The 72,089-nt window shown below is 40.3% G+C and overlaps 1 protein-coding gene across 3 annotated transcripts; it reads left to right on the plus strand.

Annotated features, from left to right (window-relative positions):
• The first annotated feature begins 1,044 nt into the window (after nt 1-1,044).
• ZNF527 (zinc finger protein 527) lies at nt 1,045-36,728 on the plus strand. Of its 3 annotated transcripts, XM_037013819.2 has the most exons (6): nt 1,045-1,227; nt 3,965-4,039; nt 7,558-7,674; nt 8,273-8,368; nt 32,578-32,632; nt 34,545-36,728. In XM_037013819.2, exons 2-6 carry the CDS (start codon nt 4,007-4,009, stop codon nt 36,170-36,172), a joined length of 1,929 nt encoding a protein of 642 aa, XP_036869714.2. In that variant the 5' UTR covers nt 1,045-1,227; nt 3,965-4,006; the 3' UTR covers nt 36,173-36,728. The 3 variants fall into 3 exon arrangements, with proteins under 3 accessions (XP_036869714.2, XP_036869715.2, XP_073082350.1); XM_037013820.2 differs by lacking the exon at nt 32,578-32,632 and having other exon boundaries at nt 1,046-1,227; nt 7,558-7,684; XM_073226249.1 differs by lacking the exons at nt 1,045-1,227; nt 32,578-32,632 and having other exon boundaries at nt 3,962-4,039.
• The last annotated feature ends 35,361 nt before the right edge of the window (nt 36,729-72,089 follow it).

Below are 72,089 nucleotides of genomic sequence, written 5' to 3' on the forward strand. Positions count from 1 at the left end.
ATTTTGGGACCACTTAGCAGGTGTACATCCCCTAGCCCTTTGTCTCTTACCTGCCTATAAAACCCCTAGACAACGCACCACCCCAGGACTCTCTTGTCCCCTCCTGGCCTGAGCCAGGAGCTCTGCCCTTTCGCTTTCTCTCTAAATAAAAGCCTCTGCCTTGCTCTCCTACCTTGAGTGTTTGCGTAGTTCATTCTTCGACTCCGCGAACAAGAACCCCAGCATCATTATCACACTATATTTTAGAAAGGTTCCTTCTATAAATTTAGGGCTGAGTTACCGAACACAAACTTGAGGGCAAACATGTATGCCTCACCTTAACTATTGGAGCTATTGCCTAAATTCCCACGGTCATAGCACACATTGTGTTCGAATACAGAGTAGTGGTCAACAACCCTTTTATTTTACAGGGTATCAGTGGGCGATTACCCTTCCGAGTCCGGCATCACATTACGTGCAAAATGAGGAAAACACTGACTCCGCTCACGGCCGGCGCTGAGGTAGATCTGGAGACAGTCACACACAGAGATTCTTCTACAAACTCAACTCTAAAGGCAAACCCAGAAAGAACGCTTCACCGCCGGTCACAGGTGAGCTCCTGCGACCTCTGGGATGAGAACACCGTTACAGAAACGGTCGCCCAAAGTCAGCCACAGTCCCTCTCACCTTCACAATCACTCTCACCTTCTCGGCATGACGGACCCATAGTCTGTCCCACAACGACCCACCATCACAGGACGTGATTTAAAATACAAAAGCTCACCGCACTGACAGAACCCGTCGCCCCACAAGTGTGCAGCGACACTCACATACCCAGCGCCACAGCTGAGCACTCAGGCACAGTCGCAGACGCCAGCAGCTTCACCGTTTCCTCACACACTGCCGCCCAAGGTCACTTGAGTGCCCGGGATCGCCCAAGGTGGCCCCCAACGCTGGCCCCCTCAGCCTGCAGCGCAGTGCGGAGCAGAGGCGGGCCTGGGGGCCCTCTGGGAAATGTAGTTCGGCCAGAAGGCAGCGGCGCAAAGCCTTCTGGGGCTGGTGGTTCGGGGGTCGGATGGAAAAGCTGAGTGGCCCGTGCAGGGCGCCACAGCTGGATGTTCCCGCCGCGAAGCTCGGGGTCCCGCGCGCCTCTGTCCCCGCCCCGCTTCGCTCCGCAGGGCATTCTGGGAGGCGCTTTCGCGAGCCTCGGGCCGCCGGGCGTGTTTCCAGAGCCCGCGGCGCGGGGAGGTGAGCTGGGCCTGGCTGCGCGCAGGAGCCGGGGGTCGGGGCCGGCCTCGGGGCCGACCGGCGGGGACGGGGATGGGGACCAGGCGGGCCCCGCTTGGGGATACTGGGTGTCACCATGTATAACTATGCGAGAGGCTGCGGGTGTGACAGGATGTGATCCGTGTGTCACCGTGTGTGTGATTAGGCGCGACTGTGTCTGATATGAAGCTGAGTGTGTGTGTTTGTGTGTAAATGCCTCTGCAGCTGTGTGTTATTGTGTATGGGTTTGTGGGGACGCTGCGGGTGTGACCTGTGTGTGTCTGTATGAATGCGTGTGTGACTTAGGTTGGCCGCTTGTCTCTGGGTGTGACTGTTTGAATGTGCATGACTGCAGGTGTGATAGTATGCCCATGACCATCTACCTTTGCAGGTATAATTTTGTGTGAGTGATTGTGACGGGATATGTGGCCCTCTGTGCCATGTCTCTGTGTGAGAGTGTGTATGACTGTCGGACTAACTGTATGTCGTCATCTTTTTGTGTTAATGCAGCTGGTTATGTGTGTGACCTGTGTGATAGTTCAACCATGTGTATGTGTGTGATTGGGTGAGAATTGGTATGTGTATGTGAGACCAAAGGCTTGTTTGTGTGGGACCTAATTGTGATTGTGGGCACAGCAAGATTAAAATTACTTGCCCAAGTTCACAAGCGACAGAACTGGGACTTGAACCAGGGCAGTTTGGCTCCAGAGTCCTTGCTTTCAATTACTAAACTCTTGATCTTCCCACATGGTAAAAGTGAAAAATGGGGGCTCTGGGTCCTGAGAGTGTTACAGAGTCTTGGCCTGGTTCCTCTAGGACCTTGGAGAAGGTCCTCTTTGGGACATGGGAACTCTAATCTGGGTCTTTTCCTTGAATCCCCTTGTGAGTCAGGACCCCACCTAAGGACATTGTATTGAGACCATACTTAAATTGGCTGTCTGGGGGAGGAAAGGCCAACCTGTCAACAACCAGTCACGGAGTTTGAGATTTTAGCTTTGTCCTTGTCAAAACTATTCCGTGTTTGGTGCTGAGAAAGGTTGACCGATGGGTCTTATCTGAGGTACCAAGTGAGCTAAATTTTTGGTTCTCACTTTCTCAGTTAATGAAGATGTTTTATTTCATTTCCAAATGTGTGTGTACAATCTAAGCAGGAACAAGGGTGGCACTTAATGCCAGGAGTTGGTTAATGCAGGACAGAAAGGTTCCAAGAGATGTATTAACTTGTCCAAGTTGCCTTGGCCTGCTGGGGGGGACATGTAGCCACTGAGTGAAGGAGGGGAGAGTCAGTGATTGTCTGGGGGCAATATAAAATCTAAGTCTTTAATATCACCTCCTTTTAGAGACAGATGGCTCATCTCAAACTAGGGAAATATTACCCAAGGGATAGAAAGCTATTTGTAAACAGAAACTTAAAAGACAGCTTTTATGCAGATGCTACTGAGGGCTCCCAGGTACAGAGAAGACTTCACTGATTCTCCTGTTAGATTGCAAAAGTTTTTATGGACAATTTCAAGCTGCATTATACTAAGGAAATAACTTTCTTAGAGACTGAGTTGGCTGGTGAAGACTAGCCAGAAATTAGGGGGTCATGTATCCTAAATTCTAGGTCAAACACAACTATGCTCATTTTCAGAATGAAGAGCTATTGGCTCTGAGAGGACAAAAAACATATTGCAAGCTGTATAGCTTGTTACTGATTTGTCATTGAAATTCGGCAGTGTTTGCCTCAAGCTTCATTTCTGAGTAATAAACATAACATCTACCATCTCTGAAAATGGTCCTCTAAGAAATATATGGCATTGGTTTCTCAGGTTATGTTCAGTATTTTGCATCCAGGCATTGTAGTATCTTGAATGAAGATCAGTTTTTGAACCATACTGCAGTCTGACTCATGACTTTTTGTTGTTTAAGCATGCTGAACTCGATTTTCACTTGTCAGTAAAAAGGTGGGAATTAAATAAGATAATGACATATACAACATTTAATATAAAAACATTGATATTACAGGAGACACAGTAAGATTCATTTATTCATTTAACCAACATTTTTTTGAGCACTTAACAATGGTTCTGGCATTATTCTAACACGAGTGATACACCAGTGTACCAAACAAATCCTAGCTCTGTTAGTTTTTATACTATTGTTAGAGAAAGACAGAATACAAGGGAAAAAAAAGTAACTTTCTAATGGTGTTAAATGCTAAGAAGAAAAAGAAATCAGAATAAGGAAAAAGTATGAAAGGAAGATTCTCTTTAGATAAAATTTTCAGGAAAGTCCTTTTAATGTAGTGACTACTGAGCACAGATAGAAGTGAGAAGAGGGAGTGGGCCATACCCAGGCAGAAGGAAAAGCAAAAAGGTACAGCCATGTGTACAGTGTCTGAGGGACTGTGAGGAAACCTGTGTGCCGGGGCGGGGAGAGCAAGGGGGAGGAAGGTAGAAAATTAGGTTTAAGGGGAAGCCAGAGACCAGATCATAAACCACCTTGTTGGCCGTAGGATGGGCTTTACATTTTGTTGAGTTCAGGGTAAGTGTCCTTAGTATCATCAGAACTACAGAGGTTAGGTTCATCTTTGGCCTTTTTTCTCAGATCCTGGAAGAGGGGGGGCAGATCCATGCAAGGAGGCCCTGGGGACCGTCAAGGGGCCTATCTTTGTAAGTCTCAGTTAGCAACATAGGACTGGTCTGCCATTTTTTCGTCCTTAACTCTCCCTTCTCAGGACTTTGTTCTCCGAAAGAGAGAATTGAAGAAGAAAAGAGGGATGGCTGTAGGACCTTGTAAAGCCATGTCCCAGGTAAGTTGATGTTTTCCCTTTGTTTCCAGAAATTCCACCTCATCTTTCAGGACTTTCAGACCTCAGAGAGAGTCACAAATAGCCCGTGAGCATTCTCTCTACTTTTCCTCCACCACTATTTGTTCATATGATCCTTTTATAAAACATTTAGTATCTGTTTTCTTCAGTGTTTTTGCTCAAATGTGTGATGGAACAGAATTACCCTCTTTAGATGGGTCATGATGTGTTGTGGTGGAGATGAGTAAACTTGAAATAAAGGATGGAGTGTGATTATCAAGTGCCCTATTAAACTGAGAGGTCGAGCATGGTCTCTCTGAGGAAATGACATTTAAGCAAAGAAAACCCTCAGTGAAAGTAGAGAGTAAGTTTTGTGGAGATCTGGAGAAGAGCTTTAAAAGTAGAAGGAATAGCAAGTATGAAGTCGCTATGGTGGACGCATGTTTGTATTCCAGCAGAAGCGGTGAGTCAGCAAACTCAGAGGAAAATGAGCACTGGAGGTCAGGAGAGTAGTTGGGCAAATAATTATACAGGCCTTTGAAAGTCATGACCAGAACTTTGAGTTTTGTTTTAAGGGTAAAGGAGAGCCATTGGCATATTTGTTATTTGACTTGATTTATGTTTTAAAGAAAAAATAGAAAGGAAGCAGGAAGGCCAGTCAGGAGACTGCTGCAGTAAATCCAGGTGGAAGTTGGCAGCCCTCAGGGCTGTGGTGGTGGCACTGCGGCTTGCGAGATTCTGGATGTATGTTGGAGATAGAAAATCTGGAGTTTGATTAGGGATTGGCTGTGGAGTATGTGAGGAAGAAAGAAGTCAAGAATGGCTACAAAGGTTTTTCACCTGGGCAGCTGTATAAATGGCCATGCTGTTTACTGAGGTAGAAAGACAGGGTGGGATGAGAGGGGAATAAAAAATGAGTCTTAGCTATATTAACTTTGACAGACCTGTTGTATATCCAGGTGGGATATTGATTATGTATCAGGAGTCAGGACTGGAGATGTGAGTTCGAGAGTTATTAGTGTACCGAAAGCCACGGGACAGGATGAGATTATCTGCAGGTAGGGTTGTGGAAAATGTGGATAGGAAAGAGGTCCTGGGACTGGGTTTAGGGCTTCCGGCATGTGGAGGCTGACAGGAAGAAGAGGAGCCAGCAAAAGAGACTGAGAAGGACTGATGTAGGAGGAAAACCCCAAATGTGTGGGTCCTGAAAGTCAAGCGTTAGAGGGTGTTTCACACAGGGGATGATCAACTGAATTAAATTCTCCTGAGAGAGCTTGAGGATGCTGAAGACTGAGAACTGACCGTGGGGTTTGGTAACTTGGAAGCTACTGATATTCTTGAAGACAGCTACTTCCTGCAGTGGTTGGGATGAATACATCGTTGCAGTGGGTTCAAGAGAGACTAGAAGGTGAAAAAGGTGAGAATAGAAATGACTCTAGACTTGTGCTGTCCAGTAATGTCCCCAGTAGCCTCATACAGCTACTCCGAGTTGAGATGTGCTCTAAGTATAAAATAAATGCCAGCTTTTGAAGATTTAGTACAAAAAAATAATGTAAAGCATCTCAATAATTTCTGTATTGATTACTTGTTAAAATAAATTTTTGGATTTATTGGGTTACATAAAATATATTATTAAATTAACTTTACTTATTTCTATTTACTTTTTTAATGTGGCTACCAAGAAGTTTTAAATTGCATATGTGCATTACATTGTATTTCTGTTGGACATCACAGATCTAAACAACTCTTTGGAAGAGTTTTGTTACTAAGGAGTAGAGAAATTGACAATTGCTTGAGTGAGATCATGGAAGGGAATTTGTCTGTTTGTAAGATGGAAGATATTGCATCAGTTAGTATACTAATAGGAATAATCCTGGAAAGTGGGAAAATACTGGTAGTACAAGGGAGAGATCTGATACCTCCTTGATAGTTACAAGGGAGAGAGGTGACAGTGTCCTGGTGTGGATAAATAGAAGATTGGTCTTAAAATAGGAGCCTAGAGTTTTATCCATAGCAACAGAGGGAGGACAGAATATATGAGTGTAAGTACAGATGGTGGGCAAGAGGGTGAGGAAGTTCAAAGGGGGACAGGGGAGGAGTTGATGGTAGTTTGAGAAACAGAAGATATGAAATAGTCATGGCGGAGTGGGAGAGTGAATTTACTGGGGAAGTGTAGTAGAGTTGCCCAGCAGTGCTTTTGTGGAATCTCTGGTCACGTCTGAGAAGTACACAGGTCGACATAACTGTCAATGGGGGTTCTGGCAAGAAACTCAAAATGGGACTATTTACAAGTTATGGTCAGAATATAGAACTACAAAGGATAGTGCTAACACCCTGGGACTCTTAACAGCAAAGCAACCTGAGTAACTTTAGCCTTGAAACCAGAGACAGAGAGATCTGAGTGGAGAGGGCCCCTGACAGGCCTTGTGATCTTTGATTGAAGGATGGAGACCACACAGGGTGGTGCTGCAAGGAGGGAGCCAGGGAATAAATACGGTGCCTTGCTCATCTTCCTCCCATCTCTTGCAGGTGGCTGAACCCATCTTAAAATGGGGTGAGCATGGGAGTCTATTAATGCAGTCATTACAGATAAGTCTCCCAGGACACAGAGAAGCATAGGGGCTATACAGAAATTATACAGCACTATTTAGTGCATGATTTTTCTTCCCTAACCACATTCATCCATGTAAATAACCATATTTGATATTTCATTATTTTTGATGAAAAATGAGACTGCACTCTGCAAGATGGAACTCTTGTCTTGTGAAACATTGCATATTCTTCCTTCATACAGATATATTACAGGAAACTTTACCATTTATTCACTGAGTGGCAAATATTTACTGAGCGTTTACAATGCAGCAGGTTTTTTGATTGACACTGGATATACATGAGCTTATAAGGCAGATATCCTTCCCCTCATACAACTTATACAAGTTCAGTGGTATAGCCTAAACTCTTATTTTTAGACATGTTAAGTTTTTTTCCAGTTTTCTTATATGACATTCCAATGAAAATTCTATCTAAATCTCTTCATATATATTTCATTTATTTCTTCAGGATACATTCCTGGAAGTTTCTTCTTATATAGAGTCTAAATTTCAGGCCATATCCTTTTGTTAAAACCTAATTCATGGTTTTCCTTCACTATTCTGACCCATCTGATATCCCGGTTTTAGGAATATAAAGGAGTTATTCCTGTAAGAATTTCTTTATACTTGGTTGTTTGTAACATAAATTTAACATTTGCTCATATACTTTCATGTTATAAACTCATGTTTCATGCTATAAGCTAATTTGTTTCCTGTGTCTATGTCTTTTCCCTTTCACAAAAATATGAAATTTTCAAGGGGTCTGTTTTAATATTTCTCTTTTTCTCAAAATATTTGACAAACCTGGGCACATACTTACTTATTATTTCCCTTGGACCACTTAGAGCTTTGAACTCTGGCAGAATTAATCTATTCTGCTAGGACCATAAGAGAGTACCTGGCAAACAAGAATTTTATTTTTCATTTCAGAGTTTGGTGACCTTCAGGGATGTGGCTCTAGATTTTTCCCAACAGGAGTGGGAATGGCTGGACTCATCTCAGAAAGATTTATACAGAGAAGTCATGTTGGAAAACTACAGGAACTTGGTATGGCTTGGTAAGGATGTCTCTCCCCATAATTCAAAATCTTCCCTCTGGGCGTTTTTTTCTTCCTCCATTGGGAATATCTGGGGTCTGAAGTACTTAGCTGAATTTCTACTTCCTGTTCCCAGGAAATGATTGTAAGTAGTTTCACAGAGTTAGAAAGGAGTGGTTCCCTTTGCTATATATGTATATATATATAAACTGCAGTTTATGGGGTCCTATGCTGGACCTACAGAATCAGAAACTCTGCGAATAGGCCCAGGAGCCTGGGTTTTAATGAGCCCTTCAGATGATTCTGATGCCCATTAAAGTTTGAGAATCACTGGTTTCTGATTAAATAGGTCTGGGTTGGGGCCTGAGAATTTGCATTTATATTAAGTTCATAGGTGATGGTGCTTCGGCTCTAGCACTTTGAGAACCTCTGCTGTGGAAGAAACTTCACAGTCCTCATCCTCCCTACAAACATTATTCCATTCTCTGGCCCTTCCTCTAATGTCCTTTCTTGCTTAATCTGAGTCTTGAAACAGCTATATAGCAAGTTGATTTGTCTGTCTTTCTGTCTGTCTCTCTCTTGTTCTCATTTTTCTTCTCCTATAAATAGGACTCTCCATTTCTAAGCCCAACATTATCTCCTTATTGGAGCAAGGGAAGGAACCTTGGATGGTGGAGAGAGAGATGTCAGATGATCAGTATGCAGGTGAGTGACGGGGAGCTGGGCCGGGAGGGCTTTTGGAAGGTGCTGGCCCAAGTGGTCATGAGAAGGCTGCCCTGCACTTGAGGAGGCTGCTCCAGGCTTCAGGAAGGGTTTCCCCCTATTTCTATCAAATTATACTCTCTGATACCTCTACCTGTATCCTGAATCTGTCCTTCCCAGCCTTTTTTCCCCCTTTATGTTCAGAATTGTATACATTTCTAAGTTTCTTATTACAGATTTTATTTTTACCTAAATTATGCATACACATTGTTTAGAGCCAGGTAGTTTTACAGGGCTTATTCCCTTTAAAAAGGCAGTCTCTTTCCCTGCTTCCCAGTTTCCCTCTCCCTAGAGGGATCCATTTTCTTAACTTTTGCAGCTTTTTTTGTTGTTTCCTTCATTTCCCTAACAAATACGTGTATGTTTCTATTTCTTCATTGTTTTTCCAGGTTTAGGTTTTTCAGTCCTCATCCAATATCTTCTCACTAAGAAATAAGAATTTAGCACTTTCTTATCTTGAATCCAATACATGTGTGTGCACAAACACACATTTCCCATCCCTTTCATCTCACCAATATCATAATTTTGATTGAGTCACTGTTCAGGATTTCCATTATTATAGCTATTAGGTACTAGTCATAGCCATGCTGTGCATATACCAAGCTTACTTTTTTCTGTGTAAGTTAAATTTTTCCTGAAGTTAATAATTATCTGGAAGGTTTTTGTCTGTTTGTTTACATATATATATTTTTCTTTATATACAAATTTCTAAATTCCCAACCCTCCATCAATTGTGTAAATCTCTTAAGACTCTCAGACACATTAAATAAGCTATTGATTATATCTTCTTGGATAAATCCAGAGTCTTCAGATACGCTTCACTTTGGACAAATGGCTTATTACATCTGCTTGTACTCAGTTGGATTTATCTGATGTTTTCTCATGATTAGATTAAGATAATGCATTTTTCAACAAGAGTGTCATAGAAATAATGTTGTGTTCCTTTCAGCACATCATACCAAAGGATTCATACAATTGATGTGTCTTATTATCAGTGATCACTTGGTGAAGGTGGTGTGTCTGCCTGATCTCTCCATTGTAAAGTTACTGTTTTTCCATTTGTAGTTAATAAATATCTTGGAGAAGATACTTTGAGACATGCCATTTCTTTTGAAACTCTTGCCGACTAATTTTGCCATCCATTGGCCCATTACATCTTGTCTGCAACAATTATTATTTGGTGTTAACCTACTCTTGATTTTACCATTTCCCTTTTATTTTTATATATATTAATCAGGATTGTTCTGTAGCCAAAGAACTGTTCCTTCTCTCCCATTTATTTATATATTCAATTATTTGTTTATGTTTATGGAATCATGAACTTTTTAATTCTATCTATAAGATAAATAAGAGAAACACATTTCCTAACTAGGTTACATTAGTTGTATATGGTTCTTTTTTTAGTCTTATTCAGTCAAAATACTGTTTTCCAGTTACTTAGGTTTAGTTCTTTTATGTTCATTTGTTAGTGTTAGTATTGTATTTTGGGGTCCTACCACATCCTAGTTTGTTTTAATTGTTTTTTTTTTGATATCTGAAACATTACTATGCTTCTAAGAATGAGCTCTACACAAATGTCTGTCCTCAGAAAAGTGTTGCTCCCTCCTCATTGCTACTGTCCTGTTTCTGTTTCCTACTTCTTATCCCTTTATTATCAACCCCTTGTAGATTATCAGTCTCTTTATTTTCACATATGTCCTCTTTACGCACATACTAGCAGGTATTTCTGTAGCTTCTTGTGTCTGCTGGCATGCTGCATGAAGAGTTGCATATCATAGGTACTCCTTGCACTTTGCTTTCTTCACTTAATTGTACATATAGGCGGTTGCTCCATATGAGTTCTTGGAGATCTTCCTTATTTTTCTAATAGTGGCAAAATGCCCCACTATGTAGACGTGATTCATTCAAATACTCTCTAATGTGTGGAGCTGAGGATGTTTGAAACATTTTACAATTACAAACAGTGCTGCAACAAGTAGCTTTGTACGTAAGTATTTTTGTATTGCTAAGGCTGTATTTACAGAGTAGATTTCTTGATGGGGGAATTGCTGAATAAGTGCATATGTAGTTTTGTTAGGATATGCCAAATTCCCACCCCAAAAAAGTATACTGTCTGCTGTTTATGCTGCTATAACAAATTACCACAAACTTAGTGGCTTACAACACAGATTCATTACCTTATAGCACTAGAGGTCAGAAGCTGAAAATGGGTCTCACTGTGCTAAAATCAAGATGTCAGCAGCCTGCCTCCTTCCAATGGCCCTAAGGTAGAATCTGTTGCTTGCCTTTTTACATATTTTTAGGGCCTTTACCCATTCTTCTATTTTCAACTTTTAAAAATCACTTTGTTTTATTTATTTACTAAGTCACTTTGTTTCAAATGTGGGGTTATATGTAGTACAGAGTTGAGTTTTGCTTTGTGAACCAATCTGAGTATCATTCCAACTTAATAGGTGAAAATCCAATTGCTCTTTTCGATAATGTTTAGGCTTAATTTTATATTGTTTTATGTTATGTTTTCTGATTTTTACAGTTCTTAAAAAAGACTTTCTCATCTACATTTGCCCTCTTACAGCACTAAATTATGTTTTCTACCTTTATCTTGCATCTACCTACCACTTGAGCATTTTGTTTGGGAGAAATGTGGGATTCACATATAAATCAAGTATAAAAATCAAATGAATAATCATATCTGACTTGATTGTTTATAGTTCATAATGTGTGATCAAAACCGAAAGTTTCTGTGATACGACTGCCCTTGCACTGTTCACCATGTAAGAACTTATTCACTATGTAAGACCTTGTTCACCATGTAAGAACTTGTTCGTTATGCTTCAGAAGATTGGAGACTGTTGAGAGTTAGGCTTGGGGTTGATTAATGATTGTGCATTGAGCCCCCTATACAGAATTTTATTGTTGTTAACAACCATTTGATCAATAAATATGAGAGATGCCCTCTCAAAAAAAAAAAAAAGACTTTCACTTATCTGCTTCCTAGACTTTTATGGGTCGTGTAATACTGTAGTTTTATAATAATTAGGAAGATACTTATTTTGTTCTAGTGTGTTTACCTTCATAGTTTTGGTGCTGCTTTTCTTTAGACAGTATTTATTCTTTCTATTACTTCATTAGTCAGCTTTAAAAGCTAGCCTTTGGTTTTTCTCCTGTTATGAATTAGTCAATATATAGGCTTATTTTACTCCCCACCTTCTCTTCCAAAATGTTGTTAATTATATGCTGTTTCCATTGTCAAGCCAATGTAAATTATATAATTTATGTGAAATATATGTAAAATCTGTAATTATATTTACATGTTTTTCTTTCACGTTTATTCCAACCTTTCATTTCATCTTTGCTCCTAGTTAAATATTTTCAGTGTTTTCTACTAGATCCTTTTGCTGAAATTTCTCTAGACATCTCTTAATTGGCTGAAGTTTGTCCTCTAGCAGTTTCTAAAAAAGATTCATGCAAACATGCCTCCCCCCAAGTTCTACCTGTACATAATTCTTCCCTTAAGTTTCTTACAGTATAGTATTGGTGCTGAATATTGTTATGAAGAAGTCTGATGTCTGATAACTTCCCTTTGTGTATAAGTAGCCTTATATTTTGTTCTGGTCTCCTAGATGGTCCTTTCTTTAATTTTAAAGTCATTTTATTAGGGCATGTTTCAGTCTTGACTGTTTTGTTTCACTTTTTCCTGGTCTGTGGGTTCTTTCAGGATAGGAAGTCTTTCAGGAAATACATTTTTTTAATTGGTAAAGTTAAAAATACAGGAAAGTATAGGGAATACCATAACAAATGCCTTACCACACAGAATTGGCCATTGTTAATAGCGTATGTTACTGTAACATGCTTTTACTTTTCTAGTAAAAGAGAGAAACTATCTTAAGTACAGGTTCTCTTTGTTCCTTTCAGGTCACACTCCCTCACTGCCTCTTGCTCTCAGGAGCAGCAACAGTCATGAATTCAGTGTTGTCCTTTCAGTTCATTTTAAAAACATTTTTTCTAAGCATTTATATATCTGTAAAAAATGTGTTTTATTTTCATAGGTAGTTTTCTTCACATTTCTGCATCTTTCTTTCATTACATGATGTTGTTTTGAGATGTATCCTTGTTAAATCTATACAAAGTATAATTCCATTCTGTTTTAAATTTTGTATAGTGTTCTATGTTTTGAATTTAGCACATTTTATGTAACTATTTGCCTAGTAATGGCCATTTAGATTGTTTCTATTTTTCGCTGTTTCATGTAGTAGCAACAATGTACGTTTCCATGCCTGTGCCAAAAGAGAGTTTGTCAAGAATTTATACCTAGAAGTAAAATTGCTGGGGCATAGGAGTGCACATTTTATTTTACTAGCTACTCAAATTGTTCTTGAACGTGATTATGTCCATTTACACTTCTACTAACAATGTGCAAGATTTCCTGTTTCCTTGTCATTTTGATATTCTCCAACTTAAGTTTTTGATATTGTCCTTGATGTTGTTTAACTTAAATTTTTGCCTGTAGGATGGAAGAGAAATGCCCTTGAAGTCATCTTAATTTGCTAATCAGATTGAACATTTTTCCAGAAATGCATTGTGCATTCAGTTTTTCTTTTCTGTGAATTACCTGTTTTTAACCCATTCTTTGGAATAAGGTTGTCTTTTTCTTACTGATTTGTAGAACTTCTTTATATATTCTGGGCATCAATCACTTTTCTATAATGTGTTTTTCTTGTCTTTTTTCAGACTGCCCTTTGCCTTCTACCTTTGTGGTACCATCTCTCACTCTCACCCAGAAGTGTTTGATGATAATGTCAGAGTCACCCATCTTTCCCATTATAGTTTGTGCTTTATTGTAGTCTTGCTTACTAAATCTTCCTCTAACTGGGGTCATAAAAATATTCTCCTGTATTATTTTTAGTAGTTTTCAGGTTCTGTTTTTCACTTTTACTCCTGTATTCCATGTGGACTTTAATTTTGAAAGGTTAGTTTTTCACATGGAATTTTCCTTATATTTTTTATTGATTAATCCATTTCTTCCCTGTTGATTATAATGCCACTTCCATAATACGCCAGATTCCTGTATTTTCATGAACCTTGTTTCTGTTGCATTTTTTGTTCCATTGATTTGTTTATTCTTAAGCAAATGCTACACTATCTTCCTTACTGTGTAGCTTTATTTCCCTTTAGATGTTTTGGCTGATAATTGTTTATATATAGAAGCAGTATTAATTTGCATGTATTTATCATCTCTCTAGACATTTTATTATATTCTGTTATTCTAATAGTTTTCAACAATTCTCTGAGGTTAGTGAGGATAAAGCTAATCACTTTAACAAAGTCTAGTGAATAAAAACAGCAAAGATTATTGCTTGTACTTGCCACAGTCTGGTGTGAGCTCATCTGGAGCCTCTGCTGCACGCTGTCGTTCAGGAACGCAGCCTTTTTTCATCTAGTGGCTTCATCATCTCTTGGCTTCGTCAGGGCCTTCGAGTTCTTTCCTGGATTCTTTGAAGCCATTCAGCGAGAGAGAGAGAGAGAGAGAAGGGGGAGATTCAGACAGACAGATAGGCACACACACACACATACACACACACACACAGAAAGAGAAAGGGAGAAAGACGGGTGGAGGCTCTCTTAGAACATCTTTAATGGACCCACCTGGAAGTAGCATTTGTGGCATGTCACTTCTGATTGACCAGAACTCAGTCACATGGCTCCAAGGGAGGCTGGGAGATGCAGTTTCCTATCACCCTAGGAGGAAAAGACAGGCTGTTTACTACATGTAGTATCATTTCCCATATTTATGTCTCCCTTTACCATTTTTCATTTTCAGTTGTACTTTGTCAGCCAGTTTCTGTTATCTACGTTGAACAATTGCTACCAGTTTCTTTTTTCTTTCTGACATCATGGAACTCTTTCAAGTATTACACTAAATGTGACTATTTTCTTCTCTTCCTTCCTTTATATAGGTAACTACAGATATATATATTTTTAAACATGAGAGGCTTTTGGATTTTATATATTTTTGTCATTTTTCAAGACAATTACCTTTTTCTCTTAACTTTATAGAAGAAAATTTCTGAAAGAATTGATAGTAAAGGATTTCCTGTTGCTGAACCATTTTTATATTTCTGGCTTTCATAGTTGGTCATATGTATTATTGGTCATGTGTATTATTGGGTCATATGTATGTTGGTCATGTGTATTATTCATTTAATATACTGCTTGATTCAGTTTTTAGTATTTAAGAATTTGGCCTGTTGTCTATGAGGGAGATTGGTCTGAGCTCAGAACAGTGCGATCTATGGAAAAAAGAAAGTACAGAAATACAACCATGCATATGTGAGAATTTAGTATTAGATAAAGGTATCTTTTCAATTCAGTGATGCAAATAGATTTTCCTAAAAGTTATGAATAATATTTGTATAATACAGGATTTTGGAAAGTCTTTCTTAAAAATGACATCAAGGCCAGACTCTATAATGGAAAAATTGGGAGATTTCACGTCACAAAAAAATTTTTTTTTAGTTTTATCAAAAGCACTATTAAGAAAGATAACACATGACAATAAAGTGACAGTTTGAGGAAAAAATACTTATAAAGCTTTAATGCCCTAAATTTGTAACTGACTTCTAAATACCACTTAAAAGCAGATGCCAGTGGAATTAAAGTATGTGCAAAGGATTTGAATAAGTAATTCACCAAAGAAGAACCAAAAAAATATGTAAAAGGTACATAAATGCATACCTCAGTTTTATAATCAAAGAACTACAAATTAAAACAATAGTGAGGTAGTGTTTCCTTGTAGGAGCAAAGATTTTAGAATTATGTTAGCTAGTGTGGATGAATTTGAAGACATCTACTTTACATTGCTGTCAGTGTAAATTGATAAAAATTATTTTGGAGGGCAGTTTGTGAACATTAATATTTAAAATGTGTATATGGTTTTATTTAACACTTCTACTTTTAGAAGTATATCCTAGAGAAATACAAAATCATGTAAAAACACCTATATTAGAAGCTGCTTATTTGATTTGTGAGTGATTAGTTTTTTTAAAGTTTGTGATGAATAATAAAAAATAAACACATATTTGAGACTTTTTTTTTCAGGTCAGCTTTTGCTGCCAGTTAAGTTTTTGTTTTTTTATTAAGGTATTATTGATATACACTGTTATGAAGGTTTCACATGAAAAAACAATGTGGTTTCTACATTCACCCATATTATCAAGTCCCCCCCCATACCCCATTGCAGTCACTGCCCATCAGTGTAGTGAGATGCCACAGAGTCACTATTTGCCTTCTCTGTGCTACCGTCTTCCCCATGATCCCCCCACACCATGTGTCCCAATCTTAATACCCCACAATTCCCTTCTCCCTCCCTCCCCACCCATCCTCCCCCATCCCTCCTCTGTGGTAACCACTAGTCCCTTCTTGGAGTCTGTCAGTCTGTTGCTGTTTCGTTTCTTCAGTTTTGCTTCGTTATTATACTCCACAAATGAGGGAAATCATTTGGTATTTGTCTTTCTCTGCCTGGTTTATTTCAATGAGCATAATATCCTCCAGCTCCATCCATGTTGTTGCAAATGGTAGGATTTGTTTCTTTCTTATGGCTGAATAGTATTCCATTGTGTATATGTACCATATCTTTATCCATTCATCTACTGATGGACACTTAGGTTGCTTCCATATCTATTGTAAATAGTGCTGCCATAAACACAGGGGTGCATATGTCTTTTTGAGACATTTTATTTTATTTTTTAATTAAAAATATCTTTTTATTTTGGTATCATCAATATACAATTACATGAGCAATATTATAGTTACTAGATTCCCTCCATTATTAAGTCCTCACCACATACTCCATTACAGTCACTGTCCATCAGTGTAGTAAGATGGTACAGAATCACTACTTGTCTTCTCTGTGCTATACTGCCTTCCCTGTGCCCCTCCCCCCCATTATGTGTGCTAATCATAATGCCCTTTTCCCCTTATCCCTCCCTTCCCACCCATCCTCCCCAGTCCCTTTCCCTTTGGTAACTGTTAATCCATTCTTAGGTTCTGTGAGTCGGCTGCTGTTTTGTTCCTTCAGCTTTTTTCTTTTTTCTTATACTCCACAGATGAGTGAAATCATTTGGTACTTGAGACATTTTATTTTAAATGTATAACATATAAATGAGCATTCATTCATCTTTTGATATAGTGCTAAGGCCTTTTATTTGTCTATAACCTGTTGATTGGAATTCAGCATTGTATTTTTTAAATAAACCACATTCATAATGCACTATATACAATTTCCATTACCAATTTATTTTAAAATAAAGCAAAACACTTGTAAACCAATGTAAATATAGAATACTTGTAGAGTTTTGTGTTTTTAACAGAGTTTTACAATTTTCTTCCACACCCAAATAAAACACATTTTTTTAAGTAATTCACTTTTAGCCCTGTTTTTCTAAAACTTTCAACTTAGTTTTCATTAAAACAAGTCTCTTTCAGCACTCATTTAATTAATAAATACTTAACCAAGTACAACTGAACTAAATAGGTTGAGAACAAAACTGAGTTTTGGGAAGCAAGCAATTCAACTTTTAAGATATTAATGTAAAAATCTATTAACATGCCTGGTTACCTAAGTTATGGTTCATCCATCCTGTGAATGAGGTAGTTCTGTTTGTACTGACATGAAAAAATATCTACAGTGTTTTAAGTTAGAAAAATTTTTAAAGCAAATGATAAGTAGATGTATATAAAAATTGTGTTATGTGTGTTTATCTATACCAGGAAAATTCTATAAGAATACAGACCCAGCAATGAACAGTAGTAGTCTTTGGGATGATACCTTGAGAAAGTATACTTTCTACTTTATATATCTTTGATTGCTTGAATATTTTCTAATAAATATTATTTCTATTTAAAAGAAAAAAAGGGTTATAGAGCAGCCCTAAAGCTGGTCCTCAGCTGTAGCACCCCTATAGGTCCACATGTTTTTCCCACGTGAATCCATCAACCAGGTTTGGTCAGGATTGGGGGGGTCATTCACCTCTTAATTCTGTTCTCTGCATCCCATATGTATTTTTATGCTTCAAGTGTGTCTCTCTTGACATTTCCCCACAATGATAGAGAATTTTAAAAATCACCCTGGTGAAGTCTTTTACAGGGATTTTAATGAAAGTAAGATATAAAATGCAAGGCTTTAGATCATATTATTGGTTATAGAAACTTTTTTCTTCAGAATTTTGTTTTATGTTATCGATTGTTTCCATGCATCCTTTAAAATAATTTTATGTATTCAGAAATAATATCCTTATGGAATTAAGAAATTTGAGGAAAATTGACCTGATATAAATTAACATGATGTAAAGAAGTGTGCACATATATATTTTTTCATTTGGTACAGTTATAGCTTACATTTTTATAAATCTATAAAATAATTTCATAACATCTTATAGAACCTTTTTAGTGTTCCTGTACACCATATTGCCATCTGTCTTCCAATTTGTTGTATAACAATTGTAATCTCCATTCATTACCTTTACTTCCATTGTTTTACCACTTAGAATCTGGATTCTGCCCCTCCAGTTTGACTAAGTCCAGGTTCTTTTGTATTTCATATTCCTCAGTTTACTGAATGGATGAGAGAGTTTTGACCACCATTCTTCTCTGTCCAAAGCTCTGCGTTGTTCCTCTCTCCCTTTAACTAGCTCCTGTCCCTTTTTTCTTTCTCATTCAACCATAAGATTTTTTTTATTAGTTTGGATCTGTATCCTGTGCTAATAGAACATTCCATAATAGAAATGATCTATATCTGTGCTTTTGAAAATAGTAGCCACTAGCCACATTTGGCTATTGGTGTGACTGAGAAATTGAATTTAAAAACTTTATATTTTAATTAATTTAAGTTGCTACATGTGATTAGTGGACAACGTAGTTCTATACAGTTGTTTAAAGGAGATCCAACCTGTAAGTCTGTGGGTCATTGATCAGGCTATTTGTTGAAACATGAATTCTGGGCTTTAGCAGTAAAATACCTCCTTTTTAACATTTCCCCTTAGGTCCTATCTTTTCTTCCCAGACTTCCCACCAGAATCTTCTGGATTTTATGCCAGATGATTTATTTAATCAGTATATGTACCAGTTTGTCTGTAACTCACCAGTATAGCATGAAGGAGCCTAGGTCCACAGTGTTGTAAGACCTTTTCCTCTTCCAACACTACACATCAGCAGTTCTGATTGGATTCCAAAGTTGATCAGACTTTGACCTCTAACTTTCATCCATTTGTAGATTATAAGTGGTTGGAAATTATTTATCTCCAACACATGGCCTGGATACATTTTAGCCCCAGAATGTTTACCTCTCCCATTCTTTATCTTGCCACTTGACTATCAGCCTATTTCATAAACCCTGTTTGGACACAGATGTAATAATATCTGAGCCTAGTAGTGGTGTAGGTGTGAGAATAACTTAATCAGCATATATTAATTTGTAAATGTCACTGAATATCTATAATGTGCCAGATAACTTCTGTGTATTTTATAAATATATTATCCTTATTCCTATACCATATGTGCCAGGTCACTTCATTTTGCCTATAAGAAACTGATGCTGAAGAGACAGGTTAATCACTTTGTTCAGCAGTCTTCAGTCTTCATTTACAGGATTAGTTTTATTTGCTGTAGTTTCTTCCTTGGTGTATATGTGGGAGAAGTTTTCTGCCTTGCCTTCGTACTCCACCATCTTTCCCCACCTCTCTCAGTTTGTTAAAGATAGAATAATTGGTTAGCTAGATGCAGAGGTGGGATTCAAAGTCACCTATGACCCCAAACCCTGTGTTATTTACCCTGTGCCCCATGGATGCCCTCTTGGCTCTCCTCCACTTGCCTGAATCCATAACTTCCCTTTTCCCCTCAATCAGTTGCTGATAATGAGTGAATTGTCTTCTTTCTTTTGCTGAATGCCATTGTAATACCATGGACTTCTAAGTATTTCTCTACTCTAATCATAGTGAATATGTCTTCCACATATACAATACTTATTTCCTGCTATACACTTTCCGCAGGCTGTACTCTACATGTTCTCCTGGATTACCCCATATGGAGTTCCTTCCTCTTTTAGTATTCATTTGCCTAAGTCCAGAATGCGCCATGTTTTTTAAGAGTGGGTGGAGCTCCAAGCACCTCATAATATCCCATTTTGGAAAATTTCTAGTCTTTTCCCATTAGCTTTTCACTCCCATTACCTATTACATTAGATATTATTTTTTATTAAAGCATTGTTAATATACAATCTTATGTTGGTTTCAAATATACAACACAGTGGTTCAAGTTACCCATATTACTAAATCCTCAGCCCATCTAGTGCAGTTACTATCTGTCCATGTAGTAAGATGTTACAGAATCATCCATGATGTACTACCATCTCTGTGACCAACTTAGATTGTGATTGCATATTATTGTGGCCCTTTATCCCCTTCAACTGCGCCCCCCACCCAACCACCACCCCAACCCCTCTCCCTTGGTAACCATTGGTCACTTCCCAATGTCTGTGAGTCTACTGCTATTTTGTTCCTTCTGTTTTGCTTTGTTTTTATATTCCATAAATAAGTGAAATAAGTGGTATTTATCTTTCTCCACCTGGCTTATTTCACTGAACATAATACCCTCTAGATCCATCCATGTTGTTGCAGATGGGAGGATTTCTTTTCTTCTTATGGCCGAAAAATATTCCACGGTGTATATAAACCACATCTTTATCTGTTCATCTATTGATGAATCAACTTAGGTTGCTTCCATATCTTGGCTATTGCAGACAGTGCAGCGATAAACATAGGGGTGCATAGATCTTTTTGATTCAGGGATTTTGTATTCTTTCAGTAAATTCCTATGGCTGGAATTACTGGGCCAAATGGTATTTCTATTTTTAGTTTTTTGAGGATCCTCCATATTGCTCTCCACATTGGTTGAACTTTACATGGCCCACCAACAGTGTAGGAGGGTTCTTCTTTCTCTGCATCCTCGCCAGCATTTGTTATTTCTTCTCTTTTGTATAGTGGCCATCCTAACTGGTGTGAGGTAATATCTCACTGTGGCTTTATTTGCATTTCCCTGATGATTAGAGAAGTGGAGCATATTTTCTTGTACATGTTGGCCATTTATGTTTCTTCTTTGGAAAAGTGTCTATTCAGGTCCTCTGCCCATTTTTTAACCAGGTTATTTGTTTATTGGGTGTTGAGGCATGTGAGTTCTTTATATATTTTAGATGTTAACTCCTTATCAAATGAGTCATTTACAAATATATTCTCCCATATTGTGGGATGCGTTTTTGCTCTGCTGATGGTGTCTTTTTCTGTACAGAAGCTTTTTAGTGTGATGTAGTCCCACTTGTTTATTTTTTAAATTTATCTTCTTTGCCCAAGGAGATGTGTCCAGGAAAAATTGCTCAGGCTTATATTCAAGAGATTTTTGCCTATGTTTTCTTCTAAGAGTTTTTTTTTAAATTAAGTTTTTATTAAAGAAAAGCATACATACAGAAAAGTACATACATTTTCAGTATTTGACTCAATTCTACAAGGTGAACATACCCAGGGTAACCAATACCCAGTTCAAGACAGGAAACATTACCAGCATTCTATATTGTCCTTTCCTAGTCACTATCCCTTCAGCCCATACCACAGGTAACCACTACCTTGTTTCTGTGAACTGAGATAGAAATCAGATTAGTTTTGCCTATTCTTTTTTGGGGGTGGGGGTATCATTAATATACACTTACATTGCACAACATTGTGGTTACTAGATTCCCCCCATTGTCAAGTCCCCACCACATACCCCATTACAGTCATTGTCCATCAGCATAGTAAGATGCTATAGAATCACTACTTGTCTTCTCTGTGCTATACTGCCTTCCCTGTACCCCCCCTACATTATGTGTGCTAGTCATGATGCCCCTTTTCCCCCTTATCCTTCCCTCCCCAGTCCCTTTTCCTTTGGTAACTGTTAGTCCATTCTTGGGTTCTGTGAATCTGCTGCTGTTTTGTTCCTTCAGTTTTTTCTTTGTTCATATACTCCATAGATGAGTGAAATAATCTGTGCTCCATAGCACATAATACCCTCTAACTCCATCCATGTTGTTGCAAATGGTAGGATTTGTTTTCTTCTTATAGTTTTGCCTATTCTTGAAAACTTTATATAAATGGAATTAGAGCATGTATTACTGTCTGACTTCTACCCCTCAGTATTACATTGTGAGACACATCAATATTGTTGCATATAGCAGTAGTTCATTTTCATTGCTTTTTATAGTATATGATTAAATGAGTCTACCACCATTTGTCCATTTGAGTTTCCAGGTTTTAATTATGAACACTGTTGATATTAACATATTTATACATGTCCATTGAATAATAAATGTGTGCATTTCATTTAAAACATTTTTATTAAGATATCATTGATATACACTATTATAAAATTTCACATGAAAAACACTGTGGTTACTACAGTCACCCATATTATGAGATCCCCTCCACATCCCATTACTGTCACTGTCCATCAGCATAGTAAGATGCCACAGAGTCACCACCTGTCTTCTTGTGCTACACTGTCTTCCCTGTGACCCCCCTACACCATGTGTGCCAATCATAATGCCCTTCAATCCCCTTCTCCCTCCCTCCCATCCATTCTCCCTTACCCCCCCCTTCGGTAACCACAAGTTGCTTCTTGGAGTCTGTGAGTCTGCTGCTGTTTTGTTCCTTCAGTTTTGCTTGTTGTTTTACTCCACAAATGAGGGAGATCATTTGGTACTCCTCTTTCTCTGCCTGGCTTATTTCACTGAGCATAATGCCCTCTAGCTCCATCCATATTGTTGCAAATGGTAGGATTAGTTTTCTTGTTATGTCTGAATAATATTCCATTGTGTATTTGTACCACATCTTCTTTATCCATTCGTCTACTGATGGACACTTAGGTTGCTTCCATTTCATGGCTACTGTAAATAGTGCTGCGATAAACATAGGGGTGCATATGTCTTTTTCAAACTGGAATCCTACATTCTTAGGGTAAATTCCTAGTAGTGGAATTCCTGGGTCAAATGGTATTTCAATTTTGAGTTTTTTTGAGAAACCTCCATATTGCTTTCCACAATGGTTGAACTAATTTACATTCCCACCAGCAGTGTAGGAGGGTTCCATTCTCCACATCCTCGCCAGCATTTGTTGTTCCTAGTCTTTTTGATATTGGCCATCCTAACTGGTGTGAGGAGATATCTCATTGCGGTTTTATTTTGCATTTCACTGATAATTAGCGATGTGGAGCATCCTTTCATGTGCCAGCTGGCCATCTGAATTTCTTGTTTGAAGAAGTGTCTGTTCAGCTCCTCCATTTTTAAATAACATTATTTGCTTTTTGGGGGTTGAGGCATATGAGTTCTTTATGTATTTTGGATGTCAACCCCTTATCAGATATGTCACTTATGAATATATTCTCCCATCCATAGGATGCCTTTTTGTTCTGCTAATGGTGTCCTTTGCTGTACAGAAGCTTTTTAGTATGATGTAGTCCCATTTGTTCATATTTGCTTTTGTTTCCCTTGCCCGAGGAGATATGCTCAGGAAAAAGTTGCTCGTGTTTATATTCAAGAGATTTTTGCCTATGTTTTCTTCTAAAAGTTTTATGGCTTCCTGACTTTCATTCAGGTCTTTGACCCATTTAGAGTTTACTTTTGTGTATGAGTTAGACAATAATCCAGTTTCATTCTCTTATGTGTCCAGTTTTGCCAACACCAGTTGTTGAAGAGGCTGTCATTTCCCCATTGTATTTCCATGGCTCCTTTATTGTGTATTAATTGACCATATATACTTGGGTTTATATCTGGCTCTCTATTTTGTTCTGTTGATCTATGGGTCTGTTCTTGTGACAGTACCAAATTGCCTTGATTACCATGGGTTTTTAGTAGAGCTTGAATTCAGGGAGCGTAATTTCCCCAGCTTTATTCTTCCTTCTCAGGATTGCTTTGGCTATTTGGGGTATTTTGTGGTTCCATATGAATTTTAGAACTATTTGTTCTAGTTTGTTGAAGAATGCCATTGGTATTTTGATAGGGATTGCATTGAATCTGTAAATTGGTTTAGGCAGATTGGCCATTTTGACAATGTTAATTCTTTCTAGCCAAGAGCATGGGATGAGTTTCCATTTGTTAGTGTCCTCTTTAATTTCTCTTAAGAGTGTCTTTTATTTTTCAGGGTATAGGTCTTTCACTTACTTGGTTACGTTTATTCCTAGGTATTTTATTCTTTTTCATGCAATTGTGAGTTGAGTTGTTTTCCTGATTTCTCTTTCTGCTAGTTCATCGTTAGTACATAGAAATGCAGCAGATTTCTGTGTATTAATTTTGTATCCTACAACTTTGCTGAATTCAGATATTAGATCTAGTAGTTTTGAAGTGGATTCTTTAGGGTTTTTTTTTAAGTACAATGTCATGTTATCTGTAAACAGTGACAGTTTAATTTCTTCCTTACCAATCTGGAGGCTTTTCATTTCTTTTTGTTGTCTGATTCTCATGGCTAGGACCTCCTGTACTATGTTGAATAAAATTGAGGAGAGTGGGCATCCTTGTCTTGTTCCCGATCTTAAAGGAAAGGCTTTCCACTTTTTGTTGTTAAGTATGATATTGGCTGTGGGTTTGTCATATATGGCCTTCATTATGTTGAAGTACTTACCCTCTCTACCCATTTTGTTGAGATTTTTTATCATGAATGGAAGTTGAATTTTGTCAAATGCTTTTTCAGCATCCATGGAGATGTTCATGTGATTTTTGTGTTTTTTTGTTGATGTGGTGTATGACGTTGATGGATTTTTGAATATTGTACCACCCTTGCATCCCTGGAATAAATCCTACTTGATCATGATGGATGATCTTTTTTATGTATTTTTGAATTTGGTTTGCTAATATTTTGCTGAGTATTTTTACATCTATGTTTTTAAGGGGTGTTTGTAATTTTCTTTTTCTGTAGTGTATCTGGTTTTGTTTTTAGAGTGATGCTGGCCTCTTAGAATGAGTTTGACAGTATTCCCTCCTCTTCTACTTTTTGGAAAACTTTAATGAGGATGGGTATTAGGTCTTCAGTAAATGTTTGGTAAAATTCTGTGGTGAACTCATCTAGTCCAGGAATTTTGTTCTTAGGTGGTTTTTTGATTACCAATTCATTTCCTTGCTGGTGATTGGTCTGTTCAGATTTTCTGTGTCTTCCTGGGTCAACCTTGGAAGGTTGTATTTTTCTGGAAAGTTTTCCATTCCTTCTAGGTTATCCAGTTTGCTAGCATATAGTTTGTCATAGTATTCTCTAATAATTCCTTGTATTTCTGTGGTGTCTGTAATGATTTTTCTTTTCTCATTTCTGATTCTGTTTATAAGTCAAGACTCTCTTTTTTTCTTGATAAGTCTGGCTAGGAGTTTATCTATTTTGTTTATTTTCTCAAAGAACCGGTCCTACTTTAATTGATTCTGTTGTTTTATTCTTCTTGATTTTATTTATGTCTGCTCTGATCTTTATTATGTCCCTACTTCTACTGATTTTGGTTCTCATTTGTTCTTCTTTTTCTAGTTTCATAAATTATGAGTTTAGATTGTTCATATAAGATTGTTCTTCTTTCCTGAGGTAAGCCTGTATTGCAGTATACTTCCCTCTTAGTACTGCCTTTGCTTTGTCCCACAGATTTTGCAGTATTGAATTGTGGTTTTCATTTGTCTCCATATATTGCTTGATCTCTGTTTTTATTTGATCATTATTCCATTGATTATTTAGAAGAATGTTAAGCCTACTTGTGTTTGTGGGCTTTTTGTTTTCTTAGCACAATTTATTCACAGTTGCATACCTTTGTGTTCTGAGAAGCTGGTTGATACAATTTCAATCCTTCTGAATTTACTGAGGCTCTTTTTGTGGCCTAGTATGTGGTCTATTCTGGAAAATGTTCCATGTGCACTTGAGAAGAATGTGTATCCTGCTACTTTTGGGTGGAGTGTTCTGTAGAAGTCTATTAGGTCCATCTGTTCTAGTGTGTTATTCAGTGCCTCTGTCTACTTAGTTATTTTCTTTCTGGTTGATCAGTCCTTTGGAGTGAGTTGTGTGTTGAAGTCTTCTAAAATGAATGCATTGCATTCTATTTCCACCTTTAATTCTGTCAGTATTAGTTTCACATATGTAGGTGCTCCTGTGTTGGGTACCTAGATGTTTATAATGGTTATATCCTCCTGTTGGACTGAACCTTTTATCATTATGTAATGTCCTTCTTTATCTTTTGTTACTTTCTTTGTTTTGAAGTCTATATTTTGTCTGATACAAGTACTGCAACACCTGCTTTTTTATCCCTATTAGTTGCATGAAATATCTTTTTCCATTCCTTCACTTTGAGTCTGTGTATGTCTTTGGGTTTGAAATGAGTCTCTTGTAGGTAGCAGATAGATGGGTTTTGTTTCTTTATCCATTCAGTAATTCTGTATCTTTTGATTGGTGCATTCAGACCATTTACATTTAGGGGGATTATAGATATGTACTTATTGCCATTGCAGGTTTTAGATTCATGGTTACCAAAGTTTCTAGGGTAGCTTCTTTACTGTCTAACTTAACTCACTTTAATATGCTATTACAGATATAATGTAAAGGTTGTTTCTTTTTTTCCCCTCCTTTTTCTTCCTCCTCTGTTTTTTATATTTTAGGTATCATATTCTGTACTCTGTCTATCCTTTGACCAACTTTTGAGGTAGTTAATAAAATTTTGCGTTGCTTAGTAATTAATTAGTCTACTTCCTTTACTGTGGTATTATTTTTTCTGTTGACAGCTATTTGGCCTTAGGAGCACTTCCATCTATTGCGGTCCCTCCAAAATACACTGTAGAGATGGTTTGTGGGAGGTAAATTCTCTCAACTTTTGCTTATCTGGAAATTATTTGATCCCTCCTTCAAATTTAAATGATAGTTTTTTTGGGTAGAGTATTCTTGTTTCAAGTCCCTTCTGTTTCACTAGATTAAATATATCATGCCACTGTCTTTTGGCCTGTAAGGTTTCTGCTGAGAAGTCTGATGATAGCTTGGTGGGTTTTCCTTTGTATGTGATCTTTTTCCTCTCTCTGGCTGCTCTCAATACTTTGTCCTTTTCTTTGATCTTTGTCATTTTAATTATTATATGTCTTGGTGTTGTCTTTTTTGGTCCCTTGTGTTGGGAGATCTGTGCACCTCCATGGCCTGAGGGACTATGTCCTTCCCCAGATTGGGGAAGTTTTCAGCAATTACCTCCTGAAAAACAGTTTCTATTCCTTTTTTGCTCTCTTCTTCTTCTGGTACCCCTATCATGGAATATTGTTCCATTTGGATTTGTCACACAGTTCTCTCAATATTCTTTCATTCGTAGAGATCCTTTTTCTCTTTCTGCCTCAACTTCTTTGTATTCCTGTTCTCTAATTTCTGTTTCATTTACTGTATCCTCCACTTCATCTAATATGCTTTTTAATCCTTCCGTTGTATGTTTCATTTCAGATATTGTATTTTTCAAAGTTTCTGTCTCTTGAATTCCTCTGTGAGATGTTGAATATTTCTCTGTAGCTCCATGAGCATGTTTGTGATTTGTATTTTGAAATCTTTCCAGAAAGATTGGTGGGTTCACTTTCACTTGGCCCTCCTTCTGGCGTTTGTGGGATTTTGTTTTCTACCATGTTCTTTTGTCATTTCATATTTGAAGTGATATCTTGGTGTAGGCAGTCCCTTCTAGTGCCCAGAAGCTCTACTCTCTGGAGCTGCTCAGCCCTTGGAGTGATGGTGAGGGTCACAGGTGAGTGGAGCTGATGCCTGCCAGGAGGAAGAGCTCTTTACTTCTTCCCTGTCATAGTGCCTTCCTGTACTGTCAGGGCCAGTGAGCAACATGTGCATGGAGCAGCCTCTTGGATACACCCCTGTAGTCTGCCATAGGTGAGGCTGTCCTCCGGCTGTCCTTGAGCCATAGCGTCTCAGTCAAGTAGCGCTGATGCCTGCCAGGAGGAAAGAGCTTTTTCCTTCTTCCTGGCTTCAGTGCCTGCCTCCACTGTGTCAGGGCCAGTGGGCCAAGTGAAAGGGAGGAGCCTTCATGCTACACCCTTTTAGCTACCATAGGTGGGGCTGCCATCTGGCTGGCCTGGTGCCAGCTGAGAGGAAGGAGCGGCAGACTGTATTGCAGTGGGGGGCCTTGGGAGTTACATTGCTAGCCACGGGTATGGAGTGCCTGAATCTTTTGAAAGTTTCCAGTCTGCTGGACTGAGTGCGCTTGGACAATTTTGTCCACCTGTCCTTTCTGCTGAGCAGCAAGCTCTGTGCAATCCTGCCCCTTTAGCAGCCCTTTCACTGTTGGGAAGTCTCTGAGAGTGCCCACCTTTCTTTTGTCTGAGAGTGGTGGGTTGTGCATACTTGTTCTCCGTAAGCAGCTGGAATCCCAGTCTCTCTATTTTGCCTGTCTTAGCTGTCCAACCCTACTAATCTCCAGAGCACCATGTAATGTAGGTCTGTGCTCCCAGAGCAGATCTCCAGGGTTGGGTGTTCAGCAGTCCTAGGCCTTCACCCCTTCCCTGCTCTGTTTTTCTTCCTCCCACTGATGAGCTGCGTGGGGGAAGGGCTTGTGTTCCGCTGGATCACAGCTTTGGTACTTTACCCTTTTCCATGATGTCTGCTCTTTTCTCCAGTAGGAATTGTGTTGCAGCCTTCTTTCCTGTTCCTCTTTCAGGATTAATTGTATTTGCTATATTTTCATATTACATGTGGTTTTGGGAGGAGGTTTCTGTCTCACCACTCATGCCACCATCTTTAAGCCTCTACAGGTTTCTTCTAAGAGTTTTATAGTTTCATGATTTAATTCAAGTCTTTGATCTATTTTGAGTTTATTTTTTTATGGAGTTAGACAATAATCCAGTTTCATTGTCTTACATGTAGCTGTCCAGTTTTCCCAGCACCAGTTGTTGAAGAGGCTTTCTTTTCCCATTTGTATATTCATGACTCCTTTATTGTATTTTAATTGACCACATATGCGTGGGTTTATATCTGGGCTTTCTGTTCTGTTCCATTGATCTATGGGTCTGTTCTTGCATGCGAATACCAAATAGTTTTGATTACTGTAGCTTTGTAGTAGAGCTTGAAGTTAGGGAGTATAATCCTCCAAGCTTTATTCTTCTTTATCAGGATTGCTTTGGCTATTTGGGTTCTTTTGTGGTTCCATATGAATTTTAGAACTATTTGTTCTAGTTCATTGAAGAATGTTGTTGGTATTTTGATAGGGATTACATTGAATCTGTAAATTGGTTTGGGTAGGATGGCCATTTTGACAATATTAATTCTTCATATCCATGAACATGGGATATATTTCCATTCATTGGTGTATTCCTTAATTTCTACACATGAGTGTCTTGTAGTTTTCAGAGTATAGGTTTTTCACCTTCTTGGTTAGGTTTATTCCTAGGTATTTTTATTCTTTTTGATACAATTGTAAATAGAGTTGTTTTCCTGATTTCTCTTTCCACTAATTCATTGTTCGTGTATAGGAATGTGACAGATTTCTGTTTGTTAATTTTGTATCTTGCAACTTTGATGAATTCAGTTATTAGTTCTAATAGTTTTTTGGTGGGATCTTTGGGGTTTTCTATGTATAATAGGATGTCACTTGCAAATAGTGACAGTTTAATTTCTTCCTTACCAATTTTGATGCATTTTATATTTTGTATTGTCTGATAGCCAAAGTTAGGACCTCCAGTACTATGTTGAATAAAAGGTCTATTTTTCTAGAAAGTTGTCCATTTCTTCTAGGTTGTGCGATTTAGTGGCATATAATTTTTCATAGTATTCTCTAATAATTCTTTGTGTTTCTGTGGTGTCTGTTGTGATTATTCCTTTTTCGTTTCTGATCTTGTTTATGTGTGTACACTCTCTTTTTTTCTTGATTAAGGCTGGCTAGGGGTTTATCTATTTCATATATTTTCTCAAAGAACCAGCTCCTAGTTTCATTGATTCTGTTGTTTTCTTCTTAATTTCATTTATTTCTTTTGTGATCTTTATTATGTCCCTCCTTCAACTGATTTTGGGCTTCATTTGTTCTTCTTTTTCCAGTTTATTTAGTTGTGAATTTAGTTTGTTTATTTGTGATTGTTCTTGTTTCTTGTGGTGAGAGCCTTTATTGCTGTGTACTTTTCTGTTAGAACTGCCTTTGCTGTATCCCACAGGTTTTGGACTGTCAAGTTGTTTTCATTTTTCTCTGTGTGTTGCTTCATCTCTGTTTTAATTTGGTCACTGAGCCACTGATTATTTAGAAGCATGTTGTTTAGCTTCCATGTGTTTGTAGGCTTTTTTGTTTTCTTTGTATAATTTATTTCTGTTTTCATACCATTGTTGTCTGAAAAGCTGCTTGATACAATTTCAATCTTCTTTTGATTTATTGAGGCTCTTTTTTGTGGCCTAGTAGGTCATCTCTTCTGAAAAATGTTCCACATACACTTGAGAAATGTGTATCCTGCTGTTTTTGGGTGGAATGTTATGTAGATATCTGTTAAGTCCATCTCATCTAGCCTATTATTAAGTGCCTCTGTTTCCTTACTGATGTGCTGTCTGGTTGATCTGTCTATTGATGTGAGTGGTGTGTTAAAGTCTCCTAAAATGAAAGTGTTACAATCTGTTTCCCCCTTTAATTCTGTTAGTATTTCTTTTACATACTTAGCTTATCCTATATTGGGTGCATAGATATTTACAATGGTTATTTCCTCTTGCTGGACTGGACCCCATTATCATTATGTAATGTGCTTCTTTTTCTCTTTTTACTTTCTTTGTTTTGAAAACTATTTTGTCTAATATAAGTACTGGTACTCCTGCTTTTTCCTCCCTATTATTTGCATGGAATATCTTTTTCCATCTCTTCACTTTCAGTCTGCATATGTCTTTGGGTCTGAAATGAGTCACTTGTAGGCAGCATATAATTGGTCTTGTTTTTTAATTCATTGTGCCACCTTATGTCTTTTGATTGGTACATTCAATCTGTTTATATTTAAGGTGATTATTGATAGGTATGTACTTATTGCCATTTTATTAATTGCTTTCTGGTCTTTTTTGTAGCTCCTCTCTGTTCCTTTTTTCCTCTCTATACTCTACTCTTGTTATTTGATGGTTTTCTTTAGCGTTGTTATTGGATTTCTCTTCATTCATTCATTCATTCATTCATTCATTTACTATGTGTGTTTGTGTATCTATTGTTGACTTTAGTTTTGTGGTTACCAAAGGTTCAAGGATAGCTTCCTCATTACATAAGTCTATCTTAGATTGCTGATTACTCTATTTCAAACACAATCTAAATGTACTTTTTATCTTCTTCCTTCTCCATATTTTATGTATTAGATGTCAAAATCTGTACTTTTTGTGTATTCCCTGACTGGTTTTGTGAACAGTTGATTTTGCTTCTTTTGTTTCAATTTCATACTTGCTTGGTAATTAATCATAATTAATTGGTCTGCTGGCTTTACTCTGGTTTTCACTGGTGAAAGCTATTTAGCCTTAGGAACACTTCCATCTACAGCAGTCACTTTAACATGTCCTATAGGGCAAGGTTAATGGTGGTGAATTCCTTCCACTTTTGTTTATCTGAAAATTATTTAATCTCTGCTTCAAATTTAAATGATAATCTTGCTAGGTAGGGATTCTTGGTTGGAGGTCCTTCTCTTTCATTATATTAAATATATCATGCTACTCCTTTCTGGCCCATAAAGCTTCTGTTGAGAAGTCTGCTGATAGCCTGATGGGATTTTCTTTATAAGTAATCTTTTTTCTCTCTCTGGCTGCTTTCAATACTGCCTCCTATCATTGATCTTTGCCATTTTAATTATTGTATGTCTCAGTGTTGTCTTCCTGGAGTTCCTTTTGTTATGGGTTCTCTGCTCTTTCATGACCTACAAGTCTATTTCCTTCCCTAGACTAGGGAAGTTTTCAACCATTATTTCCTCAAAGAGACTTTCTATCCTTTTGTCTCCCTCTTCTATTCTGGTACCTCTATTATGTGAATATTGTTCCATTAAGATTGGTCATACAGCTCTCATTATTCTTACATTCCTAGAGATCCTTTTTTCTCTCTGTTCTTAAGCTTCATTTTGTTCCTCTTCCCTAATTTCCATTTCATTGACAGTTTCTTCTATTCTTAAATCCCTCCATTGTATGTTTCATTTCAGATACTGTATTCTTCAGCTCTCAGTGGCTCTTTTTCAGGTCTTATATCATTTTGTTGAAGTCCTTCCTGAAATCTTGAATATTTTTCTGTAGATCTATGAGCATGTTTTTGACTTTTACTTTGAAATCTTTATCAAGAAGATTGATGACCTCTGTTTCATTTTGCCATCTTTCTGGTGTCTTGCCTTGTAGTTTTGTTTGGAACATATTCCTCTGCCTCCATTTTGTCATGGTCTCTGTGTTTTCCCTTTATATTGGATGGCTCTGCCATATTACTATGGAGTAATAGCTTTATGAAGGAGGTGTCCTCTCATTCCCAGAAGCTCAAGCCTCTTTCCTCTCCAGTGTGGGAGCCCCAGCTGTTGGCATGTAGTGGGCAGGGCTGCCTTTCTCTCTATCTTCTGTAGTGGTCTGAGTCTAGGTTGGCAATTTGCTTCAGTCATGCCTTTGTGCTCAGTGCAGAAGTGTCTGCTGGAATTATTGGAGGGAGGGCTGCCCTCTGCTTGCCCTGCAGCAATGGCAGGGCTGCAGGGTTAATGGTGTGGGCAGGCTGATGTGTGGCTCTGCCCAGACCCAATACACAGCACTGGCTTGGACACCCATGGGACGGAAGGAGCTCTTGGGGTTGGCTCCTGCAGGCACCTCCCTGGTTGGGCTGAAATAGAACCAAGAAAGCTGAGAGAGTGTCCTCTGTATGCCAGGCAGTAAAATCTGATGCTACTGCTGGGCCAGATGGGTTGTCTGTGTGCAGGGAGGAGCCTCAGTGCTGTGTTGCTGGTGAGGGGGATTGAGCATCTGGGCTCCTGTGAGTTCCTGGCCTGTTGGGCCAGGGGAGGGCTGGAGAGGTATTGTCTATCTGCCCTTTATTCTAAGAAGACAGCTCCATCCAACACTCGCCCCTTTGGCACCCCTCCTACTGCTGGGAAGTCTTTCAAACTGCCCACTTTTCTTTTGTCTCAGGGACTGGTGGACTGTGCCTGTTCTCCACAAGCAGCTGCGATCTCAGCCTCCCCAGGTGTTTCACCTGCCCTTGGTATCCAGCCCTGCTAATCCTCAGAACCCTTTGTAATGTGGGCTCGGTTTCCAGAGCAGACCTCCAGGGCCAGGTGGTCAGTGATCCTGGGCTACTACCTCCTCTCAGCTCCATTCCTCTTTCTCCCACCTGTGGACTGGGGGTCGGGTGGGCTTGGGTCCTGCTTGATCACACCTTTGCCACTTTGCCCTTTTCTTCTCATTTTCCCCAGATGTAGGTAGTCTGTTCTGCAGTCTTCAGGTTGTTTTCAGATTTAGTTGTGTTTGCTGTTTTTTCATGTTTTATGTGTCTTTGGGAGGAGGATTACACCTTGCCTTCCTACACCACCATCTTTTTCTCCCAGAATCCAACATTAGGTATTTTATAAAGCTGCCATTTGTCTGGAGTAGAGAAAAGATTCATTCTTGCTGAGAGAGAATGTACTGGCCCTGGGTGGTGGTTACAGGAGAAGAGGTCCTAGGAGAGTAGATAAGAGAGCAGAAGTATTATATTTGGGGCAAAAGTATAAGTAATAGTTTGGTTCTAACAGGATCAAGTCCTCTCCAGCCGGGGTTGAAATGGGGGCCCACATAAAAGTAAATCCATGGCTGGCATAGGGGGACTGGTGGGAATGGGGGCTTTTCTTGAGTAGAAGGTGTATTAGAAAGAAGAAAGATCCAGATGCATAGTATGTTCTTTGCTTTTTAATTTGTGCTGACCTAGTGTGGGGGAAGCTTCTCTTTCAACAGATGAGAAGCTATTATTCAAAAGACTATGTAATCAACTGAAATATGTTAACATGTGTAATACTAAAGTAATCCTTAAGCATATTGAAACATGAAAATGACTGTTACTGAAATAATCACTGTGTTTTGGAAGCTTGATCATAGCCTTGAAAATCAAGCTCATACTCTCCAAGAATTATTCTTTAACTAAGATAGTGAGTTTTGATCTGTTTTTCTTGTAATTACTACTAATAATGTATGTCATATTAACTAGTCCTTCATTATGCATGATACTGAATTTTTGTATTCACAAGTTTTATGTCTCCCCTTGGAGTTTAAAGGACTTGTTTCTCAGACTTTTTTTCCCCTCTACCAGGTGCTAGGTTGGTAGTAGATTCCATATAGTTGAATATATTGTCTGATATTGTAGTGTGACATGAAAAGGACTTTTTCATTTCCTCTTTTTGTCATCTTTTAACAAAGTAGTTTTCCTTCCATCTTATCTCAACTGGTATCATCTCCTGAAAGTATTAAGTATCTATTCTGTAGGCAGCATTTTTCTCTCAATGATAAGAATACTTAACTCCAGATTTCCTCTAGACACTGAGGAAAATAAACCCATCATTTTTTCTAATTTCTGACAAAATATTAGAATTTGTTGAGCATCCTTTCAACATTCATTCATTCAACAAAATGCTGTCATTGTCCTAAGCACTAAATGCAACAGTAAGAGAAAGAAGTAAATATTAGTCCCTGTTCTCATGGAGCTTTTAGTCTTATGAATGGGAATGGATAGTGCAGGATAATGGACTGGAGACTTTAAAAACTGGAGGCAGGGAAACTGTGATTATGATGTTATCTGTTCTCAGTTCCTTATCTCCATGGCATTTAGCTTTGTCTATATCTTCATGCACTACATCTTGCCTGTATATTAATGTGCTAGTTGCTCTACATTTCCCCTGTCACCTCCTCCCCATCATCAGCAAATATATCTTCCCTTGTCAGCTGTCTTCATTCTTTGTCTGTTCTTTGTATTTTGTTTGTTTTGCATGGCCATATTTGAGAGATATGGAAATCATGTACTTTCTCCCTCCCTTCTCCCGATTAGATTCTTCCAATTTCTCCTGTAACAGTTTTCTGTCTCCTTGCAAAGGAGAAAAGGAGACATTTGCTTTCTTGATATTTTTCAGACTGGAAGTCTTGGTATGAAATCAAGGAATTACCTCCAAAATGGTACATTAATGAAGAGGAAATATCACAGGGGATGGTAATGGAAAGACTTGCAAGTTATGAACTTGAATGTTCCAGTTTCAGAGAAGCCTGGAACTACGAGGGTGAATTTGAGCAGTGTCAAGGAAATCAAGAGAGGCATTTCAGGCAAGTGACAACTCTTAAGGAAATCTCTGCTCTGAAAAGAGACAGTGAATGTAATAATTCTAAGAGAAGCATTCTCTTGAAGTCAGTACTTTTAACACAACAGAGAGTCCCCACAGTAGAGCAAGTTCATAAAATTGATATTTATGATAAAATGTTCCCCCCGAACTCAGTCCTAATTGAACGTAAAAGACTATATGCCGAGGAAGAATCCTTGATAGGTAATAAATGTGAAGAATTCAGTCAGAATACATACCTTAGTAAAGATACAGGAATTCCTTCTGGGGAGCAACCTTATGAAAGTAATGATTTTTCAAATCTCTTAAGTTTCCACTCTTTACTTACTCAACATCAAACAACTCATTTTGGAAAATTACCCCATGGGTATGATGAATGTGGCGATGCCTTTAGCTACTACTCATTCTTTGCCCAACCTCAGAGAATTCACAATGAAGAGAAACCATGTGCATGCAATGACTGTGGAAAAGCCTTTAGCCATGACTTCTTTCTCAGTGAACATCAGAGAACTCATATCGGAGAAAAACCATATGAATGTAAGGAATGTAACAAAACTTTCAGACAGAGCGCACACCTTGCTCAACATCAGAGAATTCACACCGGAGAGAAACCCTTTGCATGCAATGAATGTGGGAAGGCCTTTAGCCGTTATGCCTTCCTTGTTGAACATCAGAGAATTCACACAGGAGAGAAACCATATGAATGTAAGGAGTGTAACAAAGCCTTCAGACAGAGCGCACACCTTAATCAACATCAGAGAATTCACACTGGAGAGAAACCCTATGAATGTAGTCAGTGTGGAAAGGCCTTCAGCAGACGCATAGCCCTTACTCTGCATCAAAGAATCCATACAGGAGAGAAACCCTTTAAATGTAATGAATGTGGGAAGACATTTGGCTATCGCTCTCATCTTAATCAACATCAGAGAATTCATACCGGTGAAAAGCCCTATGAGTGCATCAAATGTGGGAAGTTTTTTAGGACTGACTCACAACTTAATCGACATCATAGAATTCATACTGGAGAGAGACCTTTTGAATGTAGTAAATGTGGGAAAGCCTTCAGTGATGCTTTAGTTCTAATTCATCATAAGAGAAGTCATACAGGAGAGAAACCCTATGAATGTAACAACTGTGGGAAGGCCTTCAGTTGTGGCTCATATCTTAATCAACATCAGAGAATTCATACTGGAGAGAAACCCTATGAATGTAATGAATGTGGGAAGGCTTTCCATCAGATCTTGTCCCTTAGGCTACACCAGAGAATTCATGTTGGAGAAAAACTCTATAACTGTAATGAATGTGGGAATAATTTCAGCAGTGCCTCAGCCCTTAGACGACATAAGAAAATTCATAACAGGGAAACTCTGATTATGAGAAAGAAAACATTTATCACCACTCAGTCCTTACTAAATAAATATCAGTGAATTCTTTGGTTAGTAATTCTATGAATGTAATACATATGGAAAAGCATTCTATTCATGAACATCCCTTATTTGGAATAGTCTGCATAGTAGACATCTGTTACTTTTGGATCTGTTTTATGCCCTGAGACTAACTTCACCTTCAATGCATATCATTCTGATGAAACTGTTAATTGGGGAGAGCAGTGGGTTGGTCAGAGGCTGGCCAGTTATTTCCCTCAACCTAGTGGTTAATAAGGGACTGGCAAATGACCATATCTGGACCGATGGAGCCCTGAGTGGAGGGGCCGGGGAAGGGTAGTGGTATTGTTCTGGGCAGTAAGAGATCTTTCTCCCACTGGAATTGCATGTTTTGAGGATTTAGTAAGGTTAAAACTCACCCATAGCCTTTTTGCCACCATGAGGAAAGCCTTCCCAAGATAAATACAACACAGAGGAAATGGATATGAGACAGAAATCTGATGATATTGATCTTCTGGATCCAGGTATGCCTGAAGTCTACACCATCCTTTGCTTTTTAATTTTTGTGATCCAATAAACTTCCTTTTTTTTACCTAAGTTAATTTGAATTGGATTTTTATCTCTTGGAATTGGAGTTCTGACTCATACACCGTATGTTTGCTATACATGTGAGAACATCCTAATCTTTTATATGACATAATTGTTTATTCTGAGGAAAAAACTTTGATATAAAAAATATATGAACGCTGAGCACGCAGCCTTCATAAGGCTAATAGAATTGTTACATTTTATTTGTTGTTAAAAATTAATTTTGTACTGATTATTTTGTTTCATAATAAGGATGAATTTTTAAAAATTCACCTAAAGTCTTTAACAGGCTTTTTCATAATTAAAATTATTTGTAGCATTGATTCACCATAGGCTTTTAAGGGAAGAATGTCAAGTTAAGAGAATAATGGATCCATCAGTTTAATGACTGGCTCTTCATCTTAAAGGAATTACTTGATTTTCTGTTTGCAGTATGAGTTTAAACATACTTAATAGAAGGCAGAGTCCTAACAGTCTCAAATAGGAAACTCAGAGAGACTCTGGAGCTGCGGTTCCCGTTCCAAGATCAGAGACAAAGGCTAAAAGCACTGCTGTTTGGGACACAACCTAGATACTGGGAGGCAGGACACACAGATGAATTTGCAATCCTGTTTCACAGGAGCAGCTGGCTCTCAGGCACACAACTGAACCTCCTGCTGGATTTTTACCATTAATAACTGCCATTAACTGTCTACATATATTACATTCTTTCAGGTAATACTCATAAAAACTTGAGAGGGTGAAATTATTATTTCAGTTTTACAGATAACTAAACTGAGCCTGAAAGAAATATGATCACCTTTTCAGTTTCTCTTAACTGAAAGCACTGACATCCGTGTGAAGGTCTAATATCCTGTTCTCCCCCGTAGGTGAGCACATGTGTTTGATATGCACCCTTCAATGTATATGTAGCCCTTAAGTTATATGTCTTGTATTTTAAATTTACATTAATGGTGTTATGCTATGAAGGTGTCATTTTTTCCTACCTCAGCACTGTTTTTCTATCATGTTCCTCTGAGCACAGTGCTCTAATACTATTCATTGGTTCTAACATTTGTGCAGTAATTCATAGTATATACTTAACTAATTTTTACTTATTCATTCCTGTAATGATGAATACAATCTCTGGCTGCCACAAAGAAATCCTAATATGTGTCCCCTTGTGGACCTGACCTGAGTTAGAATATTTACCCTGGAATACTGTACAAAGGGTTTTCTGCATGATTTCACTAGGTACCATAAGATTACTTTGTAGAATGATTGCAACTGTTTAGATTCCCACGAGCAGCACCTCTTCCCAAGTTTCTATATGCACTTGATATTGTCTTGCTTGGATGTTTTAGTTTGCATTATTATTGTTGACTACTGGTGAGTTGGAACATATCTCCACATACTTCACATTTGGGCTCTAAAAGTGTTTCTTCTTACACTGTTTATGTCATCAAATAGTTGATCAAATACCTTCATAAGAGTTTGGTTGAAATTTACTTGTAAATCTATCTGGGTTTCGGTTTTTCTTCTTCTATACCATTTCAATTTCTTGAGTTTATTCAAATTTTCTGCTTTTTGCATCAATTTTGTTATTTTACATTTTTTAAGAAATGTATTCATTTTGTCTAGGTTGTCAACTTTATAAATAGTCATTTAAGATTCTTTTATTTTTCTTAAAATTTCATTTGGTTTCTTATTTTCTCATTTGCATCTTTGCTCTTTTGATCAGCTCTGATACTGATTGTTGATCTTTAAAAAAAAAAACCTATCTCTTGGTTTGGTTAGCTTTTTCTCTTTTTTCTTTGAATTCTCTATTGATTTTTGCCCCTTGTTTATAATTTGTGTTCTGTCTCTTTTAATCTACACTTCTGAATTGAGAATTTAGTTTGTGTTTTTCTGATAATGTCCTTAAAGCTGTGCATTTCCCTCTACTACATAAGTTGTGTCCTACAAGTTTGGCATCTACTGTTTTCATTGTTATTCATTTCCACATTTAGTTCTTTAATTTAACGTTGAGTTCTTCAACTCAAAAGTCACGGCTGTTTTTTGTTATTTCTAATGCTACTGCATTATAGTCAGATATTTACATCAGTTCTTTGGAACCGAATAAGGCTTTCTTTATAGCCTCAAATATGATCAGTTTTCATACTGGTTACATGTATATTCAAAAAGTATGTTGTCTGAGCTTTGGGGCTGTAAATTTCTCATCCATTAGGTTAAGCCACCAAACCATTGGACCTTTATCAATCTGATAAGTGGAAATGATATCCCAGGTGTAGATCTGGAAGGAGGATGTGGGGTTTCACTGCCTGGGGCAAGTTCCTATGAATTTGGTAAGGCTGAAGAAAGGCAAGTACAAAAAGTTGGGGGTGAAGGGGGGTTATCATGTTTATTCTCACAGTAATCACAGGCAGCACGGTATACATGGCTGGCTCAAACACCTCCCTGGTGCTCCCAAGCACCAGGAGGACTTCTGCGTGTGGTCCCCAGTGACTGGTGGACGTCTGACCAATTATGTACCAGGTACACAGGGAGAGGAGAGAATGGGTGTTTCCTCTCTACCCCTTGGCTGGACAGGTACTCCAGTGACGGGTAACCCCCTCTAGGATTCTTGCCTCACCATCTGTGTGCCCAAAATCTTCCATGATGGCCCCCGTGTGAGAAAGCCAGAGCACTGTAATTAGATTCCACAAGAGCAACAGAGGTTATTAACAACATATAAATAACAAAATTATGATACAGATAACAACAAAACCTTGACAATCCAAGCCTGAGATTCCAGCTGCATTCAAAGTCCTACTCACATTGAGTCCATGAGTGGCACATTCCATGGGAGGCCAGCAGCTGAACCAGCAGGGAGTTGTTTGCATGCTCAGCAAGCAGCAGCTATTACTAGGGGGTGGGCCCAATCCACGAAGACTAGGAGATTAACCTTCAGTGTGATAAGACACATGATTTCATGACACCAACACAGGCAAATCTTGTCCGTAGGGAGGATGCATGCAAGAGAGTGGTCCCATGTTAGGACAGTGGCAGGAAAGGGGTCCCGTCCTGGTCTGGTACACCAGACCTTCACACCTATCCCTGTGGGAATTACTGATGGGTTTATATGTAGGGCTACAGGAAGCACTAGCACTGGCCACAATGATAAGACAAAACTCCCTGGTAAGATGCTCCTATCTTCCAGCAATGTAGGATATGTTACCATAATTTTGGGGGGCCACTCTGCTGTTACTATAAGAACACACAGCAGCCCAGCTTCCAGACTTTGTCCCCAAGGTGCTGTAAGGACCAGCCATCACTGGTCCATGTGTCAGAAGGTCCAAGACTACATCCACTCAGTGGAGTTTCCAGGGTTTACCACAGTTGGTACTGGCAAAATATTCTTCTGGTGACCAAACCCAGGCTTCAACAATTCCTCCTTGGTTTTGTACATGCAGTTGTATAGGGGAGGCAGCAATATGTGTTAGCATGTCCACGGGTCTCAATATCCCCTTCATTCAAATGCTGTAGCACTGTCTATAAATGGGCTGACCAGCCCTGTAGACTGTTGGTGTCTGACTTCAGGACAAATTTCAACAAACCATTGTACCTCTCTATCGTTCCTGCCCTGATAGAGTTATATGGTATGTGAAACTTCCACCTTATCCCTAATTGTTGCATCCATTCTTGTAATGCATGTCCAGTAACGTGAGTGCCTTGTTCACTTCCAATCACCTGCAGTTAGCCATAGGCTGCAAACAGACATTCTAGGTCTCTTGTTTCATTTGCTGATCTGCACAATATGCAGGAAAAGCAATCAAAAGTCCAGTATCTGTGTCCACACGTCATGGCATATTGACACCCTTCTGATATGGGCAGAGGCCTAATATAGTCTTATCTTCCACCTGACCAAGGGTATTGGCCCCTTTACTATTGTCCCATGTTGTTGTGGGACTCAGTGTAAGTCTCTTTTAGAGCACACACACTCCTTCCAGGCTCTGCTGACTTCTTAAAAGGTCAAATGCAGGCCCCACTGATGGGCTATAGCCCACACTGTCTTTTGCCCTGCAAGTGTAAATGTAACCATTAGGCCACATCAGAAGCAGGCTTTCCTTCTAGCCAATGCACCTGGCCCAATGTGTCTGCTTCATCATTCCCTGGGGATGCCAAAGGCAAATGACCAGTCACATGATATATGGTAACTGACTTAGTCTGACCAGAGGCCCATAAGTTTTGCCATAGCTCGTGCCCCCAAAGGGGCTGGTGACCAAACCATCCAGTTGGTATGGTACCATGTTGGTAGCCACAGAGTTAGGCCTTGATAGATGGCCCAGCTATCAGTGCAGACAGCTATTGGGGAGGGCTCCTGGGTGATCATGAGCCATACTGCCCACAGGGCTGCCCATTGACTGCTCCATCCATGTTGTCTCAACCTTAGGATGGAAAGCCACAGCCCTCCACTTTGGGGGCTGCCCACAGCTGGAGCTGTCTGTGTACCATCTTTGGGAATAGGGGCTCTTCCCTCCCAATAAGGGCTTTCTGCTACTAATGGCTCCAAAGCAAATTCTTCCTGCCTCTCACTGGTCTATGTCACTGGCCCCAATAAGCCAGTGGATTTCTCCACTCAAGGGGCTAGTAGAGAGGGTGCAACCCTTGGCCAGTGTTGCCGTCTGTGCCATGCCATTCCATGGCCTTTAGGTCCAGTCTCATTCCCACCCTGCGATGGGATAGGTGATTATTATCTTTGTTGGAGCTGTTCCATTGATGGGCTCCCTAGCCAGCAAGGTGTAGTACATAGCAGCCAACTGCTTTTCTGTCAAGGTGTACCAGACCTCTGCTCCTTTCCAGAGTTACAACTGGAATCCAATAGATTGGCAGGTCCACTCAAGCCACTGCCAGAGGCCCCAGCCATAACCATCTTTGGTCTCATGAACATCTAGATCACAGGGCATTGATGGGTTCATCACACTCAAGGTTTGCACAGCCTTGACTGCCCGCTTAGCAGTGGCAAAGGCAGATGCACATGTCCCATCCCAGTCCCACCTGATGCCCTTTTGTACCAACCAGTATAAGGGCTGCAGAATTTGTGCTAAGTGTGGGATAAACACTCTCCAGTAGCCGAAAACCCCAAAGACTCTTGTAATAATGCCATAGTTGTAGGGGTAGGGGAAGCCTGGACTTTATTTATGACTGCTTCTGGGATAACTTTAGTTTTACCTGACCAGACAACCCCCAAGAGCTTGACTGATGAATCAGGTCCCAGAACCTTGGCACTGTTCACAGCCCATCCTTTCTCCTGTACATGTTGCATCAGTCTAGGTGCTGCAGCTTCTGTATGTGAAAAAGAATCAGATGTGAGCATAATATCATCAACATAATGATACAGCTACACTGCTGGCAGTTTCTCCCATGCTGCCAAGTCCTGCGCTATAATCCATAACAACTGGTGAGACTGTGGAGGTGACCCTGTTGAAGGACAGTGAATATCCACTGCCACCCTTCCTACCTGACAAGGACACTCTGTTTCTCAAAGGACCTCCTTATTGTGCCAAGGGCCAACTCTACTGCCTCATGCATCACCTCCACCTCCTCCCAATCCTGGGGAGGGGCCCAGTCCTCTAAGAGGCAAGCCACCTCAGACACATGCCCACTGGGGGACACTTGAATGTTTTCCCATCCATACGGGAAGCCCACTGAAGCACACCTCCCATGAGGGCAGCCTGTTCTGTTCTTCAGTCTACAGCAAATCCTGCCAACTATGCCAATTGTCTTGCCTGAGGGCTTCAGCCCTGGGCAAGTTCACTACAGATTTGGAGGGACCAAGAAATGACAACAAAACATTCTTGGGGTAAAAGGGTTTATACCCAGCTTTATTTTCACTCTGATAGGTTGAGCACTATTATCATATCTGCATCTAGATGTCTGCAGGTCTGTAATCCACCTCCTTTTCTGCCTCTGCCCAGAGCACGAGGTAGAGCTCTCTATACAGTGACTCAGACAATAATAGCTCATTGCCAATGGGTGTGGAAGCATTAGCCTAGCAGTAAGCCAATTACATCATTAAGTCGTTTAGGGTCAGGTGAGGATCCTGACCATAGGAACTCCCATTTTACCCACAGGAGGTACAATTCCTAACATTTTATGCTAAATCAGCTAATAACTGACTCGATCTTACGGCGGGGCAAGCAATCCTAAATGATATGTCCCCCCTGCTTTAAGGTAACCACTATCTTGAAGAAGAACAGGATCAAGAATTTCCTTGTGTTGTTTACTTTACAAAATACCTAGAGGACAGACTATGGGTGGTGACATAATGTCTCTCACCGGAGACAGACATCATGGGACCACAAGTCGAGCCTACACTGCCCACTCCCTTTGTCCCATTCCTGAAAGCCTTAAATGACAGAATCCTAAGTCTCTTAAGTGTGCCTCTTCTTTGAGGTTGCCTGCACTCCCCTTTCTTCGAGTGTCTGCTTTTTGTCTTAAATAAAGACTTGCTGCTCAACTTACTGCCTTTGTGTCTGCACTCTTCCAGTAATGAACATCTTTGTAACTTTGCTATTTCATTCTATTTTCTAGACTTAAGCACAGGTTTTCACTCTCTCTGTTCCACTTCAGACAAGTAGGGAAAAGCTACTAATTGCTGATTTGGGCTTGAAAGTTCCCATGACCTGGGTGACCTGGACAGGACTGCAGCTGTATGTCATGTTCTTTAGTAGCCTGCACAACAATCTCCTTTCTTCACCTTTGGGAAGTTCTCAGAACGTAATCTCACTCCATCCAGTGCTCTGTGGTTCCCCCAAATCCTGGAGTGGTAGGGGCTTAGTCTCCATGCCATGCAAATTCAAGCAGACACTTGATGCCAGGTAACTCTGGCTTCAGCAGTTGTGAGGGATTTGCTCTATGCCAATCAGTAGTCCAATGAGCTTCCTTTTCCTCCCTCTTCTCTTCTTTGCTCGCTATTGCCCGCATGGCTGCTGCCTTTCACTGCTGTTCTTGCTTTATTGAATTTCTTCCTTACCTACTCTTGTCTGACCTGTTCAAGAATTCTTTCTCATTCAGAGTCAAGAACCCGCCCCCTGTCAGGGTTGAGGTTTCACCTAGTGCACCCGCAGAGACCTCCCCAGAGTCAACTGCCCAACAATACAGGTGCCCATATTGGTGTGTTTATATGAATGAGGGAATACAAATACATTTAGTCATGATTGGTTGATGGAGGTTGCAGCTTATTGGTTTACTTCCCAGCCCTTGTCTGTTTTAGGCTGCTTCAGCTTCAGAGAGCAGATGTCTGTGGTTCTTCTGAGCACCCAGGATAAGTGTGTGGCATCCTGTCAATACATGGCCCTCTGCCTACATTTTGTTTTGGGCTTCACTTAGCCTGATGGAATCTGTCTTGTTTTCTGGCAGAGCTGGGTTTGGGGGCAGGTGGAGCTCACATGGTTTTGTCTTATTTTCACACCGTCTTGTGTTTCAAGGAGGGTTGCATTATGAGGCCTTAATGGCTTGTTTGTGGGGGCCTACTCATGACCTAGTGTAGTGCATGTGACTTAAGGCAAGATTGTAACCACCTGTGTGACTGTGACTATCACCAGGTTAGTGAAATGGGTGACCTTGTGTGGCAGTGCCAGTGTGAGTGTGTGACAGCTGCTATTTAACCTTAGTGACCCAATGAGTCCAGGGTGTTCATGAACAGAAGCATTTTCATTCTCTGCTTCAAAGAGTGGCTGACTTTGCCAAAGAATGATACAGTGTCTGTCTGAAACTCTGTCTATGGTGGAAGGAAGACCTGAGCCTTCATCTCTGTATTCTTCTTCACAGTGCCTTGCTTAAATGTGGGCTTATGTAGAGAAAACAGAACCTATTTGTGGATTATGATAATGGCACACCTGGGCTGCCATTTTCCAAGTATGCCTGTATTTCTAGATAAGTCTCTGATATGCCTGTAGCTATGACTCCCTCCTGCTTCTTTCTCCTTTCCCGTAATAGCCATACAGTCACTGGCAAAATGACCTCTAGGAGAAAACACAGGAATTTGAGTCTCAGTTTGAAGGTTCCAAGCAAAGAGATTCTTCAGAGTTGCAGACTTAGTCTTGTAATGAGAATTCAGAAATGTGATTCTATATCACCTCCAGAGAAGACAGCTGGAGCATATTCTCCTCAAGAACACACCGTGTTACAGAAAGAATGCTAGTTTTATAGTCAGAGAACCCTAAATTCCACGCTGGGCTCCTTCACCAATGAACTGTGATTTTTGGATTAGTTACCCTAACTTCTTTGTTGCCATTATCTGTAAAATAAAGGAACATACTTAACATTGTACTTTTATGTTTTTATTTTTTTACTGTTTTGAGAATCAAATGAGTTAATATATACAAAGTTCTTAATTTTGCTAGTATTATTAATGTCATTGCTGTTAGAATTATTAAGTTGATTTAAATAAATCCTTGAGCATCTTTGGTATGTGTACATATTCAAGAATGTTGTGAAATCCATCCCCTAGAGCCTGAGGCAAGTTCTTTAACAAAATGCAGCTATTTTGACAGGAATGCAGACTGTTCCTTGGCTTCTGAGGGACTCAACCCCAGTCTTTTGGGGTTTTTTTCTGGGCTAAAGCATCTTCCTGTGTATCAGGGTACACAGAAGGAAGGAAGAATGAGTTTCTGATTGTGTGTTTGGAAGCTGGACAAGCCTGAAGCCTTCTATCTCCTTTCTCCTCCTCCAGACCTATAGAACCCGGCACCAGAGGGCCCGAAAGGGAAGTTTGCACTACGTAAGTCTTAAAGCCATGAGCCAGAGGAGTTGGTATCTCCCTCATTATTACACCATCGTGTTTTCCATGACTTATTCTCAACATTTTGTCTAAACTTTGTTATCCTAATCAGTTCTCTGGGCAATTTGTCTTCAGTTCCTCCCATTGTTGGTGGTGAGAGAGCTAAAGATAAGATTTCAAATTGCCCAGTTCCCACTATTATCATCCCTGCCCTCTCCACCCTCTCTTCACTTATTTTTTTAGGAAATTATTCCACACATCCAGTGAACTAAGTTCTCTGCACAGCCCTAATAATACAGAAATACATGCTATGGAGGGAATTAGAAAGTTTTGCAATCTATGGCATCATCTGAAATACTATCAGCCTGTGAGGCACAGGCACTGACCAGCTGGAAAGACATTGGCCAGAGATGGAGAAAGGCTGGGAAGACCCCTGCTACATCTGATCTTAACCCTTTTCAAGATTTGGGGAAGGGAGGAGCCCCAATATTTGAATAGTTCAGTTTGCAGGGTGGTTGATGCCACAGCTGTTTACCAACCGTATATGTAAGGCTCTAAGACTTACACATTCTCTTTGTATTTTAACATTTCTGAAATTGGGATTCCTTTTTTCAACCAATGGCACTTAAATTTGATGAAATACAGTGGCTTTTCCTATTAATAAACAGTGGTTTTAAAGGCCAGAGGGGAGATAGTCCTGAGAATTGACAGGGACCACCTGTTTTAGGAGGAATTTAAAAGAAGGTTTGTGATTGAAGACTTTAGCGCCAGAATGTGTGTCAGCAGGGTAGGAACTTGGGCAGTGAATTGGTGGAGATTAAGCACAGGATTTATTGTTCTTGGAGGGGCCAGTTTGAAGTTGAACACGTGTATGCAACTCTGAGTCAGCTCTGTATTCATCAGGGGTGGTGTGGCCCAACGGACAGTTTACAAATTGCAAGTAAGGACCTGACGTCCTTAATCTGAAGTTGGGTCCTCCCCGAACAAGTTCCTAGAGGGCCTTTTACTCTCAGAAGTTGTAAGCACCATGTTGCATATTGGAGCCTAGGTGTATTTTTCTAGGGATTAGTTCCAAAATTTAACTTAGGTTCCCAAAGAGACATATAACCCCTGTCTTAGCTTGGGCAGCTATAACAAAATACCATGAACTGGTTAGCTTGAACAACAAACATTTATTTCTCACAGTTCTGGAGTCAGAGTCACACTAGGGTGCTAGCGTGGTTGGGTTCTCGTGGGAACCCTCTTCAAGGTTGCAGACTAGCAACTCCTTGTATCCTCATATGGCCCCAAAGAGCATTGATACGTGCCCTCACTCAATTCTCACAAAGACAATGCTCTTGTCTCTCTGCTGTCTTCTAAGGGCACCAATCCCATTCATGAGGCCTCATGAAGTAGTTACCTCACAAAGGCCCCACCTCCAAAGGCCATCATATTGGAGATTAGATTTCAAAATAGGAATTTTGTGAAGACACAAATATTCAGTCTGTAACAACCTCCAAAGTGATAAGAACCCCTGAATTATACTGTAATAACTGGCAAGGGTGTTTCCAGTCATCTTTCCCTAAATCAGCACTGTACAATGAACACATAGCTAGGTAATTTATGGTTTGTGCATATCATACAACTTTGTACAGCCATAAGTAATATTTAATTGTTCACAGTAGTTACAATTGAATATAGACTCCATGTAATGTGATGTTAAAAAGTCATTGTTAGTTTTTTTAAAATTAAGGTATCATTGATATACAAACTTATGCAGATTTCACATGAGCAACATTTTGGTTTCAACATTGGCCCATATTATCAAGTCCTGCCACCCGCCCAGGACTTGCAGCATAGTGGAAAAGAGAAAGAAGGCCAACAGCCACTTCCACAAGCCTGTGGGACCTTGGGATCACCCCTGCTCCGCACCCTCTTCCAGAGGAGGAAGCTGAGGACTTCTCTCCTATAGCTACCTCAGCATAAGCGAGCTCATCCTTGTACCACATGCCCAGCACGTGCAAGTAGGATGCCAGACTGTGCTCTCAAGGTTTCCTTTGGGAAAGGTCCCGGCCACGCAGCTACCTGGGCACCTTGGGGTGCTCCATGATCGCCCTAGCATGCCTCCCCTTGCCATGGCCACATGCAGCCCCAAGGGCTCCAATGCACCCAGCATGTGTCCTGCTTTCTCCAACTCCTCAGTGAACCCCAAGTCTCCTGAGCTCTTGACCTGCGCCACCACAGCTGGGCGGGCCCCAGCTTGCACATTTGGAGCAAAGACAGTGAATACAACCCCTCCTTTCTGTCCTGGTCTGCAGACTCTTCTTCAGGTTCCATCTGGGTGCACGTCGAGGGCAGGAGACTGGCAGGCAGCAGCAGGCACAGAGACCCGGCAGGGAGACGCTCAGACTGGGCCTTTGCTGTAGCTGACACTAGAGGCGGCACTGGCTGGCGCCTCGGCTTGGGCTGTCTCTGGCCGTAGCGCTACAGCTGGCTCTAGACCTGGCTCGAGTTCTGAGGCTGACCACAAGTCTGCCTCTGCTCTCCGATTTGGTGCAGGAGCTCATCCTGGAAAGGACTCTTGCTCTGGAGCTGGTCTAGTGCTGGGACTGGAGGGGCTCCAGCTGTGGAGCAGCCCCCCAGCAGGCTCCTGACAAGCTGTTCTCCTGCTATACACTCCTTCATTACTCTTTCCTCTTTTGGTTTTGTTTGTGTATTAGGATGCAATCAAAGGAATCAACACACAAAACAATCTTCACCTTCTCTCAGAGGGGATGGAAGGTGGCTTACAAAGATACAGTGAGTAGAAGATAAAAGAAATCTTAAGTAAAATGATACAATGTAGTTTGAAGGATTGTTTTGTGTTCTGCAAATTGCTGCTTGCACTCTGAAAGCAGATCTTATTAAAGCACACCAAAAGGTTTTCCCCTGCTTTAGGGCAGGTGCCAAAGTACCAGAATTCAGCCTGTAAATAAGTTTTTCTTATATGGATAGCTTCAAAGTGTCTAAAGCATTATTCTAGGGTCAGTGACTAAAAGTGCAAGCTCTGAGGTGGTCTGCTTATTTCAGCTCCCTTCCATGCTGTTAGCAATCGCCTTTGGCAAATCACTTAACCTCTTTAAACTTGACTTTCCTCAACCATAAAAAGGAACTAATAGCCCTTCCCAAATAGGACTTTGTGAGAATTAAACGACCGTATGTATCAATGAACTTGAACCAATGTTGGGCACATAGTAAGCACTCAAATAACCTTCACTCATTTTTCTCAGCTCTCAGAGGAGAAGCTAAGACACAGCAGGGAAGGGATGCGAGGGTCATGGGGCACGCAGAGGGACACGAGGGTTGCGGTGGGACATGAGAAGCCTAGAGGGCACACCAGGATCACAGGAGCCAAAAAGGACGCAGAGCAGCCATGGGTGCCACAGGCAGAGCTGTGTCTTCCCCGTTGGATGAGCACAATGAGGTTCTGCAGCAGTCCCTTGTGCTGTCGGAAATTCTTACATTGTTCCCTGGCTTCTGGGTTCAGGTAAGGATTTTTACCTGCATGTGAGGACGTGACCAAGTCTTAGGTGAGGCTGAGGTCTCAGGAAGCAAACCCCATGTGGACATGGCCCCTCCCAGCATAGAAGGCTGGGAGAGGAGGGCTCGGCCTGAAAGGGGATGCCGAGCAGCTGCAGAGAAGACAGGCCACTGCCTGGTCAACAGGTCCCGGGATGGGAGAGAGCCATGGGGACACCCCGAGTCACTGAGGGTCCCTGCAGGACCTGGGCCTGCTCCCAGAGCTGACCTGCAGGGCCACACCCTACATGGATGGCCTCTTGGCTCGGAGGAACTGTGCTGCCCTCTGGCCAGAGACCTCTTGGACTTGACCCCATTTGGGAGGGGCGCTGTCCCGAGAAGGCCTCTGTGAGAAGCACCACCCTCTCCCACACTGACCTGGACCCTGCCCAAGACCCCAGGAAGTGGCACTTTTCAACTGCAGTGGCCAGAATTACCCCCGTGAGTGGTCAGAACACTGAGCGAATGTGGAATGGGTGTGGCAAGCAGCAAACTGTGTCAGGGATGCAAAGACCAACACAGGGGATTCATATTCTGGGACTAGGGCATGGCGCACACCAGTTCCCCAGGCTTCAGGAAGCAGAAACTGTGGGGCGGGGCGGGGCTGGGAGACACAGATCTCCCAGGTCCCTGGATGGCCGCCCCCTACCCATGATCTTCCCCATGGGAAACTGTTGCCTGTGCAACGGATTCTCGCAGTGAAAGATGGTGTGGTCCTCTACTGGCAGCTCTGGGGTGTACACGTGCTTCTCACCCTCACCTGTAGACATATGGAGAGAAAGTCGGCTTTTAGCACCTTCATGTCCTAGAGGAAATATTCGAGACCAACTAAGGATGACTCTGGAACGGTCTGGCCCCCTGCAGAAGAGTGGGTTCCTGTGTGGGCTCTGGGCCTCCTGAAGAAGCCTCCCCAGATGCAGGCCCTGGCTCCAGAGCTGGGGGTATCCCTGCCCTTGGTGTTGGCTGCAGCTCCAGCGCAGCTGCTGGAGGAGCCCCTGCAACTGAGTGTGGACCGTCCTCAGGCTCTGAGGCTGCCCTGGCTGGTGCGCCAAAACCCGGCTCCTGCAAAGGCTCAGGAGCGGGATCCGGAACCAGCACTGATCCCTGAGACGGGGCTGAAGCTGCAAGGGGACGAACAGTCTCTGCCAAGCCTGCTTCCATTCCAGACACAGAACCATCCCAGAGTTTTCCAGAGCCCAGGCCAGGAGCCCTCCCAGGACGTCTTCCCAGCTGTGTCCACCAGTGGCTGGTCTCAGGCCAGTCTTTGCTTCTGGCCCTACAGTAGCCTCTGGGGCTCCTCCCTGTATGCCCAGCACCCCCACTCCTCCTCAGGCACCCACCCCGGCTTTCTCACCGTCCAGGTTGATCTCCGTGGACTCCAGTTCCCCCAAGCTGGCTGGAAGAAGACGGACCTGGGTGCTCTGCATCTGAGCTATCAACGTGGACTTTGGCATAAACTCGGACTACAGAGTGCATGGGTGGCCTTGTCCGGGCATCTCTGGGCCTAGGTTCCACAGACCCCACTGGGTCCTCACTCAGCCTGGGCCAGCGCCGGCCCTGCCTGGTAATGCACTGTGTGGGCCTCTGACTGGGAGACAAGGTGGGGTGGCCCCCGGCTCCTATGCCTTCCTCCGGGAATTCTGCAAAAACAAGGACCGGCACTGGCCCACAGGCATCAAGGCCCTGCCGGCCCCACCTCCCTGCTTCTGCTACTCCCAGAGGTCACCAGCCTGTGTCAGTACAGACCTCTCTGCGGGTGAGATGAGAGCACCTGCAGGGCTCAGGATAAACCTCTGGCAGGACACCCCAGTGCTCCACGGCCCACCCAGCCTGCTGAGAACCCTGGGGGGAGGACAGTATGGGACACCAGGCTTCTGCCCTCTCATCAGCAGGTTCTGCTCATGGCGGCTCACCCCACAGGAAAACCACACACACACACACACACACACACACACACACACACTCATGTGTGCACACACTTGCAGGAGAGCACACAGGATGGGACACCAGGCTTCTGCCCCCTCATCAGCAGCTCCTGCTCATGGCAGCTCACCCTGCAGGAAAACCACACACACACAGACACACACACACACGTGTGCACGCACTTGTGGGAGAGCACACAGGACAGTCCAGGAGAGATCATAGTGGTCGTCTGGCCTGAACTGGGCTGGACTAGGCCTCCCTGTGGTCCCTTTGGCGGCCTCTGGGCACATGGACGAGGCGTCTGGACTGAGCATGGATCCAACGTCAGAACCATTTCCAAAGATTTTCCTTGGGGGCTTTCCAGAGGCCGTGGACTCAGACCATGGGGACAGCACAGCACAATGCTCCTTTGAACCTCTCCCACCAAGTGAGCTAGGACTGGGCTGACCCAGGAAGGTGGTGCACAGTTACCTGGGTTCCAAGTTCTGTTGGGCTCCATCGCCTGGGGTCCCCATACCTGGGCTTCCTGCTCAGACAAACCCTCCCATGGCTGCCAGCCAGTTGCCTTCCATCCTGGGCCCCATCCAGGCAGTCACACCAACATGACACCTCCACAGCCCCCGGCAAACCTGGGTGCCACCAGCATCCCGGTTGAGGACTGTAGCAAAGCTCAGGCTGGAGGAAGACCCCCACAAATCAGGGGTCTTCGCAGCTGGCTCCCTCTATTACCCACCTTGATTTTGTTATTTTTCATTATACTATTGGCTTTGTTTTTACTTGCATTGTTGCCAAAGACTAAGCTAACCTTTGCTAAGCAGCACGGAAAAGATGAGAATATCAACTTCCCAAAAGCTTTTCAGGACAGTGCTCCTGAAGAATAGAACACGCAGGGGCCAAATGGGGATCTTAGCATAAAGTACCGAAACCTGCTGTTAGTCAAACATTGACCACCCCATTTCCACCGAGAATGTCCCCCTTGTTTATGCTAGTGAAACTAGTGATGGAAAGTTTTCTAGAAATCAAGTTATGAGAGAATATTGAATAGAATAACCCTGTTGACACTTAATTAATCATCTCATGTTTTCTTCCCTCTCCTAATCACAGCCCTTTACTAGAATTTGTGCCTCATACGTGAAATTACAAAGTACATATTCCAGGAAGTAAAGATACCTCAAAAACAAGTGCTGGGCATAGAAGCTACAGAGCATAAATCTGCAAAGAAGTGAAAAACTAACCTTTTCAAAGAATATTACTTCTCTCTCACTTACCAGCTTTACATCTCCCTGTGTGGCCCCTTAAGATGGCTGGTTAGCCAGAGATGGGTAAGATTCCTCAAGGGAGGAACAACCTAAGACAGGCACAGTCGCAGATGGGCCATCAGGTGAGAAAAAGGAGGCCAACAGAGGTGAGGCTTAGAACCTCACCCCCCCAGTTTTGAGAGAAATCTTCTACACCTGTGGATGTTTTGTTGCCCTTGTTCAGCTTGGATTAAGACCTGGTCTGTAGGCACAAACCTGATCATCTACACCTGCCTTCTTACAGTTCTAAATCATGCTTTCTATCTATATCTTGCATTTACCTACTACATTAACATTTTATTAGATTCACATATAAAGTATAAAAATCAAATGAATAATCATACATTATATTTGACGTGATTGTTTATAGTTTAAAGTTTGTAGTTAAAACAGAAACAGTTTCTATGATATGAATGCCCTTGCATTGTTCACCATGTAAGAACTTGTTTAGTCCCTGCAGTAGTGGAGTCATAGAGACCTGTGTAGCATATGTTAGGGAGATTTTGGTATCTACACAGAAGAAAGAGAAATGTAGATAAGGAGGAGAAATTTAGTTTGCTGCCTACTGTGCCCTATAAAGGGGTATAAGGTGAAGATATGAGTTTATGATTTTAGATTGATTATAAATTCATTAAAGCCTCTAAAAATATTTTTGTGGGAAAGAATCCTAGCTAACTGTGGCACTAGGTGACCTGTATTTCACCTTGAGCTGATAGACTCCATTGTCGCTGCTACATACTGCATGCTCCTACAGTCACATGCACTTCTTAGAAACTGCGTTGCATAGAAACATACAACACAATAGAGTACATGTTATAAGAAAAGTTTCAGTCAAAGAACAGAAAAACAATCACCTTTCTAATGCTTGACCAACCATGAATAGATTAGAAAGTAAAAGAAAGAAAAAAGCTTGCCTATACTTATTAACCAACTGCCTATACTAATTAATCATCAGAATAATAAAAAATAATCATATCCTTGTGCAAAATAGTATAAAAAAAGCTGTCATCAACACTTTGTCAAGAGAACACTGCCATCTGACTCCATGTCCTGTCTCTCCATATGCCGACTCCGTCCTGCACCTTCAGGCATCCCACCCCTTGGAGAAATGGACAACTTCCTAGAAAAATACAACCTTCCAAGACTGACCCAGAAAGAAACAGAAAATCTAAACAGACCAGTTACCAGCAAAGAAATTGAAGCAGTAATCAAAAAACTACCCAGGAACAAACCCCCCGGGGGCCAGATTGATTTACCTCAGAATTTTATCAGACATACAGAGAAGACATAATACCCATTCTCCTTAAAGTTTTCCAAAAAATAGAAGAGGGGGGAATACTCCCAAACTCATTCTATGAAGCCAACATCACCCTAATACCAAAACCAGGCAAAGACCCCACCAAAAAAGAAAATTACAGACCAATATCCCTGATGAATGTAGATACAAAAAGACTCAACAAAATATTAGCAAACTGAATTCAAAAATATATCAAAAGGATCATACACGATGACCAAGTGGGATTCATCCCAGGAATGGAAGGATGGTACAACATTTGAAAATCCATCAACATCATCTACCACATCAACAAAAAGAAGGACAAAAACCACACGATCATCTCCATAGATGCTGAAAAAGCATTCGACAAAATTCAACATCCATTCATGATAAAAACTCTCAGCAAAATGGGTATAGAGGGCAAGTACCTAAACATAATAAAGGCCATATATGATAAACCCACAGCTAACATCACACTGAGCAGCAAGAAGCTGAAAACTTTTCCTCTGAGATTGGAAAAAAGACAGGGATGCCCACTCTCCCCACTGACATTTAACATAGTACTGGAGGTTCTAGCCACAGCTATCAGGCAAAACAAAGAAATACAAGGAATCCCGATTGGTAAAGAAGAAGTTAAACTGTCACTATTTGCAGATGACATGATATTGTACATAAAAAACCCTAAAGACTCCACTCCAAAACCACTAGAACTGATATCAGAATACAGCAAAGTTGCAGGATACAAAATTAACACACAGAAATCTGTGGCTTTCCTATACACTAACAATGAACCAATAGAAAGAGAAATCAGGAAAACAATTGCATTCACAATTGCATGAAAAAGAATAAAATACCTAGGAATAAACCTAATCAAAGAAGTGAAAGACCTATACCTTGAAAACTATAAGACACTCTTAAGAGAAATTAAAGAGGACACTAACAAATGGAAACTCATCCCATGCTCATGGCTAGGAAGAATTAATATCGTCAAAATGGCCATCCTGCCCAAAGCAATATACAGATTTGATGCAATCCCTATCAAATTACCAACAACATTTTTCAATGAACTGGAACAAATAATTCAAAAACTCATATGGAAACACCAAAGACCCTGAATAGCCAAAGCAATCCTGAGAAAGAATAATAAAGTGGGGAGGGATCTCACTCCCCAACTTCAAGCTCCACTACAAAGCCACAGTAATCAAGACAATTTGGTACTGGCACAAGAACAGAACCACAGACCAGTGGAACAGATTAGAGACTCCAGACATTAACCCAAACATATATGGTCAATTAATATTTGATAAAGTAGCCATGGACATACAGTGGGGAAATGACAGTCTCTTCAACAGATGGTGCTGGCAAAACTGGACAGCTACATGTAAGAGAATGAAACTGGATCACTGTCTAACCCCATACACAAAAGTAAATTCGAAATGGATCAAAGACCTGAATGTAAGCCATGAAACCACAAAACTCTTAGAAACAAACATAGGCAAAAATCCCTTTGACATAGACATTAGCAACTTCTTCATGAACATATCTCCCCAGGCAAGGGAAACAAAAGCAAAAATGAACAAGTGGGACTATATCGAGCTGAAAAGCTTCTGTACAGCAAAGGACACCATCAATAGAACAAAAATGTATCCTACAGTATGGAAGAATATATTCATAAATGACAGATTTGATAAAGGCTTGACATCCAAAATATATAAAGAAGTCATGCACCTCAACAAACAAAATGCAAATAATCCAATTAAAAAATGGGCAGAGGAGCTGAACAGATAGTTCTCCAAAGAAGAAACTCAGATGGCCAACAGACACATGAAAAGATGTTCCACATCACTAATTATCAGAAAAATGCAAATTAAAACTACAATGAGGTATCACCTCACTCCAGTAAGGATGGCTGCCATCCAAAAGACAAACAACAACAAATGTTGGCGAGGCTGTGGAGAAAGGGGAACCCTCCTACACTGCTGGTGGGAATGTAAATTAGTTCAACCATTGTGGAAAGCAGTATGGAGGTTCATCAAAATGCTCAAAACAGACTTACCATTTGACCCAGGAATTCCACTCCTAGGAATTTACCCTAAGAATGCAGCAATAAAGTTTGAGAAAGACAGATGCACCCCTATGTTTATCGCAGCACTATTTACAATAGCCAAGATATGGAAGCAACCTAAATGTCCATCAGTAGATGAATGGATAAAGAAGATGTGGCACATATACACAATGGAATACTACTCAGCCATAAGAATAAAACTAACCCTACCATTTGCAACAACATGTATGGGGCTAGAGGGTATTATGCTCAGTGAAATAAGCCAAGCAGAGAAAGACAAATACCAAATGATTTCACTCATATGTGGAGTATAAGAACAAAGAAAAAGTGAAGGAACAAAACAGCAGCAGAATCACAGAATCCAGGAATGGACTAACAATTACCAAAGGGAATGGGACTGGGGAGGATGGGAGGGAAGGGAGGAATAAGGGTAGGGAAGAAGAAAGGGGTATTCCAATTAGCATGTATAATTAGCATGTGGGGGGGGCACAGGGAGGGCTGTGCAATACATTGAAGACAAGCAGTGATTCTACAACATCTTACTATGCTGATGGACAGTGACTGTAATGGGGTTTGTGAGGGGGAGTTGTTGAAGGGGGGACCCTAGCAAACATGATGTTCTTCATGTAATTGTAGATTAATGATAATAAAAGAAAAAAAAAGAAAGAATAAAAAAACATGCAAGTTTTAATTAACAGAAAGGTTTTAGAGTGTTAAACCAGCTAGCCATAAGAAATGTGTCATGCAGTTTCCTGTCATTCTAATTAATTAGATAGCATTATTTGTTGTCCCTGATAAACCTAAATGAGCTCAATGCTGAGATAATAGCTTCATTCTTATCAAAGGTTTGTTTTCATATTATTCGCTTGGATTGGATCAAAAAATTAAATATTTCAAGATTGCCCAAATGCCGGAGAACTATGATTTATATATGAGACCTACTTTTTTAACCCTCTCTCTAAATCATATAAATATTTTAACATTTTTGGATATGTGTACTTGGAAATTATACTTTCTACAATTTATATGCTACTCATTTTCAAAATGTATTAAAATATTTTTATGGTAGGGTTTTTACACTCTATTATAGTTTTCATTTATATTGTCAAGACAGTATGTTCTCACTACTACAACTAATTTATTATTGTATGTTATTCTTGTTCTTAAGCTATTGATTAAAATAAATCTTATGTAAATTGTTAAAAAATACAAACAAGTAAATACATAAATAAAAAATTTTTTTTAAATTAATGAAACTAAGAGGTGGCATTTTGAAAAGTTAACATTGATAAACACTTAGCTGGACTCATGAAGGAAAAAAGAAAGTAGACTGAAAGAAAATCAGAAATGAATTTATATCTGACATGACAGTAATAGAAATGATTTTAACAGATTATTATGATAAATTCTATTACACAAAATTGAACAAGATATAAGACATGGACAAATTCCTGGCAACATGCAATCTTCTAAGATTGAACCAGGAAGAAGTAGGAAATCTGAATAGAATGAATACTAGTAATGAAATTAAATTGGTAATGAATAAACTCCTCTAACAAACAAAAGTCTGAGACCACATGGTTTCACAGTTGAATTCTACCAAACGGTAAGAGTTAATACATATTCTCAAACTACTCCAATAAATTGAAGAGGAAGGAAAGCTTACAAATTCATTCCATGAGGCCATCATTAACCTGACACCAAAACCACAGACACTACAGAATAGGAAATTCCAGACCAGTATCCCTCATGAACATAGATGCAAATATCTTCAACAAAATATTAGCAAACTGAATTTAAAAAAATACATTAAGTATTAAGTACAAAGTAGGATTTATTTTATGGATGCAAGCAAGGGTGGTTCTGAATCTTCAAATTAAACAATTTGATACAACAAATTAACAAAAGGAAGAATAAAAACCATATGATTATCTCAAAAGATGCCAAAAAGTGATTTACAAAATTCAGCATCCTTTTATGATAACTCAACAATGTGAGTATAGAGGAAATATATATCAGCATAATAAATATGACAAACCCACAGATCCCTTGATACTCAAGTATGGAAAGCTAAAAGCTGTTTATGTTCAAGAAAAAGACAAGGATGTGCACACCCCAATTTTATTCAATATAGCACTAGAAGCCCTAGCTACAGTCATCAGACAAGAAAAAGAAATAGACGGCATCCAAATTTTGTAGGAAGGAGTAAAATTGGTCACTGCAGATAATATGATCCTATATAGAGAAAGCCCAAATGACTCCACCAATAAACTATTAGAATTAATAAATGAATTCAATAAAGTATCAAGATACAAAAATCAACATATAGAAATGTGTTGCACGTCTGTATACAAATAGTGAGCAGAGAGAAATCAAGAAATAAATCCCATTTCCAACTCCATTAAAAATAAAATACCTGAATAAAACTAACCAAGGGCATAAAAGAACTGTATTCTAAAATCTATAAGACATTGATGAAAGAAACTGAAGATGATAAAAATAAATGGACATTTCATGCTCATGGATAGGAAGAATTACTATTGTCAAGATGGTCATAATACCCAAAGCAATCTATATTCAATGCAACAATTCCTCTAAAAATGCCAATAACATTTCCTACAAGCTAGAGAAAATTATCATAAAATTTGTATGGAACTGGGAGGAAAAAGATGGTGGTGTGAGAACTACAGCAGAAACCTCCTCCCAAAATCACATAAAACACAAAAATACAGCAAATACAATGAATCCTGAAAAGTGACCTTAAGATTGCAGAACAGACTGCCTACATCTGGAGAAAAGAGAAGACCTCACAGAAAAGGGTAAAGTAGCAAAGCTGTGATCTGGAAGGACTCAAATCCTCCCCCAACTCCAGCCCACAGGCAGCTGGAAGAGAAATGGAGTGGGGAGGAAGTAGAAGCCCAGGACTGCTGAAAACCAAGCCCTGGAGTTCTGCTGCAGGAGCACAAAAGCACATGACATGGTGCTCTGGAGAGTAGTAGGGTTGGAAAGCCAAGATGGCTAGACTATTTGGAGAGATTGATATTCCAAAAACACTTGTGAACAGGTAGACACAACTGGTCCCCTAGGCAAAAAAAAAGGCAGACAGTTTGAAAGACTTCCCAGCAGCAAGAGGGGAACTACAGTGACAAAGATTACACAGAACTTGCTGCTCAGGAGAAAGGGAAGCTGAACAGAATTGTTCCAGCATGCTCAGCCCAGCAAGCTGGGAACTCTCAAGAGCATCAGACATTCCATCTCCTGGTTGGCAGTGCAGCCCCAAAGACCCCACTGTGATACACAGCCTGCCACTCCTTCCTGCTGGCAAGCATGAGTCCCACTCACCTGCTTTCTTCACCATCACCAGAGGCCTTCTGGGGGGTGGCCTTTCATATGGCAGCTATAGAGGCATAGCTACAGAGGCTCTTTCCTGCATGCTAGGCCCACTGAAACTGGCAGTGGATGCAGGTGTTACACCTAGGAAGGCATGAAAGAGCTCTTTCCTCACAGCAGGTGCCAGTTCCACACACCTGTGAGTCCTGCCATTGCTGCAGGTGATCAGCAGCTCCAGAGAGTACAGAGGCAAAAAAAAGGGCAAAATAATTTGGTCCAAACAAAATTTCAGGGAAAAAATGGAAGAAGAAAGTTTCAGTGAAATTGAAATCACCAATCTTCATGATAAAAATTTCAACATAAAAGTCAAACATGCTTACAGAGGTACAGAAAAATATTTCACATCTCAGGGAGGACTTGAAGAAAGAGAGAGAAAGTTTGAAAAATATAGTATCTGAAGTGAAACATACAACTGAGGGATTTAAAGTAGATGAGGTAGAGGAGATAGAAATGAAATAAAAATTAGAGAACAGGAAAACAAAGAACCTGAGGCACAGATAGAAAAAAGGATCTCTAGGAATGAAAGAATAGCTGTGAAACTAATTCAAATGGAAAAATATTCACATTACAGGGGTACTGGAATAAGAAAAGAGAGAAAAGGTGATAAAAAGTGTCTTCAAGGTAATAATTGCTAAAACCTTCCTCAATATGGGGAAGGAAACAATCTTTCTGGTGATGGAAGTACAGAGATCTCCCAACACAAGGAACCCCAGGAAGGCAACACCAAGATATATAATACTTAAAATGGCAAAGATCAAGGATAAAGAGAGAGTATTGAAAGCAGCCAGAGAGAAAATATATCACTTATAAAAGAAACCCCATCAGGCTATCAGCAGACTTCTCAGCAGAAACCTTACAGGCCAGCAGAAGGGAGTGGCATGACATATTTAATACAATGAAACAGAAGGGCCTCCAACCAAGAATACTCTATCCGGTAAGATTGTCATTTACATTTAAAGCAGGGATGAAATAATTTCCAGATAAGCAAAAGTAGAGAGAAGTCCCCATCCACAAACTGCCTCTACAGTGGATCTTAAAGTGACTGCTCTAGATGGAAATGCTCCTAAGGCTAAATAGCTGTGACCAGAGAAAATAAAACCACAGTAAAGGAAGTAGACAAATTAATTACTAAGCAAATACAAAATTAATCAATTGCCAAAAAGTTAGTCAAGGGATACACTGTCCCGACCTGCAGGACTATCAACGGGGGTCGACAACCTGGAGGAGAGAATGAAAAAAAAAAAAAAAGAGGGGCAAGGGACACAAAGAACGGACAGCAAAACAGGATGTCTGATCAAGCTGACACAGTTTATTGTTTGCAGGCTCAATTTATACAGGTCAGCAAGGAAGGGGTGGGTCAGAAGGTAATTGGACCTTAGGTGGCGCCAGTGGGGAGGTGTAGAGGGGTGATTGGGTCTTGGTTGGTGCCAGCGGGGGCGGAAGACCCGGAAGAGAAGCAGGGAGTTCGCCATTTTGTGGGTGGGGACCCTTGGGAGGGAGGTTTTAAGGGTGGGGCTTTCCCCTGGGGCAGAGGGTGTTCCTTAATTAACAAGATGTTGGCAATATTAATAGGCCAGTGGAAAGGACAGAAAAGCACATGTTGCTAGGTAACCTGACCGCAAGGTTTACCTCAATTTAGGCCATGGCAGGATTTCCTTTTGCTGTTGTCTTAAGGCTAACATTACTTAAGTTCTTTCTTTTTAGCTCGCTCCCAACAATACACAAAGAATATGACATGTAATATATAAAGAATGGATAAGGAATAAGAAGGGGAGGAAAAAAAGAAACTTTGAATTTTGTTTCAAATACAAAATTAGTCAGTTAAGAAAGAATGTTAGGTAGTAAGGAAGCTGCCCTTGAACCTTGGTAACCACAAATCTAAAGCCTACAGTGTCAATAAGTACATATCTATCAATAATCATCCTAAATGTAAATGGACTGAATGTACCAATAAAAAGACATAGAGTTACAAAATGGATAAAAAATAAGACCCATATATATGCTGCCTACAAAAGACTTAAATCAAAACCAAAGACATACACAGACTAAAAGTGAAGGGATGGAAAAAGATTTCATGCAACTAAAAGGGAGGAAAAAATCAGGAGTAGCAGTACTTATATCAGACAAATCAGATTTCAAAACAAAAATAGTAATAAGAGAAAAAGGACATTACATTTGATAAAGGGGTCAGTCCAACAAGAGGATATAACCATTATAAATATCTATGCACCCAATATAGGAGTACCTAAATATGTGAAACAAATACTAACAGACCTAAAGACAGAAATAAAATGCACTGCATTCATTTTAGGACCCTTGAATACGCCACTCACACCAAAAGGCAGATCAACCAGACAAAAAAGAAGAAGACAGAGGCACTGAAAAATGCATTAGAACAGATAGACCTAACAGATATCTACAGAATATTCCAACCAAAAGCAGCAGTATACACATTCTTCTCAAATGTACATGGAACATTTTCCAGAATAGATCACATACTAGGCCACAAAAAAGGTCTCAATAAATTCAAAGAATTGAAATTGTACTAACCAACTTATCAGAGCACAAAGGTATGAAACTAGAAATAAATTATGCAAAGAAAAAAAAAAGCCCACAAACACATGGAGGCTTAACAACATGCTCCTAAATAATCAATGGATCAATGACCAAATTAAAGCAGAGATCAAGCAATATACAAATAAAAACAACTCAATGCCCCAAAGCTTGTGGGATACAGTGAAGGCACTTCTAAGAGGAATGTATATAGCAATATAGGTTTACCTCAAGAAAGAACAATCCCAAATGAACAGTCTAATTTCACAATTAATGAAAGTAGAAAGAGGAGAAAAAAAGAGTCAGGAGCTGGTTCTTTGAGAAAATAAACATAATAGACAAACTCCTAGCCAGACTTATCAAGAAAAAAAGAGAGTCTGCACACATAAAATTAATCAGAAATGAGAAAAGAGAAGTCAGTATGGGCACCACAGAAATACAAAATGTTACAGAATACTATAAAAAATTATATGCCACCAAATTGGATAACCCAGAAGAGATGGACAGCTTTCTGGAAAAATACAACCTCAAAGATTCACCCAGAAAGAAACACAAAATGAGAATAGACCAATTACCAGCAATGATAACAAATGGTAATTGAAAAAATACCTAAGAACAAAACCCCTGAACAAGACGGCTTCAACAGTGAATTTTATCAAGCATATAGTGAAGGCTTAATACCCATCACCCTTAAAGTTTTCCAAAAAGTAGAAGAGGAGGAAATACTTCCAAATTCATTATATGAAGCCAGCATCACTCTTAATACCAAAACCAGGCAAAGATATCACAAAAAAAGAAAGTTCCAGACTAATATTGCTGATGAACATAGCTATAAAAATACTCAACAAAATATTTGCTAAAACCAAATAAAAAAATACATCAAAAGATCATCCATCATGATCAAGTGGGATTTATTCCAGGGATGTAAGGGCAGTACAATATATGAAAATCTATCAACATTATAGACCACATCAACAAAAAGGACAAAAATCACATTATCATCTCAATAAACACTAAAAAAGCATTTGATGAAATTCAATATCCATTCCTGATAAAAACTATTAAAATGAGTATAGAGGAAAAGTACCTCAACATAATAAAGGCCATATATGACAGTCCCACAGCCAACATCATACTTAAATATGACTGGAACAAGACAAGGATGCCCACCCTCACCACTTTTATTCAACATAGTACTGGAGGTCCTACCCATGGCAATCAGACAACACAAAGAAATAAAAGACATCCAGATTGGAACAGAAGTTAAACTGTCACTGTTTTCAGATGACATGATATTGTATAGAAAACCCTAAATACTTTACCAAGAACTACTAGAAATAATAACAAATTCAGCAAAGTTGTAGGATACAAAATTAATACACAGAAATCTGTTGCATTTCTATATACTAACAATGAAGTAGCAGAATGAGAAATCAGGAAAACAACTACATTTACAATTGCATCAAAAATAATAAAATACCTAGGAATAAACCCAACCAAGGAAGTGAAAGATCTATACCCTGAGAACTACAGGACACTCGTGAGAGAAATTAAAGAAGACACCCATAAATGGAAATAACTTCCATGCTCATGGATAGGAAGAATTAATATTGTCAAAATGGCCATCCTGCCCAAAGCAATCTAGATTCAGTGCATTGCCTATCAAAATACCAACAGTATTCTTCAATGAACTAGAACAAATAGTTCTAAAATTCATATGGAACCACAGAAGACACAGAATAGCCAAAGCAAACCTGAGAAGTAAGAATAAAGCTGGGGATATTATGCTCCCTGACTTCAAGCTCTACTATGAAGCCACAGTAATCAAGACAATTTGGTACTGGCACAAGAATAGATCCATAGATCAATGGAGCAGAATAGAGAGCCCAGATATAAACCCACACACATATGGCCAATGAATATATGGTAAAGGAGCATGGACATACAGTGGAGGAAAGAAAGCCTCTTCAACAAATGGTGCTAGCAAAACTGCACAGCTACATGTAAGGGAATGAAACAAGATTATCGTCTGACTCCATACATAAGGTAAACTTGTAATGGATCACAGACCTGTATGTAAGTCATGAAACCATAAAACTCTTATAAGAAAACACAGGGAAAAATCTCTTCTATATAAACATGTGCAACTTTTTCCTTAAAATATTTCCTTGGGCAAGAGAAACAAATGGGACTACATCAAACTGAAAATCTTCTGTACAGCAAAGGACACTATCAGCAGAACAGAAAGCATCTTACAGTATGGAAGATTTATTTAAAAAGTGACTTATTTGACAAAGGGTTAACATCCAAAATATATAGAATTCATGTACCTCAACACTAAAAAAGAAATAACCCAAATGAAAAATGGGCAGAGGATCTGAACATACACTTCTCCAAAGAAGAAATTCGAATGACCAACAGGCACATGAAAAGATGCTCCACATCAGTAATCTTCAGGGAAATGCAAATTAAAACCACAATGAGATATCACCTCATACCAGTTAGGATGGCCAACATCCAACAGACAAGAAACTACAAATGCTGGTGAGAATGCAGAGAAAGGGGAACCCTTCTACACTGTTGGTGGGAACCTAAAATTCAACCAATGTGGAAAGCAATATGGAGGTTCCTCAAAAAACTTAAAATAGAAAATACCACTTGACCTAGGAATTCCACTCCTAGGAACTTACCCAAAGAATACAAGATCCTTGAAAAGGTATATGCACCTCTATGTTTATCACAGCACTATTTACAATAGCCAAGATTTGGAAGCAACTTGTGTCCATCAGTAGATGAATAGATAAAGATGTGGTACATAAACACAGTGGAATATTATTCAGCCATAAAAACAAAACAAATCTTGCCATTTGCTGCAACATGGATGTAACTAGAGGGTATTATGTTTAGTGAAATAAGCCAGGCAGAGAAAGACAAGCATCAAATGATTTCATTCATTTGTGGTGTCTAACAACAAATCAAAACTGAAGAAACTAAAAAGCAGCAGACTCACAGAGTCCAAATAGGGACTAGTGGTTACCAAAAGGAAGGGGTTCAGAGGGTGGGTGGGGAAAGTGGGAAAAGGGGATTAAGGGGCACTATAGCACTCACAATGTAGGTAGGTCATAGAAAGGCAGTATAGCATGGAGAAGACACGTCATGACTCTATGGTTCCTTACTATGCTGATAAACAGTGAATGCAGTGGGGGTGGGGTTAAGGACTTGATAATATGAGTTAATGTTGAAACCAAAATGTTGTTCATGTGAAACCTTCAGAAAATTGTATAACAATGATACTTTAATTTAAAAAATTGTGTATGGAACCACAGAAGACCCCATGTAGCAAAAGCAATTCTTGAGAAAGAACAAAGCAGGAGGTATCATGCTCCCTGATTTCAAATTCTATAAATATATACTGATCTAAACACTAGGGTGCTGGCATTAAAGCAGATACATAGATCGATGGAACAGAATAAAGAGCTCAGAAATAACCACACTTACATGTCCAATTTATGTACACAAAGGAGGCAAGAATATACAATAGGAGAAGACAGTCTCTTCAATAAATGGTGTTGGGCAGCATTCTTCAAGAACTACAAAAATCATCCTAAAATTCATATGGAACCACAAAAGACCATAAATACCCAAAGCAATCCTGAGAAGAAAGAATAAAGCAGGGAAAATTACACTCCCCAACTTCAAGCTCTACTAAAAAGTCACAGTAATCAAGACAATTTGCTACTGGCACAAGAACAGACCTATAGACCAATGGACAGACTAGAGAGCCCTGATAGAAACCCAACCACATATGGTGAATTAATATATGATAAAGGAGCCATGGACATACAATGGGGGAAATGACAGCCTCATCAACAACTGGTGTTGGCAAAACTGGAGAGCTATATGCAAGAGAATGAAAATGGATTATTATCTAACCCCACACACAAAAGTAAACTCAAAATGGATTAAAGACTTGAATGTAAGTCATGAAACCATAAAACTCTTAGAAGACAACATAGGCAAACATCTCCTGAATATAAGCCTGAGCAACTTCTTCCTGAACGCATCTCCCCAAGAAAGGGAAACAAAAGCAAAAATGAACTCATGGGACTACATCAAATGAAAAAGTTTCTGTACAGCAAATGACAACATTGACAGAATAAAAAGGCATCCTACAGCATGGGAGAATGTATTTGTAAATGACATATCCAACAAGAGGTTAACATCCAAAATATATAAAGAACTTACACACCTCAACACCCAAAAAACAAATAACCTGATTAACAAATGGGCAGAGGATATGAAGAGACAGTTCTCCAAAGAAAAAATTCAGATGGCCAACAGACAAATGAAAAGATGCTCCACATCACTAATCATCAGGGAAATGCAAATTAAAACCACAATGAGATATCTCCTCACACCAGTAAGGATGGCCAGCATAGAAAAAACTAAGAACAACAAATGCTGGTGAGGATGCGGAGAAAGGGGAACCCTCCTACACTGCTGGTGGGAATGTAAGCTAGTCCACCCATTGTGGAAATCAATATGGAGGTTCCTCAAAAAACCATTTGACCCAGGAATCCCACTCCTTGGAATTTACCCAAAGAATACAACTTATCAAATTCAAAAAGACATATGCACCCCTATGTTTATCACAGCACTTTTTACAATAGCCAAGGTATGGAAGCAACCTAAGTGTCCATCAGTAGATGAATGGATAAAGATGTGGTACATATACACAATGGAATATTATTCAGCCATAAGAAAAAAACAAATCCTACCATTTGCAACAACATGGATGGAGCTGGAGGACATTTTACTCAGTGAAATAAGGCAGGCAGAGAAAGACAAATGCCAGACTTCCCCATGTGTGGACTATAACAATGAAGCAAAACTGAAGGAACAAAATGGCAGCAGACTCAGAGACTCCAAGAAGGAACTAGCGGTTATCAAAGGGGAGGGGTGAGGGAGGGCGGGTGGGGAGGGAGGGAGAAGGGGACTGAGGGGTATTATGTTTAGTACACATGGTGCAGGGGATCACGGGAGAACAGTGTAGCACAGAGAAGGCACATAGTGAATCTGCAGCATTATGCTGCACTGATGGACAGTGACTGCACTGCGGTATGGGTGGGGACTTGATAATATGGGTAAATGTAGTAACCACATTGTTTTTTTCATGTGAAACCTTCACAAGAGTGTATTTCAATCATGCCCTAATAAAAAAGTAAATTTAAAAAACAGTGTTGGGAAAGTTAGATGGCTATAATCAAAAGAATGAAACTGGATCATTGTGGGTTGCCATCCATAGATGATTCTATTTCTATGGGAATTGTTTGCCTTCCTTGTTGTCTGTGGTGCATGCCGCAGCTCACTAAATCTAAACCGAGATCTGTTTCTTGTTATCTCTAACCCCTCATTGCCTGGCGCCAGGGACGACTTGCCCCAGCGACCTGGAGGCAGTTCCATTCCTGTAGTAAGGCATGTTAATCATTGTGTCTAGAAACTTGTTAACCCACTCAGGAATGTGACAACTGATCAATAAATACGAGAGGTGCCTTTCCAGCACCACTCTTGAGCTGGTATACATTGAGTCCCCTGGCTGGCCTACTCAGGTCTTCGATATGTCATCGTGTCACCTCCTTTGTCTGTGGGTCAGAGACGGGGAGGAGGCCGACAAGTGGTGCCCGAACAGGGACCTGAAAGATGGTCAAAACTCAGGGCGGAGAACCTCCGCTGGTGGCACTTGCAATTCAAGGGCGGCAAAAATCTCCGAAGATCATCAATCTGGTAAGATTCCCAGGGAAGTGTACGTAGGGAACAGGATTGAGATGTCAGGGACACTATAATGGGCCAACATGAAACCAAAGCAGATAAACCAGAGGATAACTTTAAAAAAGCAGATAAACCGGAGGATAACTTAAAATTACTCTGTGCCCTACTGAAAACACTAGAAGTGGAAACTTCTAAAAAGACCTTTGCTCAACCTTATAAATACATTAAAAAGTATTGTTATCACTTGCCTCCACAGGGAACCCTCAGACAAGCTGATGGGAGTAATTCATTAAGAGATTTCAGAGGCTCACAGACAGGGAAACATCCCTGTGCCTGTTTGGGTGGATCAGTAGCCCCTTAATAAAGAAAAAGTGGCATTCTTACACAAGTTAAAGAATAGCTTCAGCTAGATAGGTTCGAATTTTCGAGCCGGTGGAATTCCTCTGTATTTGTTATAAAAAAGTCAGGAAATTAGAGACTCTTACACGACTTAAGGCAAATTAATGCGGTTCTTAAACCTTTGGGACCTTTACAACAAGGCCTCCCTTTTCTGGCTATGATTCCAAAAGACTGGAATATGGCTATCATTGACCTTAAAGATTGCTTTTTCACCTTGCTCCCCATTCAAAGCAGTCCTGTTAGGCCTGTGTTACTTTCTCCTGTGAATGTAAATAGAGCCTGTAAAGTAATCAAGCGGAACCCTCAGATCAACATGTAAATAGCTCTATTCTATTAACTGCTTTCCTTAGAGGCAGTTGTCCTGGAGCTGAGCATTTCCTTGTCTGCAGCCCCAGGGAAGCAAAACAAACTTGTGACACAGATCAAGGCTCTAGTAGTGAAAAGTCACACAGTCCCTGCAATTATCAGACAGGCAGGGGCCTCTCGAGAACTGACAAAAGCTTGGGCAGAAAAAACTAGGAAAACTAACTGGGAGCAATTCGATCCCTAAACCCTAAAAAATAAGTATCTTACCTTCTGCACACAAACCTGGCCCCAGTACAAACTCTCTGATACAGAGGCTTGGGCCCTGAAAGAAGTATGCAATATAAAGTTATGCAGCTAAATATATTTTGCCACAAAGGAAGAAAATAGTCAAAAATCCCATGAACTACTACAATATGGAGCTGGTTTTCTAAATTCCCTTAGTGAACATCTATTTTACTTATTGGGTTCATCATTATCTTTGGAAATTGAGAAGTCTAAAACTAAACTCCCTGAAATAGAAGAAATTTATCTTCTGCAATACAGCCTGGCTTTACACACACAGTCCCTATCATCAGTTCAGAGCCTTCATTGGCCCTGTTAGTCTGGGGCCATCTAAACCTTAACCCAGTTATGTAAACTGCTTGCCCTTAGAGTGTATTCTTGAGAACTGAAGTACTTTTAATCAAGTAAGCTAAAAAGAAAGAAGGCAATTAAATATCAGTAACTCAAATCTTTATATCAGTTTGTCTGTCTGTGTGTATGTTTTTATATGAAGTGTTGCTAACTGTAGTCATTACATCTCAATTTGTATGTTTGTGTGTCTAAGTGTGTAAATGAAAAATATTTTCCTACCTCCGAATGGTATTAATAAAAATTGATTTAAAAACAAGCGCTTGTAAAAATTGGGCATTCTAAAACTTTCAGAAAATCTAATAAAAAATATTAAGCATTAATGCTAATTTAAGTTTAACTGAAACAGACATGTCCTTATAGTTATCAGCTGCCAAAGTTTACTTAAAGTCATTTAAGTTGATGTTACCTGTTAAACATTTCAAGAAGATGCTTAAAGAAAAGCTTGACTTTGTCGAATGTTTGGTAAATGTTTTGTAAGTAATCTAGCATGGTTGCTAAAAATAAGTAAACAACTGTAGCAAATAGACATCTTAATGATGCCGGGGTTCTTGTTTGTGGAGCCAAAGAATGAGCTTCACAAACAGTCAAGGTAGGAGAGCAAGGTACAGGCTTTTATTTAGAGATAAAGTGAAAGGACAGAGCTCCTGGCACACGCCAGGAGGGGACAAGCGAGTCCGCAGTGGTGCGTTGTCTAGGGGGTTTTATAGGCAGTTGAGGATTTTTCGAGAACATGAAAAAACTTAGGGGTGGGGACTTGTTAAGTGGTCCCTGAATATTAAAAATTAACTTAACTGTAGGGAATTTCCTGCCCTGATTTCTCTCTGGGACACTGGTGCCTTGGTCTGGGAGCATATCAAAAGGCTGCCTGCCCAGCCCCCAAGGTGGGCTGAGGTATTGTCTACTTGCTAAAGAATCTTGCCTCCTGAACTTCCTGGGTGTTAAAATGTAATCTTATCTTTAAGATGGAATTCTTCCTGCCTTTACCATGCCGTCTACAGCTGGGACTGCATGCTAAGTTAGTTGCTCAGTTTGAAGAATTACCTCGTCAGATCTGAAGGAGGAAAGACAGCACATAGGCCTGGGCCTTTTAGTATGCCAAAGTGAATCTTACACATGGTTACAAATGATTAGCATAATAAAACATGTGCTACCCTTCTTTATCTGGGGAACATTAACTGATCTCACTGAAGAATGATTCTAGAGCTCAATGTTTAACATAGAGTTTTAGTAGGGGGTTTTCCTTGCATGTAGTTACATTGCTCTGAGTGCAAATATCTCGCCCTGCCCCCTCCAGAGGCCCTCACCCTACTCTGACTACACTAAAGGTCCCTGTCTCATTAATAATAATACTGTATTAATGTATAACAGTGTATGTATATGCAAACAGCCTGAGAATTTTTGTGGTATCTGAAAGGAAAGGACTGACACACAGCAGCAATTCACCAGAGAATTCCGCTTTATTAGAGAAAGGTGCTGGGTTATATAGTAAGGGGCATAGAGTGATTGTGGTGTTACATCTACGGGGCTGGTGGCTGTTGGCTAGGTGCTGGGATTGGGAGGGGGGCGAGAGGTGATTGGGCTTCAGGTGGTGCCGGCGGGAACCGAGGACCCCGAAGAGAAGCCGGAAGTTTGCCATCTTACTGGTGGGGACCCTTCATTCCCCCCTTTCTCCTCTATGGGGTTGTGGACGTTGTTTTCTCTCTGACTGCTTCTTGCTGAACAGGGGCGGAGAAGGAAGTGAGGGCTTGAGGATTGGGAGGAAAGGGTTGATAGGATTCCCCACAGTAAGGATGAGTAGATGTGGACTTCTTCAGGTTGGAAATCAATGAAGGTTCCCTGTAACCATAGGTTGAGGACCTGTTGATTCCAATGGTGCCAAGAGGATATGGGTGTCAGGAGCCAGGCATCTGCAGCCATTGTTTCCAGGAACAGTTTCCAGTGGAGAGAGGGGTCCATCTCAGCGTGTGGTGAGGAGGTCACGTGAGGGTGAGGGATCTTCTGTGGCCAGAAGGTGGTAGTTCCTGAGTAAAAGCTGGTTGAAAGCTTGATTGGAGATTTTTCTGACTTGGTATTTGATGAACTTTATTATACAGGGTAATAAAGATGAGAAGAATGACTATTATGGGGCCTGCAATGGGCCAGACCCAGGTAAGGAGGGGGTTTGTTAGTATTGAAGAGAATGGGTTGGAATTGGAAGCAGAGTGGAGACTGGAGGCAAGGTCGGTGAGTTTGGTGATGTCAGTTTCTACAATGCACTCTTCCCGGAGGAAGACGCAGGTGCTGCCCTTCTCGGCTGTAAGCAGATCTAGGGCCTGCCGGTTTTGAAGGGTGACTTTAGCTAGCAAAGTGACCTGTCTTTGGAGAGAGGCTAGGGAATCGGCAGTGGATGTCAGGGCTCCCTCAAGTTTGGCGTCGAGATCTCTAACTGCCCATAGAGAGGGACCCAAGGCTCCTCCCAAAAACCCTGCCCCAATGGCTGAGGTGATCAAAGAGATACCGACCATGATGGGAAGGAAAGCAGCCCTTTTTGTGTGTGAGGGCAAGGGAGGTTGGAGCTCAAGGAATTCTGCCATGCTGTAAAGTGTAAGCTGTGGGATTAGGGTGACGAGAATGCAGGGTGTATCAGAGTTGAGAGGCAGTGAGTTGAAGAGACTGCCATTACACCAAAAGAAGTGTCCCGATTGTGTAAAAGTCTTAGAGCCGGAGGTAGGGGTGTAGATAGAGAGGCAGTGAAGTGCGCTGGAGGGGGGTGGAGTTGGGCCTACACAGTGGTGGATGGTGAGATTATCTGCATATTCTGGTTCCCATAGGGGTATGTCTGCCAGGGGGCGGAGGGGTTGTCCTTCTGCATGGAAAGAGTAGTTGGAAATATTGAGGGGCACGGCGGCCAGCAGTGGGAGCTGTAGTGATGCGCACAAGAAACAATTGGCGGTGTTGAGGGTGCAGTTGAGAAAGATGGTGGTGTCTTGAATGAGCTGTAACCAAGAGTAGGAGGAATAAGAAGATGAAGAGGCGCCGTCAAGAGTTTGGATAATGACTTTTTCGGAATATCTGATATCTGATGCAACTTGAGAGATCTGGGAGCAAGAGGGAACATACTCTTGAGAGATATGAAGGGTACTGTGGGGGGTCAAGGACCCCCAGTAGTAAACTGAGGCTGTGACTCCAGCAGCCCATCGAGAGTCCCAGGGATCTGGGATTGATAAGGAGAATGAGCCGTTGGGATATTTCATGAAATGGTTGGAGGAGTAATAATGTGGGTACTGGAAGTCACCCATGTAGTGAATGGCACAAGACCAGTAGGGACATCCACCGTAGGTGTCTTGCCATCGCTTGCAATAGGCTTGTCTTTGGTCATAGAGGAAGCAGAGGTAGGGAGAATAAAGGTAGCTGTAAATGAATACTTCAGTGGAGGGAGGAAAGTGGAGGTACAAAGGCTCAGAGCAGCCTTTCAGAGGGCAGTCTGATGTGGGAATGAG

Source organism: Manis javanica, chromosome 17 (assembly GCF_040802235.1).
Source record: "Manis javanica isolate MJ-LG chromosome 17, MJ_LKY, whole genome shotgun sequence".
NCBI lineage: Eukaryota > Metazoa > Chordata > Mammalia > Pholidota > Manidae > Manis > Manis javanica.

What these genes read in the sequence shown, in the direction of transcription:
- ZNF527 (XM_037013819.2), top strand. Translation starts at nt 4,007, where the DNA reads ATGGCTGTAGGACCTTGTAAAGCCATGTCCCAG. An exon ending in CTTGTAAAGCCATGTCCCAG is followed by an intron (nt 4,040 to 7,557) that starts GTAAGTTGATGT and finishes TTTTCATTTCAG; the next exon opens with AGTTTGGTGACCTTCAGGGA. An exon ending in GTCAGATGATCAGTATGCAG is followed by an intron (nt 8,369 to 32,577) that starts GTGAGTGACGGG and finishes CTTTTGTCTCAG; the next exon opens with GGACTGGTGGACTGTGCCTG.